We start from the raw sequence: 72,089 nt of genomic DNA, 5'->3' as shown, positions 1-72,089 counted from the left end.
AGGTGGCATGCACGTGTCGAGGAGGGGTGACAGCGGCGCCATGCGTTTAGAATCCCACGTCGGAATAGGTTTTTTGCGGGGTGGGGTTACCTTGACGAGGGGAGAAAGGTAGCTCCTTTGCGGGGTACTCACGGATTTGGGAAGGGTGGGAGGTCAGCCCTTCTCTGCTGGCTTTTAATTTAATATAAAGGCGGGCACAGGACGGTTTCATGAAAGCTACTTTTGGGCTGTTTTTTGAAGGGACGGACTTCAATGAAAGTCTCTTAAAGCTGAATCCATGCTGAGACGGACGTGGACCGAAGACCTGCCACCTTGCCAATGGTCTAAGTTATGATAATTTTTTTCTTAACCTTTTTTAACAATGGTTAGATACTTAGATCCTGATATGTATTTGTTCATATGTCCAATGATCAACGAATGTCCAATGTCCAATGAAGAAAAGGTCATAGCTAGAGATTTGGTTGAAAAATATAGAGCTCAAAGTCGAGTCTGTACTTCATTAATCAAAGACAAAAAAAATATGCATCAGGATGCCATGATTCCATCTCCTTTGTAAGTTAATTACTTATGACACACACACACACACACACACACACACACACACACACACACACACACACACACACACACACACACCGAAGGTGCTATGTTTAGAAATAGACATAACCCTCATCATATTATCAGCATGGATAATTTTTTCGCGTATTACTGTTGCCAACCAAATTTGAGTGCATGATAATGATATACGTGCAATTACACCCCCAGCGTGAAACAGTGATCTCTGCCTTTAAAGATGTACTTCTCTCGTATCGTTTCCTTTGAAGGAGATCGAGGATGGATGTGCATAGTAAATGAGTGCATGTCTATACAGATATCCAAGACTATATTGCAAATATTTAGGCATGATGAAGTTCTTGCATACTACATGTCTCGAATCATATTACTGCAGGTAGAATTCAAAATAATAACAATAATAATAATAATAATAATAATAATAATAATAATATAACTTCTCGTGCTATCTCTCTTCAGTGTTTTGAACCAAGCAGTTGCATCAATTTTAATTCCTCCTTGGCATCGACAATTACCAAGAAAAAAAGGGCAAAAAATCCCACCAGTACTCAAATGAAATGAAGAAGACCCTCATCATCATTACCAAAACATAATGAATAAGGTTTATTGTAATGGGGCCTTTGGAAAAGTTTGACAAGGTGACCCCCGAGCCCTTTTTCGTTCAGAACCAAAGGTGCATTATGAATGATGATTGCTTTCTCATTTACCTGCTTCCTTGCCCGGTGCCAACTGCTAAGATACTTTCTATCTGTGCGAGTGATGGTTTGCCTTCTTTTTGACATTTTCTCCTTGCAACGATGATCTCATCATGAGCATGACTTCGATGCCATCTCACACAAAAGTGCGAGGAGTAATGATACGAGGAATAATATAATACTCGTACACGTACGTTCTTCAGGGTTGGCCACAAGAGCTGTCCATTATTCCACGCGTTTCTCTAATGATATAGCCATGAGAAAATAACAAATCCTAGTTACAAAAACAAATTAAGCACCTAAGTAGTCTCGGTTAGAGGTCAAGAGGCACTTGCCTAAGAGGGCCCGCTTCTCGTGGACCGAAAATTTAATTGGTGGATCAAAATTACTGGACCAGTTTACCACTAAGTCACATGCTCGGGGACAAAATGGACCACTGATCTTAGATTGATAGCTAATTTGAAAAATATATCAAATAACTACATAACGGATCCAGATTAAATAGTTGGTGAACAAAGACCTACATATCCAACTCTAAATAGCTGAAACGTAGCTAAATGATTGTGGTTATAATTTGCATAGGACCATCCTCGGTTTCAAAATTGAAAAGAGATGGAATTTTTTAGAAAATTCATGTTTTTTGACAAAAGTGAATCACTCTATTATCATAATTTATAAAAAAATAATTTGTTTGAAATTGTACATGATCATCATTGTCCTATGCTTAAGTGGATGCATCCATTTGTTAGATAAATGCTACAATAGTTAATACACATATATTGGTAAGGGATGCCCGCATAGTACAAGTTAATGCACAAACAAAAATATTTATACAAAGGTGCCAAGATAAGTTAGTAAAATCCTTGACAATTAGACCAAATGATATGGGATCGAATCTATCTTCACCAGGGTCCGTTTATGTGACTAACAAAAAGGAAAAAAAAGAGGCTACCTCTTCATGTGAGAAGAATGTGGATCTCTCATGCTAAATTCCCATGAGAATAATGAAAAGAGGGAAACTTAGACAAAAGCTGACAACGATTGCTCATACAGACCGTTAATACACTTTTTTGTTTAAACTTCTATAATCATACAATGCTATATACACACAGTTTTTGATAGCAAACAATGTGGATTTCTCATGCTAAATTCCCAGAAGAATAAAGAAAAGGAGGGAAACTGAGAGGCAAGAAAAACGGCTGCGGAATTAGACGACTTCACTTAAAAATTCTGAAATTTTTTAGCCGCGACAGGACCCTTGTTTCATTCAAAATAGGAGAACTGCCCGTGGCCTCGCCTCCCACGGCCTCTGCCGTCCCCCCATGGCCTCTACAGGCCCCGCCACCCTCTCCCTCCCCCCTCTCTCTTTAACTCTCTCCCATGGTACCATGCCCTTGTCGGTACAAGCCCAGCATAGCCTGTATTGACTCGAGCCACCGAAAAACCGGTACGGTGCCTGGTACCGATTCCTCCGACCTTGAAAAGGAGAGAAGTGATCTTCTTCATCATTGTTGTCAGTGGCAGAGAGCGAATTACGAGAGAGGAGAGGAGTCACGGAACGAGGAGTATCGAGAGTTTGGGACAGAGGCACGGGGGGGTTTATATATAATATGGATCCAATTCAATTCCGACATAACTAAAACCGTTCAAAACTAGGCAGAACCAAAGTGTTCAGCCAATTCAGGGCAGTTTTGACTTAGGGCCGAATTAGGTGGTTGAACCATCCTGGTTCCTAATCGGCTCAAATACTAAGCCGCTTGGTCTAAAATCATTTTGCAAACCCTAATTTAGACTCTTAAACCTTAAGTATCCATCAATCTTGTGCATAGTCTCTCAACGAGAATTTTCTACTTTGACTTTCTTCTTAGTTTTAGCACATAAGGGGGTTTCTTAAAGAATGGATGATGTCAAGATGATCTCAACCATTACATCTGTTAGGATTTGTCACATGCCGTTGAAAATTCAAAAATTTTTCAAATGCGCAGCGGAACGACATGTGCATATCTCGTTCATCGCATGAACGTATTTTAAAACCTTTTGTAGATAGATCAGGATTAAATTCTTGTTAAATCATTTTAAAATCATGATTAAGAAGATCAGATCTTTACCTTGTGCGGGTAGATGGTCTCCGCAAATCTGATTCACGTGGTATTTGATGAAGGTTCAGTGGAAGCCGCACACGCGTCCGACCTCTACGGGTATCCACACGAAGTAATGATTCGATCGAAGCCTTTAGATCTTTCCGAAGTGCTAGCTCCCTTGCAGAGATGGCTATTGATGGTTGAATCCTTTCTCCTTGCAGCAATCAACACTTTTAACCCACAGGTCCCAGGTCACGTAGATTAAGATTAGGATTAAATTTTTAAAGACATTTTAGATTTGAAATTTAAGGGATTATGCTTGTTGAAATTTATATATGCAGAATTTTCAGCTTGCTGATTTTTCTGCATACTAATTTTTAGATGCTTAGATTAATGATTCTAATGCTTTGATAATGTGATTACAAATGTTTAGAGTCAAATCTAGCATGATCAGCAAGTCATGAGATGGAATAATCAATTAAATTACAGATCTGAAAATAATTTTTATGCATGTGATGCGTATGGTGATGATCATGGATGGACCCTTTGAATGTGTTGAAATATTCTGCGATGTTCTGTGATACATGTAATTTTAATTTTCAGATGCCTGCGTGCATCTTAAATTCATGTATTAGAGACCTGTGTGTCTCATGAAAAAGGGTTGTAATTTTATTTTTATTTTTATTTAATTTTTAAAGCAATCTGGGATGTAATCTGTGATGTGTGTTGCACATCGATGGTTGATCGATATATACATCAACAAGCTCAACATACGCGGATCGAGATCAAGGGTTGATTGAAGATGGATCAAAGGGTTGATCACAATTGGACCTAAGGGATCAAGATCGAGTCAAGAGTTGAAGACGATCTAACCAATTGACGTGCATGTGCTTGTAAAATGACCCCATCCTGGATCCATGATCATCACCATTTAATTTTATTTTGATAATGCTTATGTCTATGCGGGTAGACTTATATTTGCATGAGATGTGAATACACGATCGAGTGAGACCGAATTATAAACCTCCCTAATCAGTCGATGGTGAACCAACATGAGTTAGTCATATTTGATTAATTGATCTAATTGGTGTCTAGGCAAGCCTATAAGGTGGTTACTTAATTAGGACCTTACTCTTCGAGTAAGGGGAGCCTCCCACCTGCTTACCTGGCCAATTGTTCGATTACCTCTTATGAAGAACTCAAGTTGCAAACACTAAGATATGATTATGCAATATTAAGTCCATAGGTCTTCCACTGTAGTGAGCTGCTAAGGTCTTTCCGGTGTTGATTTGTCTCGGCTGGACACAGTGGTCAAGTTGCATCGGAGGACTGGACCTCTCTATTAGACATGAGATGTTGTGGGGTAAAGGTGCGGTTGGGCACCAATAACTGTAAGGTGAGGACCCAATGACGACTTTATTTTTGCGGTTATACGGTGGGTCTGACTTAACTAAGTAATGGGGCCAATAACTGTTAGGTGAGATCTTCATCACTTAGAGACCAAGTACCACTACAATTTACTTAAGAAGCATTGTACAAGAGTTGTACACTCATCCATTTATATGTCATCAATAACTGTTAGGTGAGACGGCATATAAATCGGTGAAACCGCAGTACCCACTAGAAACCCTAGTCGTGTAGGATTTTCGTTTCTTCATCAGGAGAGTATGAGGGATTCGAGAAAATAGTGGGAGTACATTTGTTTTAAAAGACCCTAAAACAAATAGAGTTCAAGTACAAAGTCTAACTAGAATCTTTACTCTCTACAGATCACAATATCAGCTTCGAACCCTTTGACCCGCATCCTTGAGACCAACCGACTGACCGGAACCAATTACAAAGACTGGCTTAGAAATCTGAAAATTGTTCTGAATTGTGAGAAATTAGGGTATGTTGCCCAGTAGATACAACCCAAGAGGGGGGGGGGGGTGAATTGGGTCTTTTAAAACTTTTAAGCTACTTCTAGCACTTTTTGATTAATTATGCTAAGTTGTATAGATGCACAGTGAAAGTTAAACTTAGCAACAGTTTGATGTATAGAATGTGACTTGATTGAATATGCTTGCAACTAAAGGATGCGCGGATAAGAGTTAAGCAAGCAATTTATCTAAGTAAGTAAGTGTGTTAGTTAGACAACAACAAGAAGCATTACAAACACAACAAACATATAGTGGTTCGGTGCACCCCAGCACCTACATCCACTCCCCAAGACCGCTTGGAAATTTCACTATAATCCTACAGATTACAGTTGGTTGTTTTACAAGCTCACAACCCAACTTGTTGTTTTGCGAGATCACAACGAACTCGGTCGGTTTTTCCAGGCTCACCGACTAGAACCACCCCGATTGTTTTCCCGGGATCACAATCGAACCCTTACACGTTGGTTTTACCCTCGGCTCACCAACCAACCTAACACCGTTGGTTTTCCCTTTGGCTCACCAACAAACCTTAACCCCTTGATTCAATCCCTTGATTGAATCAAGTTACAAGATATTAAAAACAAAGTTTATAACAAATCAAAGCTTCTTAAACAAGCAAATATAACAGTATAATCAAATAGAGTAAAGAGAAGCCCTCAAACGAGTTTTGAAGATGAAGGAGCTCGGCTTCTTCTTTACTTGACCCTCGTCTGATTTGGCACGAAGTAGAGGATCACCGAGGCAGCACACGGATGGAGAGGAAGCTTTGGGATTCACTTGGATGCTCTTCTTCTCTCTATTTCACTTTGTATGGCCCCTTTTTGCTTATGGGAGATTTCCCTTGTAATCTCTTTCAAATCTCTTTCCTAAATGTTTTCTCCCACTTCCATACCCTCTTCCCTAGCTCTCCTCTTGATTTTATAGCTTTAGAGGGAGTACAAACACAAATCTAGCCATTAGAGACAAAAATAGAGCCGTTGGAATCAAGAAAAAACTAGCCGTTATGCCTCCCAGCGTGCTCGAGTCGACTCGGCTGAAGTAGGAGTCGACTCGGCTGAAACAGGAGTCGACCTGTGAATAGTAATCTGCCGGCACTGTAGCTGGGAGTCGACTCCGCTGAAGTTGGAGTCGACTCGAGATCACTGTAGCGCTGAAAATCAACTTTCTGTTTTTTTGTTCGTTCTCAGTCGGAGTCGACTCGAGCACTGTTTCTTGAAACTCTAGAGTGCCAGAGTCGACTCTAAACTTCCCGGAGTCGACTCGAGGACTATTCTTTTGAATCTTTCTTGGAATTTGCTCCTTCAACTTGAATTCTTTGAACTTGAAACTTGGGCCAATAAATTGTAGCTTTCTTCCAACTTTTCTTGAGAGCTTTGGAGGCCTTCTTGTGGTCTTCCAACTTGCTATGTTCCTTGCAAAATAAATATCTTTCTCCTTGCAACACAAACATTAGTATTTATACTTCAAGGTTTTGTGATCATCAAAATCAATCTTTGGGTCATCAGTCTCCCCCTTTTTGATGATGACAAAACTTGGAGTATATGCAATATAAAAGATATTGTTTTCTAGAAGTAATACATAGCTGAGTTGCATGAAGTAGAAAACATGTAATACATAGCTAAGTTGCATGAAGTAGAAAACATATATATTTAAAACATACTTCATGATGATGCTTTAGATTTAAAAAACATGTAATACATAGCTAAGTTGCATGAAGTAGAAAACATATATATTTAAAACATACTTCATGATGATACTTTAGATTTAATCAGCTTACTCAGCTTAACACAATCAACATATTTCAATTTAAGCTGATTTGTATTCAATTCAAAACAAAACATAAAGCATTATGAGCATATACTTAGATATTTCTCCCCCTTTTTGACAACATCAAAAAGATAGTAAAACATTAAGCACAAAGATAAGAATACTCAGATATTTCTTTTCCTTATTGTACTCTGATTTGCATGTCAAATTATTGCAAGGATATGAATCATGTAACACAATGCAATAATAAGTATGATTAATGAGCATAGATTAGAGCCAATTAAGATAATTTCAGAGCAAAACACATCGAATGTGATTTCAAGAAGTTTTCTAATTTGATACCACAGATAGTTTTCTAATCAAGTGTAGGTGGAATCTTTCTTAAGTTAATTCAAGAAGTACCACAAATAATATTCAAGGAAAGCACGAATGTGATCTTTTGCCCAATATATTAAGTATGATTGCAAAGTTCTTTTATGGTGTAAAAATATTGTGGCATAAATACCAAAATATGAATTCATGCAATTTATGATATATCTTAGAGTATACATAAAGTTCAAAGCTTTGAAGGTTCTTTTAAAGCTCTTTTAAAGACTTTATTCTTTTATTCCTTAAAAAAATAAGTACAATTTGATACATAAAAATATGAATTGGCACAAAATTGAAGTTCTAAAGAGCAAGCCAATTAGGACTCATTAGTGAATTCCAAAATAGATTTTCTGAGAGATACTCAAGAAAATTCAACACATTATTCTCCCCCTTTTTCATTAAGTTAGAGGCTCTTAAGATCAACTGTTTGACTTGCAATTTGGTTCATGATTTATGCATAAGATATATTAACCAAATAACAAGCCTCAAGGTGTATCATAAAGATTTTCAGATTTAAATTTCAGATGATACATATTGGAGAGTATTAGGATCACTTTTCATTTAGTATTCTGTCTCTCTCCTTTAGTTATAGATTTATGCGATTAAGTTCCATCAGATCTCTCCTTCTGAAATTTTCTTTCTCCCCCTCAATTGATCATTCCATTTAAGAGTTTAGAATTTGAAGATAATGTTCAATAAAATTGTCAATCTCAAAAATATATTTTCTATATATTCTATTTCCATAAAGCTCAAATTTTGAGATAAAACAACCTTTATACAACTCATCTCAAGGTACAAGCTTATAATGTATTCATGAAGTCATGCAACACAATGAGGTTCATAAAGCATTCAAGATATTCATCAAATGGACGTGACATTTTGGATAAGATACAGAACGCATTTAGATTGAATATCTAAAGCTCCCCCTCAAAAGATGCATTCTTCTTTAATTATTCTATAATATTAAGAATGTAGAGTGATCTAGAATTATTTAAAATTTATAGCAATCACTCTTTTTAATCCTTCAAGAACAAGTTATGCTTCCTCTTAATCTTTGAGAAAATGTACTGAAATATTAATCAGAAAATAATTCATTTGAAGCTCAAATTCTTTCAAAAGCATTTACATTTTCTTTCTTTTAAGAATCATTTGAGTGAGCTGAAATGTTTCTAGACATAAGATCATTCACTCTCTTAATAATATATATATATATATATATATATATATTGATGGAAGTCTTTAATAATGTAGGAGAGAAAAACATATAGCTGATCATTGAAGTATATATATTTATAGAACTCAATTTCTTAATCATAGTTTTTCAGCAATGTATACATGAAGCACAATAAATCTTTTTAATATCAAAATAAAATCATATATTTAAAAATATTTGTTTGCAATTAAGATCATTGAAAGATACATCATTTAGACCAATATTAGTACACTTTAAGGATAAGAAAAGATATGTTTCGGATGCGTATCGAGACAATCAACCAAGGCGTCAAAATTAATTCTATTTTTCTTATATTAAAATTTTTAGTTAGAAATCATATTGAGTTATTCTCCTAAATGACGCGATCATTGAAGCATATAACTAAGGTTACAAAGATGTAACGATATAAGCATGTTTAAGTTAAGTTTAAGCTTTTATACAAAATCAGATTCTGAATTTTCATAAGAATTTCCAAGAAGGTTTTCAAGATTATAATTTGAGATATGTATCTTCTACATTGTAGCTTATCTTAAATCACTAAGATTGAAAACACATATTTCAATAACATTAGAGCACTTTCAGAATCTTTGTATTTAATATTGAGTTTCGATACAGAATGGAGGATATTTTAACAAGTATTAGGACATTATGTATCAAAGTTAGGCAAGTAGAAAGATAGATCACGATCAATTCATTTTGCCTAAATAGAAATATCCTTCTCTTCTTCTGTTTGTAAATCTATTTAACTTTCAAAGATAATCGTGAATGATAAACCTGAAATTTCTTTTTAATATTACTTATAAAAGAAAACTTTATGTAGTATTTCAAACATTCAAGCATTGGAACACAAGTTAGTTTGAGGCAAGGGTGAAGCAAAGACTTGTGAGCAAAGTTAAGACATATTTCAATCAACTTATCCAAGCATTGAGCATTACAAAATATTGAGAACCCATAATTCAAAACATCATGCCACATGCAACATATATTATGTGTTAAGTCATGCATTAAAATATTAAGAGTAAGCATGTCAAGGATCAAAATCAATTCTTTTCAAATAAACTCTCCCTATTTAAATTATAATCTTGCACTGATTTCATCCTTAAGGTGTGTTTCCAAGTGACTAAAAATTTGAATTGATTCTTCTTATATATTTTCATTTACTTTGTCATTCATTTTTACTTTCTTATGCTCTATACTCTATTTGCTCCCTATCCGGTGGAGTTGGGAAGGGGCACGAGGTACTACCACTAGCCTCCCTCTTGTGCCGTCCCTAATGTGCCCTACACCGAATAGTTGGGTCAAATAGTGCCGGGTACTACCACTAGCCTCCCCATTGGCACCATCCCTATGATGAGCAATATAGAAAGGTTAAAATGTTCACTTCAAACTCTTCCTGTTTAAGTGTAATTAATTACGGATTTTATCCCTTTCACAAGTCTCATAAATGTGCCAAATATATTATGCTTGTTTTGCTTTTCCTTAAGATTGAAGTATTTGCCTTTACTTAGATTTTACTTCTCTTGAATAATATCCATTTTCTTTTCTTTATCGCTCTCTCTTTTTGTTATTCTCAAGTAATTTACATGAAAGAGCAGAATAAAGAAATAATCTTATGTATCATATAGATGTATATCATGCAAACAATATTTTCATTGTGCTCAAGGATTCATAACTTCTCACATGTTATTTTACATCAAAATTTTAAGCATATACTTGTGTATTTCATGGTTATGATATAGGCAAAGAAATAATTTAGTTTGGGCAAACCATGAAACAATTTCTAAAAGTATAAGTCAATCAATATAGATATATAGACATGATATTAAAAATTAATAATTAAAGACCTTAATCATGCCATAATAAGATTTAAGTTATTGACTTTGCTCAATTAATTTATAAGAGAGGTATCTAGAATTACCAATTCATTCTGCATTCTTCAGTCAAATACCTACCAGATTTCTTATGTACGAACTTTTGGCTGAAGAAGGTTCTCTCTCTTGTTTGCATGTGAATGTTTATTGTATCTTACATGGAGATATCCTTCAAGTTGAAATCTCTCATTTTCTTGCTCAAGGATCCTGCATTATTAACAAAATTCTTTTCTTTCTTGAAGGAAAGTCATTATTTTCTTCAAGATACAAAACATTCATATAGCATATTTCTTAACTGGGTGACTCAATCATAAGATATGATAACAATTGAATGTTAAGTCATTTTACTCAAGAGATTGCCTAAATATAAGCAAATACATGTCACTTGAACTTAAGAGATAGTTTCATTAACCAAGAAGGTTCAAGGACAAGCGTGTGAGGCAATAGAAAGATTCATCAAGGTCAAATCAATTTCTTATTTTCAAATTCAATTAAGTTTAGATTTTATTTGCTTAAGATAATTATCAATAAGACACGCTAGCCAAGTTTTAATCAACTTATCTTAAACAGTTGTTTCTATCAAAATTCAGATTATGATTTATTTGTTATCAATGAAATATGATTCATTAAAGTTGGATTGAAGTCTTGCACAAGGTCACATAATGAGCATACAATCTGGTCTACTATCTGTATGATAAAATAATTATTCTATCATGCTTCAATACAGCTTTAAAACAATAGATCTACCTTGCTCAACCTTTTCAAATTCTACAAGATAGGGTCATAGACATACCTTCTTCATGCCAATCTTCTATAAGAGTTTTCTTGTGGACTAACTTTGGTCAATGAAGATCTCCTTTCTTGTTTGACTTACTTTGGAGTTTGAGAGAAGATGTTAATTCATTCATCATACATATTTCAAACTCACCTTGCATGAGCTAAGTAAAATCTTCATATAACTCTTCATTAGTAGAACCAAAAATGATGTCATCAATGCATACTTTGAGCAAATAAGATATCACAAGTTCTTCTTTTTGATGTATAGATTTATCACTATTACTTTCTATCAAAAAGGTTACTTAAGCTTTTATATCATGCTTTTGATGCTTGTTCCAAATTATATATTGCTTTAACATATTTGTAATGAGTGTTTTCAAATATGGTGGTTATTTAGCATATATCTTCTTTAATAAAATAAGCACCTAGGAGTGCATTCTACACATTCATTTGATAGAATATAAAGCTCATAAAGCAAGCAAATGATAATGGTGATCTTTACTTCTAATCATGCAAGAATCAAGATCTATTTCATCTTTTCTTGATTTAGTCTTTTAGTAGTCACCAATTTTTCTTCATTAAGTGCATTTCTGAAAAACTCAATTTGGTTATAATTATTTTATTAACAAGTTTTCAGATTGTTATATGTAAAAGATTAACCATATACATGTATAATTTAATTTTAGTATCTTGATAATAGATTCATTAGTCTCATAAAGAATAAAATGACTTGATATTTCTGCAACTAATATCTTTTCATTGAATATTCTATATGCATTGCTTGATGAATGATATCCAAGGATAGATATATCTCTAGGCATTATTTTCATAAGAACATATCAAGCATAACGTGTATGACTGAAAAATATGAAGTAGTTCATTTTCTATTTTTCAGAAGAACAAAAAGAAGTTTTCATAAAAAATAGATCTAATAGAAATCATATGTATGACAAGCAGTGATGATAGCTTTTAAAAATCATTTAAGTAGATGACTATCATACACAATTGTCTTTTTCATTTCTTCAAGAATTCTATTAACCCTATTTTACTTAAGGTGTCCTTGGTGCTGAAATAATTAATTTCTGTATAAACTTTATCAGGATTTTGGTTTTCTACACTGTGCCATGATACTCTTTATCTTCACAGTTTGGAAACCTTTTTCATTTGAAACACTTTTACAGGATTTAGCAAATACAGAAAATTCTTCAATTTTATTTGCCAAGAACAAATCCAATGTAAGCTTTTGAAAACTTAGTGATGGAAACAACATCTTTAGATTTAGAAATTGATTTTTGTTTGTTTCTTTAGTTAACATGCATAGTAAACTTTGACCTTTCAGAAGATAATCTAAGTAAGCCAATGGCAAGGTCTTTTGAGATTAAGTACATACTAGCATGAGTTGATTTTATATGCCAAAGATGGTTTCTTTAATCTTGGTATTCATAGTGCATATATTCAAAAGCACACCAAGTACACATTATCATATCTATGATCAATAAACAATAATGCCATGGATAAAAACTCTCAATCAAGCATATAGAGAATTCATAGAGTTATTCTTAATACATTGATTAATCTTTTAGCAACTTATCCAATAGTGAGTAAAGTATACTATAAAATGAAGTGATTTGATTATATTTCCAAAAGTATTTTCTATATCACAAAATTGGTCAATACTTGCAATTCATATTTTAATCAAATACTAAAGCAAAAATAATGATGAAATGCAAGGTTTACTGATTTCATTATTATTATTATTATTATTTTATTATTTAAAATTACTTTTCATAAGTATGTTTTAAGTTTCATTTTTGACGTGTGCCTAGAACACCCATTTGTATGAAAGTTCTATTTGTTCCATGGGTATCTTGGCACTCCTATGTCTTCATCCTCATATTTTCATTTTGGGTACCCAAGCTTGCTTGGGTCCTTGAGAGTTAGGACATATGGTTCCTTTTGGAACCCAAATTTGTTTAATTGTAATAACTTTACCACTTGATTTAATTATGTTAGAACGATAGGTAAAGTTGTTATGTCCATTCTTTTCATGTTTGAAATATGTTATCTTATTTAATGGTTTGCTTGGTGAATTGATAACCTTTTTCTCTAGAGATTTATTGTTAAGTAAAGGAGTCAAGCCAAGTTTTGATTTATCATAAGCAACATATTGGCTTTCAAACATCATTTTTAATCGCTCTGAACTTACAGTGAATTTGTTAATAAGAGATTTTGATTGGTTAATTTCTTCACTTAACTTTTGATTTTCTTTAATTAAATACTGATTTTTCTGACTCAATTGTTCTGAATTTAACCTTAAACTTTCATTTTCAGAATTTAGTTTGTCTTGTATTTCAGCAATAGAATTTCTTTCTTTTGAAATTTGCAAATTTAGCTTTTTAAGTTTTTTATTTTTCATAGCTAATTTTCTACATTCACCATACAAATCATGAAAAGCATTTAAAAGTTCATCATAAGAAAATTCTTCTTGAAAATTATTTGATGTAAAAGTAGATTGAGATTTTACCTTATCTTCTTGTGCCATAAAGCAAAAGTTAGTTACCTCTTGTAGTTCTTTGGAGCTAATATCATCATTGTTGCTCCTAGCTTTCATTTCCTTGCTTGACTCTTCCTTGGTCAAAACTTTCTTCCTTTTTATCTCTTTCTTTCTTTCTTCTTGCTTCCTCTTCTTCTTTGTTTTTAGGAAGCTTTTTAATTTTTTTGTTGTTCTTTCTTCCTCGAGTCGACTCGGGTTTACTTGGAGTCGACTCGACTGACTTGAGAGTCGACTCGAGATCTTCGGGAGACGTCTCGTTCTCAGAGGCCTAAAAGATGATTCTCTGTCTTTTGAACTGTTCTGCCTCGGAGTCGACTCGGGCCTTGTCGGAGTCGACTCGGCTAACTTGGGAGTCGACTCGGAACTACTTGGAGTCGACTCGTTCACAGGGTCTTCAAGACTGTGTCTCTGCCTTTCAGACTGTTCTTCTCTAGGAGTCGACTCGGACAAACTGGGAGTCGACTCGGCTACTGTGGAGGATTCTGCAATCTCATTGTTAGTACGCAATTGAAGCACATGTGAGCTAATCTGAGATTTATCATAAATATTTTCTAAAGTATCCCAGATCTTCTTAGCAGATAAGCATGCAGAAATTTCATTAAACTTCGTTTCATGAATAGCACAATATAATATGTTCATAGCATTAGCATTCAATTGTGCTAAGTCCTTTTCATTAATAGTTTGAGAGAGTGTGTGAAGGTCATTTATTATGATTTTTCATAAATAATAGTTTTGTGATTGAATAAAAATGCGCATGCGTATTTTCCAATGTGTATAGTTTATGCCATTAAATAGTGGAGGTGTATCAATTGATTGTCCTTCTCCTAGAAAACTATCTATTTGAGTTGTCATGATCTTTGGCTCTTGATCGTGAGATCAATAATTAATCTTAGAGCACCTGCTCTGATACCACTTGTTGCCCAGTAGATACAACCCAAGAGGGGGGGGGGTGAATTGGGTCTTTTAAAACTTTTAAGCTACTTCTAGCACTTTTTGATTAATTATGCTAAGTTGTATAGATGCACAGTGAAAGTTAAACTTAGCAACAGTTTGATGTATAGAATGTGACTTGATTGAATATGCTTGCAACTAAAGGATGCGCGGATAAGAGTTAAGCAAGCAATTTATCTAAGTAAGTAAGTGTGTTAGTTAGACAACAACAAGAAGCATTACAAACACAACAAACATATAGTGGTTCGGTGCACCCCAGCACCTACATCCACTCCCAAGACCTCTTGGGAATTTCACTATAATCCTACAGATTACAGTTGGTTGTTTTACAAGCTCACAACCCAACTTGTTGTTTTGCGAGATCACAACGAACTCGGTCGGTTTTTCCAGGCTCACCGACTAGAACCACCCCGATTGTTTTTCCGGGATCACAATCGAACCCTTACACGTTGGTTTTACCCTCGGCTCACCAACCAACCTAACACCGTTGGTTTTTCCTTTGGCTCACCAACAAACCTTAACCCCTTGATTCAATCCCTTGATTGAATCAAGTTACAAGATATTAAAAACAAAGTTTATAACAAATCAAAGCTTCTTAAACAAGCAAATATAACAGTATAATCAAATAGAGTAAAGAGAAGCCCTCAAACGAGTTTTGAAGATGAAGGAGCTCGGCTTCTTCTTTACTTGACCCTCGTCTGATTTGGCACGAAGTAGAGGATCACCGAGGCAGCACACGGATGGAGAGGAAGCTTTGGGATTCACTTGGATGCTCTTCTTCTCTCTATTTCACTTTGTATGGCCCCTTTTTGCTTATGGGAGATTTTCCTTGTAATCTCTTTCAAATCTCTTTCCTAAATATTTTCTCCCACTTCCATATCCTCTTCCCTAGCTCTCCTCTTGATTTTATAGCTTTAGAGGGAGTAGAAACACAAATCTAGCCGTTAGAGACAAAAATAGAGCCGTTGGAATCAAGAAAAAACTAGCCGTTATGCCTCCCAGCGTGCTTGAGTCGACTCGGCTGAAGTAGGAGTCGACTCGGCTGAAACAGGAGTCGACCTGTGAATAGTAGTCTGCCGGCACTGTAGCTGGGAGTCGACTCCGCTGAAGTTGGAGTCGACTCGAGATCACTGTAGCGCTGAAAATCAACTTTCTGTTTTTTTGTTCGTTCTCAGTCGGAGTCGACTCGAGCACTGTTTCTTGAAACTCTAGAGTGCCAGAGTCGACTCTAAACTTTCCGGAGTCGACTCGAGGACTATTCTTTTGAATCTTTCTTTGAATTTGCTCCTTCAACTTGAATTCTTTAAACTTGAAACTTGGGCCAATAAATTGTAGCTTTCTTCCAACTTTTCTTGAGAGCTTTGGAGGCCTTCTTGTGTTCTTCCAACTTGCTATGTTCCTTGCAAAATAAATATCTTTCTCCTTGCAACACAAACATTAGTATTTATACTTCAAGGTTTTGTGATCATCAAAATCAATCTTTGAATCAATCTTTGGGTCATCAGGGTATATACTAGAGAGTGATATCCTCAGGTTACCAGCACGTCCTACTGATGATCAACGTGAGACGCAACAAAAATGGACAGATGATGACATTAGGGTCAAGTGCTACATCATGGCATCCATGAACTTCAATGTCAGCATGAAAACATGAAGACTGCTAGGGAAATACTGGCTCACCTGCAAGAGTTGTATGGTGAGCAAAGCCGCACTGCACGCTTTGAAGTGTCCAAGAGGCTCTTCAAGACAAAAATGCGCGAGGGGCAGTCTGTCCACGATCATTGTTTGACTATGATCAAGGACCTAGAGGAGCTTGAGAAGCTCGGTATGACCATGCATAAGGACCTGTAGATAGATCTGATCCTGCAATCCCTTTCTGATTTATTTGAGTAGTTTATAGTAAACTACCATATGAATAAAATTGAATGCACTAAGACCGAACTATTGAATATGTTGGTAACTGTTGAGGGGGCCTTGAAAGGTTCAAGAGGCTCCGTTCTGGCTGCTGAGCTGACTTCTGGTTCCAAGAGAAAGTCTACTTGGAAGAAAAAGAAGCCTGTAAAGAAGCAGAAGAAAGATAAGAAGCCTAAGAAGGAAGTTCATAAGAAAAAGGCTAATGACAAGGAAAAATATTTCTACTGCAATGTTGACGGCCACTGGAAAAGGAACTGCCCTTCATACCTCGAGAGCCTGAAGAACAAAAAGGCAGACACACCTTCTGAAGGTATGTTAGACTTGCTCGTAATTGAAACTAACTTTACGGTTTCTTCTACTTCTAGTTGGGTTATAGATTCTGGTTCTAGTGCTCATTTGTGCACTACTATGCAGGGTCTAAAAAAAAGACCCTTCGGATAGGCAACGGGGCAAGAGTTGCTGCTGTAGCTGTGGGCACCTGTCCTCTGCGATTACCGTCTGGATTTAGTTTATTGCTTAGAAACTGTTATTATGTCCCTACTGCTAGCAGGAATTTGATTTCTGTTTCATGTTTAGCACAGGATGGTCATGTTTTGACATTTGACAAAGACTACTGTTCTATTTATTTTAGAAATAAATTAGTTGCACGTGGTTTCATGATCGACAGTCTCTATCACTTGCATATTGATGTGTCTGTGAATGTGTCTGAGCAAGTAGTGAATGCCATAGGATTTAAAAGATCCAGAGATGAGATAAACCAGAAGTATTTGTGGCACCTCAGGCTTGGTCATATTGGAGAGGACAGAATGAACAAAATGGAGAAAGATGGGCTTCTCGACCCATTGACTTCTGAGTCATATCCAGTTTGTGAGTTCTGTCTTCAAGAAAAAATGGCTAGATTGCCCTTTGTAGGACATGGGGAGAGGACCACTGAAATACTTACCCTGGTACACACTGATGTGTGTGGCCCATTGGATGTGTCTGCCAGGAATCGTTATTCGTACTTCATTACCTTTACCGATGACTATTCACGATATGGGTATGTGTATCTTATGAGATACAAATCTAAGTCTTTTGAAAAGTTCAAAGAGTTCAGAAATGAAGTAGAAAAACAGACTGGAAAAATCCTTAAGGTTCTTCGATCAGATTGAGAAGGAGAATACCTTAGTGGGGAATTTCGAGACTATCTCAAGGAGAATGGCATAGTCTCACAATGGACGCCTCCGGGTACACCTCAACTCAACAAGGTGTCAGAAGGAAGGAATCAGACTCTATTGGATATGGTCCGATCCATGATGAGCTTCACAGATCTGCCTATGTTTCTCTGGGGAGATGCCTTACTATCCGCGATTTATTTACTGAATAGAGTTCCCTCTAAATCCGTTCCTACCACACCGTATGAGATATGGCATGGTAAGAAGCCGAGTCTTGGTCATCTCAAGATTTGGGAATGTCCGGCCCATGTCAAAGAATGCAGGCGGACAAATTAGAGCCTAGGACCATAAGTGCTCGTTTCATAGGATATCCTAAAGAGTCATTAGGATACAAATTTTACGTCTCAGAGGATCACAATGTGTTTGTGAGCCGACATGCCATCTTCTTGGAAAAATAGTTTATCCTTAATAGAGGCAGTGGGAGGAAAATTGAGCTTGAAGAGAGAGTCTCTGAAAAGCAACGAGTAATGGATCCTATAGAACCTATTCACATAGAGCCAGTACACGTTGTACCTCCTGAGGATGATAGTGTTATTTTGATGATTAACAAGCAATAATCGAGAGTATGTTATAAGTTAATTCGATACTTCATTTATAAGTCTGTTACTCTCAGTATATTTGTATAACAAGTTAAAGATGCATTTCATTGTTTACTTGGATGAATCTAACCTTGAGTTGCAGCAAAGTGTGGATTGAGTCGACCCCAAGGTTGATTGGGTCGACCCCGGCACATCAAGAAAGCATTTGGCACACTTCTGCAAAAATGGCACAGATGAACAGTAAGTTGGGTCGACCCAAGGAAAGCATGAGTCGACCCAAACTTCAAGCTTCTCAACAACTCAGAAAATGGTTCTCTGGAAATACCGAGAGGGTCGACCCAAGATGAAGTTGAGTCGACCCAAGCTTGAGTCGACCCAAACCCTGAGAGGGTCGACCCAAAGGCAAGACAGAACAGATGACAGAAAAGGTTCTCTGGAAACCCTGAGAGGGTCGACCCAAGAAGAAGTTGAGTCGACCCAACTGAACCTTGAGTCGACCCAAAGAAATGTTGAGTCGACCCAAGTGAAGGAAGGCTGAATTGCAAGTTTCTGTGGTTCTGAGAGGGTCGACCCAAGGAAAGGTTGAGTCGACCCAAGTGAAAGTTGGGTCGACCCAAGGACAGGTTGAGCCGACCCAAAAACACGGGCAGAAGCATAATGACTAGTTCTGCAGAAGTACTTTTTGTCCTTCCAACAGTGAGTAACGGCTAGTTTTTGAATTCTAACCATTGGGGCTTGTCCAATGGATGAAGGAAACTATTTAAAGTGGCACTATTCATCAGAGAGAACATCCTTTTGCAAGAATATCAAAGAGTACACAAGAAAGAAAAAGTGCCCTAATCTTCTTCATCCAAGTGCTTCATTCAAGAGTCAAAAGAAAGTGGTTGAGCAGATTCAAAGAGTCATTAAGAGCTCCATCCACCCTTGAAGAGTGAAGCATCCTTGACAAAGAAGAGAGAAGTCACATCAAGCGATAACTATTCTCTAAACTCTTCTTTGTAGATTATATTATTATATTTGCTCATCTAGGAGCTTAAATCTTCTTTCTTTGTTTATTAAACTCCTTGTAAAGATTAGTTGGTTAGCCCGCAAAACCAACGGTATAGGTTGATTGGTGAACCCGTAAAACCAATTGTAAAGGTTCGTTGGTGAGCCCGAAAAACCAACATAGATTCGTTGGTGAGCCCGTAAAACCAACATAGATTTTTGGTGAACCCGAAAAACCAAAGTGTAAAGATTTTTGGATTGTGAGCCCGAAAAACAATCCAACTGTAATCCGCAGGATTATAGTGAATTTCCAAGGGGTCGCTTGGGGAGTGGACGTAGGTGCTAAGGAGAGCACCAAACCACTATACTTCTTGTTGTTTGTATTGTGATTTGTTTATTTCACTAACTCATCAATTAACATAAGTAAGTTAGTTAAAATTAAGAGAAACCAATTCACCCCCCTCTTGGCTTGTCACCTTGGGCAACAAGTGGTATCAGAGCAAGGTGCTCCAATAGTAATTATTGATCTCACAATCAAGAGTTAAAGATCATGACAACCCAAGTGGGATGTTCTATGAGTGAGGGGCAATCCACAAATAGACCTCCTCTATTTAATGGCACAAATTACACATACTGGAAAGCTAGGATGAGGATATTCATTCAAGCTTTAGACTATGAATTATGGTACATCATTACTAGAGGACCTCACACACCCACACTTAATATAGAAGGCACTATCATACCCAAACCAGAAATGGATTGGAATGAAAGTGATAGAAGATTGGCACAGTTAAATGCAAAAGCAATTAATGTACTTTATTGCTCATTAGATGTAAGTGAATTTAATAGAATATCTACTTGCATCTCTGCTAAAAAAATTTGGGACAAACTTGAGGTCACTCATGAAGGGACTAATCAAGTTAAGGAGTCAAAAATAAACATATTAGTACATAAGTATGAGTTATTTAAAATGAAATCCACTGAGTCTATAACTGATATGTTTACTCGTTTTACTGAAATTATAAATGGGCTTAAGAGTTTAGGAAAGTCTTATACTAACTCTGAATTGGTGCGAAAAATTCTCAGGTCTCTACCAAGAGTTTGGGAGGCCAAGGTAACTGCAATTCAGGAAGCTAAGGACCTCAACACACTGCAATTAGAGGAACTTCTAGGATCACTCATGACCCATGAGTTGACCATGAGGCAAAATTCAGAAGATGAGGTCAAGAGAAGAAAGCCCATTGCCCTAAAGTCTACCACCCCTAAACAACAAACTGAGTCGAAAGATTCAAATGATGATGATGAATTGGATGAAGAAGGAATGGCTATGCTTGAAAGAAAATTCAGAAAGTTTATGAGAGGTAAGAATAGATTTCATAAAAAGAAACCCTTCTTCAAAGGTAGCTCAAGCAAAGAAAAGGGTAAGGACAAAGAAAAGGAAAAAGAAACTCCTATTTGTTATGAGTGTAACAAACCCGGGCATTATAAGATAGATTGCCCAGAATTGAAATGGATGGCAAGAAAACTGAAAAAGAAGAACTTCATGGCTGAATGGAGTGAAAGTGAGGAGTCAAGTTCAGAAGAAGAAGATCATCAAGAGACGGCCCAAATGTTTAATATGGCCAATGACGATGAGGTAGATTCTGAACTTGAATGTGATTTTACTGTTGATGAATTACATGATGCATTTTTAGAACTAATGGAAGAACATAAAAAACTAATCAATAAAAATAAAGTTCTAAAAGAAGAAAATCAATCTCTTATCAAAGATAAGTTAAAACTATCTCATAACTATGAAACATTAAGTAGGAAACTCACAAATGAAACCAAGAATCTAATTGCTGAAAATGTCAAGTTAAAAGAAGATACTGAAAAATATAAATCCTTAGTAAATAAGTTTACACTTAGTTCAACCAAATTAAATATGATTTTTGATAGTCAAAAAGCTGTATATGATAAGGCTGGATTAGGTTATAAAACAAATAGGAAACAAAAATACTTAAAGAACATTTTTGTTAAAGCTAAAAATAAAAATATTACTTGTCATTGCTGCAATAAATTAGGACATAAAGCATATGAATGTAACTATAGAAAGTCCAGTCAAAACAAATTGAGTAATAATCATAAGATTAAATTCAAGAAAGTTTGGGTTCCAAAAGGAACCTCAAGTACGAACCCTAAAGGACCCAACATAGTTTGGGTACCTAAAGCTCTTTCTTGATCTTTATTGCAGGGGAGTCTTGCAGCTAATAAAGTGGAAAAATGATGGTATCTAGATAGCGGCTGTTCAAGACACATGACCGGTGACGTAGACCAATTTGTCACCTTGGAATCTAAGAAGGGTGGAGTAGTAACCTATGGAGACAATGGTAAAGGGTATATCATTGGAAAGGGTAAAATTTTCATTACTCCATCTATTTTCATAGAAAATGTCTTATTAGTTAAGGGTTTGAAACATAACCTACTTAGTATAAGTCAATTTTGTGATAAAGGATTTAAAGTCACATTTGAAGCATCAGTATGCATAATCACAAATCCTAAAGATAATAGCATTGTACTTGTAGGACAAAGACAAAGAAATATTTACATGGTAGATCTTCATGATTTGGCAAGAAAAATAGATTATGCTTAATTACTAATGAAGAAAAGAAAAATGAAACAAGTTGGCTTTGGCATCGTAGACTAGGACATGCTAGTATGGAATTAATATCAAAACTAGTCAATAAGGAATTAATAAAAGATGTGCCAAAGTTGATTTTTGAAAAGGACAAAATCTGTGGACCATGCTCATTGGGAAAACAAACTAAATCATCCTTCAAATCAAAGAATATAGTATCAATAACTAGGCCTTTTGAACTCATACACATGGATCTATTTGGACCCACTAGAACTGCGAGTCTAGGAGGAAAGAAGTATGGACTAGTTATTGTAGATGATCTCTCAAGATATACATGGGTTTCATTTTTGGCACATAAGAATGAAGCATTTTCAGAATTCTTGAAACTTTATAATAATATCACAAATGAAAAGAAGCTCACCTTAGTAGCAATTCGAAGTGATCATGGTACTGAATTTGAAAATCAACACTTTGAAGATTTTTTGTAATAAAAATGGTATTTCACATCAATTTTTAGCACCTAGAACGCCTCAACAAAATGGGATTGTTGAAAGAAAAAACAGGACATTGGCAAAAATGGCACGCACGATGTTGTGTGAGTCAAATCTTCCAAAGTACTTTTGGGCTGAAGCTATAAGCACTGCTTGCCATATTCTAAATCGAGTTTTAATACGACCAATAACCAAGAAAACTCCTTATGAACTTTGGAAGAATAAGAAACCAACTGCTAAATATCTTAGAGTATTTGGATGTAGATGTTTCATCTTAAACAATGGCAAGGAGGATCTAAGTAAATTTGATGCCAAGTCAGATGAAGGTATCTTCTTAGGATACTCCACATCTAGCAGGGCATACAGAGTATTCAATAAAAGAACCCTTGTAGTCAAAGAGTCAGTTAATATCATATTTGATGAGTCTGATAGTGAGTCTGCTAGGAAAGAAAATATTCTTGATGATGATACAGGAATTATTAACTTTGAAAAGTTGAATATTGATGACGTGCCAATTCAAGATAAGGAAGATGATTGCGTGCCACCACAATCTCAAAACTTGCCAAAGGAATGGAGGTATGCATCTGGACACCCTAAAGACTTAATCATTGGTGATCCATCTCAAGGGGTAAGAACTCGATCCTCTCTCAGAAATTTAAATGATTATCTTACTTTTGTTTCACAATTAAAACCTAAGACTTATGAAGAAGCTGAAAAAGATACTAATTGGATAAATGCCATGCAAGAAGAATTAAATCAATTCAAAAGAAGTAATGTATGGACATTAACTGAAAGACCAAAGCATAACTCTGTAATTGGAACAAAATGGATCTTTAGAAATAAATTAGATAAAAATGGGTTAATTATAAGAAATAAAGCTAGACTTGTAGCTAAGGGATACAATCAAGAAGAAGGGATAGATTTTGATGAAACATTTGCTCCTGTAGCTAGATTAGAGGCTATTAGATTACTTCTAGCATTTGCATGTTTCATGGATTTCAAATTGTATCAAATGGATGTAAAAAGTGCATTCTTAAATAGTTTTATAGAGGAAGAAGTATATGTAGAGCAACCTCCTGGTTTTGAGAATCATGAATTGCCAAATCATGTGTTTAAATTACATAAGGCATTATATGGATTGAAGCAAGCACCTAGGGCTTGGTATGATCGATTAAGCAAATTTCTGCTTAATAATGACTTTAGTAGAGGAAATGTAGATAAAACACTGTTTCTCAAAAGAAAGGACGAAAATCTATTAGTGGTACAAATATATGTAGATGACATAATCTTTGGTGCCACAAATGATACTCTTTGCAAAGAATTTGCTGATCTAATGCATGGAGAATTCGAAATGAGTTTGATGGGAGAACTAAGTTTCTTTCTAGGATTACAAATCAAACAAACTAAAGAAGGTATTTTCATTCATCAAACTAAGTATACAAAGGAAATACTAAAGAAGTTTGGAAATGAAAATCATAAGGGAGTAGGCACTCCAATGAATCCTACTAGTAAGCTAGACAAAGATAAAAAAGGAAAGAGTATTGATATTAAGCTTTATAGAGAACTAATTGGATTCTTGCTCTACCTTACTGCTAGTAGACCAGACATCGTATTTAGTATAGGAATATGTGCTAGATACCAATCAGATCCTAAGGAGTCATATTTAAGTACTGTTAAAAGAATCCTTAGATATTTAAGAGGAACTACGAACATAGGATTATGGTACTCAAGAGACTCCTGTCTAGATTTGCTTGCATACTCAGATGCTGATTTTGCTGGATGCAAATTAGATAGGAAGAGCACTAGTGGAACATGTCAATTCTTAGGAAACAACTTAGTATCATGGTTTAGCAAAAAGCAGAATTCAGTGGCACTGTCAACAGCTGAAGCTGAATATATAGCTGCTGGCAGTTGTTGTGCTCAAGTACTATGGCTTAAGCAACAACTAGAGGACTATGGAGTTAAGCTAGATAATATTTCTATTAAGTGTGATAATACTAGTGCCATCAACCTTACTAAAAATCCGGTTCAGCATTCTAAAGCCAGACACATAGAAATAAGATATCATTTTATTAGGGATCATGTGCAAAATGGAAACATATGTATTGAGCATATATGCACTGAAAAACAATTAGCCGACATATTCACAAAACCCTTAAGTGAAGATAGATTCTGCACGCTAAGGAGGGAATTAGGCATATGTGATCCTTTCTATTGAAGAGATATAAAAGGGAGCAAGCAGTCTCATGATACATTCCTCCCATTTCTAAAAACCCATGAAACATGAGTCAAAATTGTCATATATAGATTCCTTACTCATGTATCATTGTCCCAGAAAGAATTTGTAAGGATTGGAAGCAAAGAAAATTTTTAGAAGCAAAAAGAAAGAGAAAGGAAAAATTCTGAACTTGGGTCGACCCAACCCAGAATAGGGTCGACCCAATGTTGAGTCGACCCAAGAAAATTCTTGAGTCGACCCAATGTCGGGACTCCACTGTTAAAAGGGGGACCCGAGAGCTTTTTTAGGGCACTGTTTGCCCTTGTCCTCTTCTGAAAACTCTATTTCCCACTCTCCAAACTCCTCCAATCAACTCCAAACACTAGATTACTTCAAGATCTTGGAGAAATGGGACCCAAAAGAGCCGTAGCCAAGAGATCCGGAAGAGTCTCACGGATCCAACGTGAGGAAAGACATGCTACGGAGCCATCTACAGTGTCTCCACAACGTGAGGCACATGCAGAGCCACCTCCTCCTCCCTCCCCCTCAGTACAACTTGCAAGGTTTGCGGGGAGACTGGTTACAACGGAGAGAAGAATCCATTCCGAGTTCTTTGATCAAGAAGGGTTCCGTTTGAGGGAATGGGTCCAAAGGCAAGGTTGGGAGTATCTTTGCTCCCTAGATGTGATGATCTACCCCGGACTAGTTTGGGAGTTCTATGCCTTCCTCAAAACTGGGATGGGAGGGCTCATTTCGGAAGTTTGAGGAGTTAGGGTTCGAGTTTCCGAGGAGAGTTTGAGTGAGTTGCTTCATCTCTCCTGCGAAGGAGCCACTTCAGAAAAGCCTGAAAACAAGATGAGAGCCCTGCAGTTGATAATGGAAAATGAAGACTTCGACTTTTCGAAGAAGGTAATAGCAAGCTATCTTTCTGCAGAAATGAGGTTATTGCTCAGCATCATAAATAGGATTTTATTTTCGAAGAACGGGAGATTCGATCTCATCACAGAGCGAGATCTAGTAGTGATGGAGCATATTATTCAGGGTAGTCCCCTGAATCTCCCGGCCATGATCCTGAGGCAGATGAGGGAGGTGATCTGCAACTCCAGAGTATCCCTGCCTTATGGTATGATACTCACCTTGATCTTCCGACAGCACGACATATCTGTCGAGGGGGAGATCTCCAGGCAGCTACTTCATATTGATACATACACTGCACGATCACTTATACGCATGGGCTATGAGAAAGTGAACGGGCAGTGGGTTCATACTGGAGCAGGGATTCAGGGTGATGCACCAGAGGGTGATGCACCAGATATTGGAGACCCTATCCCTGAGGATGAGGAGCATATGGATCATCCTACTGCACCTTCAGAGGCTGGACCATCGTCATCTGTTCCTGCGGGAGATACAGATGAGTTCTGGAGTAGGATGACAGAGCTTTTGTCAGCTCAGGCGAGGACTATCACTGATGGGCTGACGAGCAGATTAGACATCATGTCTGCTGATATCAGTGATCTGAGGGAGCAGATGGGAGCTCTACGGAGAGAGAGAGACTCATGGACCATCTGTGCCACAGGCTGCTGAGTCAGAGATTTCGGCACAGAGTCATCCAGCTCATCGTGCTCCACGCCAGACTCAGTCTCATCAGGCTCGACCTCCCCTCGCCACGTACACTAGGAGGATGAGGACTAGATCCCAGCCATTAGATACTCCCTAGGCTGATATTAGTATTTCTGTCTAGAGCCTAGGATAGGTATCTAGTTCTCATATGTATTTTGTGTTTATCATGTATTTTGAACTTTGATTGAGGAACATTGTATTTGCTTTTGTTTTTGGCATGATTGTACTAAAATGTTCCTATTTTGATCAATGAAGTTTGAATGTTTGTTATTTATTGTGTCTATTCCCATGCACCTATTTGATGATAACAAAAAGGGGGAGAAGTAAAGAAAGAGAAATAAGTTGTGTAAGAAAAGAGAAATAACTTGTAAAACAAATTGAAAATTATAATGGGAAAGCATATACATTTAAGGGGGAGCAATTTGTAACAATGAAAATGATCAAATCAAAAATTTCTATCAAATTTCAGAATTTGGCACATAGAATTTCAGAATTTGGCACGCACCTTTCACACCTCGATACATAACCTGAAACTCATGCTTTATCTCAAATTTTTGGAGTTTCATCTTTAATGAAATATAAATGAAAGGGGGAGCAATTCAAAAAGTTAAATTGGAAACATTTGAATGATATAGGGGGAGACTTCACTCTCATATTTGAAAAGCTGAAATTCAGCAACTTGAGCCCTTTTAAAACTGATTTTAAGACAAGTATCAATAGGCTCATACTCTATATTTTGTAATCATCAAAAAGGGGGAGATTGAGGATGATAGTGTTATTTTGATGATTAATAAGCAATAATCGAGAGTATGTTATAAGTTAATTCGATACTTCATTTATAAGTCTGTTACTCTCAGTATATTTGTATAACAAGTTAAAGATGCATTTCATTATTTACTTGGATGAATCTAACCTTGAGTTGCAGCAAACTGTGGATTGAGTCGACCCCAAGGTTGATTGGGTCGACCCCGGCACATCAAGAAAACATTTGACACACTTCTGCAAAAATGGCACAGATGAACAGTAAGTTGGGTCGACCCAAGGAAAGCATGAGTCGACCCAAACTTCAAGCTTCTCAACAACTCAGAAAATGGTTCTCTGAAAATACTGAGAGGGTCGACCCAAGATGAAGTTGAGTCGACCCAAGCTTGAGTCGACCCAAACCCTGAGAGGGTCGACCCAAAGGCAAGACAGAACAGATGACAGAAAAGGTTCTCTGGAAACCCTGAGAGGGTCGACCCAAGAAGAAGTTGAGTCGACCCAAAGAAATGTTGAGTCGACCCAAGTGAAGGAAGGCTGAATTGCAAGTTTCTGTGGTTCTGAGAGGGTCGACCCAAGGAAAGGTTGAGTCGATCCAAGTAAAAGTTGGGTCGACCCAAGGATAGGTTGAGCCGACCCAAACACGAGCAGAAGCATAACGGCTAGTTCTGCAGAAGTACTTTTTGTCCTTCCAACAGTGAGTAACGGCTAGTTTTTGAATTCTAACCATTGGGGCTTGTCCAATGGATGAAGGAAACTATTTAAAGTGGCACTATTCATCAGAGAGAACATCCTTTTGCAAGAATATCAAAGAGTACACAAGAAAGAAAAAGTGCCCTAATCTTCTTCATCCAAGTGCTTCATTCAAGAGTCAAAAGAAAGTGGTTGAGCAGATTCAAAGAGTCATTAAGAGCTCCATCCACCCTTGAAGAGTGAAGCATCCTTGACAAAGAAGAGAGAAGTCACATCAAGCGATAACTATTCTCTAAACTCTTCTTTGTAGATTATATTGTTATATTTGCTCATCTAGGAGCTTAAATCTTCTTTCTTTGTTTATTAAACTCCTTGTAAAGGTTAGTTGGTTAGCCCGCAAAACCAACGGTATAGGTTGATTGGTGAACCCGTAAAACCAATTGTAAAGGTTCGTTGGTGAGCCCGAAAAACCAACATAGGTTCGTTGGTGAGCCCGTAAAACCAACATAGGTTTTTGGTGAACCCGAAAAACCAAAGTGTAAAGGTTTTTGGATTGTGAGCCCGAAAAACAATCCAACTGTAATCCGCGGGATTATAGTGAATTCCCAAGGGGTCGCTTGGGGAGTGGACGTAGGTGCTAAGGAGAGCACCGAACCACTATACTTCTTGTTGTTTGTATTGTGATTTGTTTATTTCACTAACTCATCAATTAACATAAGTAAGTTAGTTAAAATTAAGAGAAACCAATTCACCCCCCCTCTTGGCTTGTCACCTTGGGCAACACCTCCTCCACCTCGTAGATCAAGTAGGGTCTCCCATCCTCCTGATAGATACTTAGGTATACTAGTAGGGGACATCGAGAAAATATTTCTCATGGGAGATAGGGAACATGTACAGGATCCCAATACCTACAACAAGACGATATCTGATATCGATTCCGAGAAATGGCTGGAAGCCATGAAGTCATAGATAGACTCCATGTATTCCAACCAAGTCTGGACCTTAGTAGATCCACCAGAAGGTATAGTACCTATTGGATGCAAATGAATCTACAAAAGGAAGATAGGTTCGGATGGGAAGGCAGACCTATAAGGCAAGGCTAGTGGCGAAAGGGTATAGTCAGCGCGAAGGCATTGACTATCAGGAGACCTTTTCACCTGTAGCCATTTTGAAATCCATTCGAACATTGCTTGCCATTGCAGCATTTCATGATTATGAAATATGGCCGATGGATGTGAAAACTGCTTTTCTGAATGGATATCTTGATGAAAATATCTATATGGAGCAGCCTTTGGGTTTCACTTTCAGTGATGGTGATCACAAGGTCTGCAAGCTGCAAAGGTCCATCTATGGACTAAAGCAAGCATCTCGGAGTTGGAATACTCGTTTCAATGATGCGATCAAATCGTTTGATTTCACCAAAAACAAAGAGGAACCGTGTGTTTAAAAGAAGGTTAGTGGGAGTGCTGTCGTGTTTCTCGTACTGTACGTGGATGACATCCTCCTGATAGGGAATAATATTCCCATGCTAACTTCGGTCAAGGTCTGGTTGTCAAAAGAGTTCTCCATGAAAGACCTTGGGGAAGCATCCTATATTTTGGGGATTAAGGTCTATAGAGATAGATCTAAGAGGATGCTTGGCCTATCACAGAAGATGTACATAGAGGAGGTACTGAAGAGGTTCAGTATGGAAAACTCCAAGAGGGGTCTATTGCCCCTAAGGCATGGGATTCATCTCTCCAAGAAGATGTGCCCCAACACATCTGAAGAGATTCAACGCATGAGCAGGATTCCTTATGCTTCTGCAATAGAAGCCTCATGTATGCCATGCTGTGTACACGACCTGATATAGCCCTTGCTGTGAGTGTCACTAGCAGATATCAGTCGAATCCAGGTGAAGAGCACTGGACAGTTGTGAAGAACATTCTTAAGTACTTGAGAAAAACTAAAGATTTGTTCTTGATTTTTGAAGGATCATCAGAGTTAAAGATAGAAGGATACACAGATTCAGATTTCATGACTGATATTGACGATAGAAAGTATCTATCTGGATATGTGTTCTTGTGCAATGGTGGTACGGTAAATTGGAAAAGTTCCAAACAACCGATCATTGCTGATTCTACCATGGAAGCTGAATATATCGCCGCCTCTGAAGCTGCAAAGGAAGCCTTCTGGTTCAAGAAATTCATTGCAGAGCTAGGTGTAATGCTATCAGATGCCATCACACTCTACTGCGATAATAATGGCGCCATAGCTCTTGCTAAGGAGCCAAGGTCTCATCAGAAGTCCAAGCACATAGAGCGGCGCTTGAAAGAATAGATGCCCTACAAGCCAATCGCAATATGTATTGCGAAGGGTTTTCTTTTGATTTTCTAAATCATGTACATGACATTTAAATATGAATAAAGGCATTATGTTTTATCATATGCTGTTGATTATTTTTTGTGATAAATCCCTTAGATTAGGGCAATGGTTTTGAGGCTATGATGAGATCATACTAGTGAGACTTAAAATTCTAAATCCTAATCTTAAATATTTCCAGTCATTGGTACATTGAGTCGGGGATCAATATTTACCAGAAAGACTGGTACATCTTATGTATGCTCGATGCAGAGGGTGATTGATCTCATAATTACTTGTGTGGAGACACTAATACAAAGATGTGGGTAGGGGTGCAAATGGGTCGGGTCGGGTCCTAGGTGACCCCGATCCGACCCGATTTTTTGTTCGGGTCCCAATTTTGGACCCGGACCCGACCCGGTTAAAGATCGGGTTGGGTCGGGTCGGGTCCGAGTCAGGTTCGGGTCTGATTCGGGTCGAGTCCGGGTCCGATCGGGTCCAATTTTTTTGTGCTTTTGGAAAAAAATTTGGGCAAATCTAATTTGGTCATATCATAATTATGAGGTGCTGGGCGACCCATGACATGAAAGACTTTGCAATTGAGCTCCAGTCAGAACAGATGACCCATGACTTACTAAGTCGGTCTACAAGCCAAATTTCATATCACACTATTTTTATCTATATGACTGATTGGACGGAACTCGGTGTCTCCCAGCTCCCCTCTCACGAGGACAAAAAAAATCCCAGACCTTCTTCCAAAATCCAATTCCATTACAGAAAACTGGCACATGACCCATATTCAGTTGCAGTGTTCCCTCACTTTCTCCCTTCAAAAGTTAAAAGAAACAAAAACCAAAAAACAGAAGGAAAAAAAAAGGCAGCTACCGAGACACCAGAGGTCTCAACAGTGTAATAGATCGAGAGAGAATCCTGACGGGCCGACGTTCCTTTGGATTATGCGAACCTATGCTTGTTGCTAACTTGCTATCCTCCCACACTGACCAACAATACCACAACCCATGCCAAAAAAAAAAAAAAAAGAAAAAGAAAAGACTTTCTTTTGCTTTTTCTCTCTCTCTCTCTCTTCGGGTCCATTCGGGTCGGGTCAGGTCCGTTTGGTAAACCCAGACCCGACCCAGAAAATGATTCGGGTCCAATTTTAGGACCCGACCCGGACCCGCGGGTCCTAAAATTCGGGTCGGGTCGGGTCGGGTCACGGGTCGACCCGACCCATTTGCAGCCTTAGATGTGGGTGCTCATTAGAGGAATGAGTTCACTGAATTGACCTACAAATAGAAATCTTATGAAGTCTTACTTACATGTCAAAAGATGGTTCTCTTAGTGGGAGTTGTGCAACTGATCCTTTGACCTGAGATCACCATAGTATCTTGTGCACATAAATCCATATTTTGATTTCCACTCATTCATGACAATAAGTTGTGTACGAGGTCTTCTGGATATGGTGGATTGTGTACGAAGGTTATGAATAGGTCAATAAGGAATTAATCACTTCTAGTAAGAGAAGATCACATTTTATTTATTCTAATCATATGATAATTCAGGGAGCCTTTGATCAAAGCACAATGAAAATTAGAAAGAGTTTCTAATATTTCATTATTCGAATTATCATTAGAAGATTGAGAAATATATGAATATGAAATTGAGTTTGACATATATTCATACTCATATACATATTCGAGATGCAGTTTGATTAAAGGATTGAATTGCACGGTAACTTGCCACTGAAGGGTATTTTTGGTATTTTTACCAAATTTTATATTGGGGAACTTGCTTAGCGGTCCATTTATTGACCGAACTTTAACATTAAATCCCTGTTGTCCGATTGTTTAACAACCGGTCCATATATATTTCAACATTATTTTATAGGACGAAAATGCCCCCGCCTCTCCCATTCCCACCGAAAAAGGAGAAGAAAAAGGCAGCCGCCGGCCACGGCCCGCCCCCTCTCGAGCCTCCTCCCACGCCTGCCGCCGGCCACAGCCCACCCCCTCCCGCGCCCGCTGCCCCCTTCCGCGCCGCCGGGAATACCTCCGCCCCCACGGTGGGGAGGTGCCGAAGAAGAGGAGCCGCTGGCCAGCCGCGGTTGCCGTAGGCTGCGACTCGCCCCCCCGGTGGCCCCCTCCTGCGGCCGCCACCGTCCGACCCCCTTCCATAGCTGCCGGCCTTGCGAGAGGAGAAGGAAGAAGAAAGAAGGAGAAGGGAAGAAGAGAAGAAAAAAGAAAAGAAAAAGAAAAGAAAATAAAAGAAAAAGAAAAAAATAAAATAAAAATAAAAATAAAAATAAAGTTAACTGTGTTCCTAAACAAGTTAACTGTGTTCATAGACAACTTAACTGTGTTCACAGATCTGGAGTCGACCTCTGCTCACCTGGAGTCGACCCCTTAACAGCACGAGTCGACCCCTGCTCACCTGGAGTCGACTCTCAGGCTTTCCAAGACAAGTTAATTGTGTTCAAAGACAAGTTAACTGTGTTCCTACACAACAGTGTTCCTAGACAAGTTAACTGTGTTCCCAAACAACTGAACTGTGTTCGTAGACAACTGTGTTCCTAGACAAGTTAACTGTATTCCCAAACAACTTAACTGTGTTACTAGACAAGTTAACTGTGTTCCCAAACAACTAAACTGTGTTCCTAGACAACTGTGTTCCTAGACAAGTTAATTGTGTTCCTAGACAAGTTAATTGTGTTCCCAAACAACTTAACTGTGTTCCTAGACAACTGTGTTCACAGACAACTTAACTGTGTTCCTAGACAAGTTAACTGTGTTCCCAAACAATTTAACTGTGTTCCTAGACAAGTTAACTGTGTTCATAAACAACTTAACTGTGTTCCTAGATAACTGTGTTCCTAGACAAGTTAACTGTGTTCCTAGACAAGTTAACTATGTTCCTAGACAACTTAACTGTGTTCCTAGACAAGTTAACTGTATTCACAGACAACTTAACTGTGTTCCTAGACAACTATGTTCCTAGACAAATTAACTGTATTTCTAGACAAGTTAACTGTGTTCACAGACAACTTAACTATGTTTCTAGACAACTATGTTCCTAGACAAGTTAACTGTGTTCCCAAACAACTGAACTGTGTTCATAGACAACTGTGTTCCTAGACAAGTTAACTGTGTTCCCAAACAACTTAACTGTGTTCATAGATAAGTTAATTGTGTTCACAGACAACTTAACTGTGTTCCTAGACAAGTTAACTGTATTCCCAAACAACTAAACTGTGTTCCTAGACAACCGTGTTCCTAGACAAGTTAACTGTGTTCCTAGACAAGTTAACTGTGTTCCTAAACAAGTTAACTATGTTTCTAGACAAGTTAACTGTGTTCCTAGACAAGTTAATTGTGTTCCCAAACAACTTAACTGTGTTTCTAGACAACTGTGTTCCTAGACAAGTTAACTGTGCTCACAGACAACTTAACTGTGTTCCTAGGCAACTGTGTTCCTAGATAAGTTAACTGTGTTCTTAGATAAGTTAACTGTGTTCCTAGACAAGTTAACTGTGTTCCCAAACAACTTAACTGTGTTCCTAGACAAGTTAACTGTGTTCACAAACAACTTAACTGTGTTCCTAGACAAGTTAACTGTGTTTCTAGACAAGTTAACTGTATTCACAGACAACTTAACTGTGTTCCTAGACAACTATGTTCCTAGACAAATTAACTGTGTTCCTAGATAAGTTAACTGTGTTCCCAAACAACTTAACTATGTTCCTAGACAACTGTATTCCTAGACAAGTTAACTGTGTTCCTAGACAAGTTAACTGTGTTCACAGACAACTTAACTGTGTTCCTAGACAACTGTGTTCCTAGATAAGTTAACTGTGTTCCTAGACAAGTTAACTGTGTTCACAGACAATTTAACTGTGCTCCTAGACAAGTTAACTATGTTTCCAAATAACTTAACTGTATTCCTAGACAAGTTAACTGTGTTCACAAACAACTTAACTGTGTTCCTAGACAAGTTAACTGTGTTTCCAAACAACTTAACTGTGTTCCTAAACAACTGTGTTCCTAGACAAGTTAACTGTGTTCACAGACAACTTAACTGTGTTCCTAGACAACTGTGTTCCTAGACAAGTTAACTGTATTCACAGACAACTTAACTGTGTTCACAGACCTGGGGTTGACCCCTGCTCACCTGGAGTCGACCGCCGCAGGATGCGGGACGACGCCCTTCTTCCTCTTCTTTGGCACCTTCCCACCATGGGGGCGGGGGCGAAGGCATTCCTGGCGGCGCGGCCGCGGGAGGGGGCTCGGGAGGAGGCGAACCGGGGCCAGCGGCAGCCGCGGGAGGGGGCAGGCCGCGGTCGGCAGCAGCCGCGGCTTGGAGATTACAGTTTGGAAAGTCTCTGAAATTCTTCTTCTTTGGGAGGATAGGAGATCATGAGGGAAGGGGCATTTTCGGTATCTTATTTCAAAATAAAAGGGGCTCAGGGATCGGAAATTACAGTTTGGAAAGTTTCTGGACCGGATGTTTTAGATTTAATTAACAAGGACTTTTTGTTACAGTGGAGTCTTTAGAGGGATGGGAAAGTAATGTCCCCTTTTATATTTTCCAGGTAGACATGACACGTCGCTAGACATCAATCTTGTCTTATAGGTTTGATCGAATTAAAGAGTTTAATTCGATCACCAATTAGAAAGGATTCTAATTGTTAAGTTCGGGTTCGCGCAGTTTGGACTTAAATCGATTAGAAGAGTTCTAATCAAGTTGGGTCAACTCGCACTCACACCTATTGCTGGCTAAGTATGAAACCCAATGGGTCATACACAAGAAAACTTATAAGGGTCTAATTGGAATAGATCATGTTTGCAAGATAAACATCCTAGCAGGTGTTGCAAACCCTAGCTCCTGATTCAAATTAAATTCGAATCTGATTCTTAGATTAGGTTGATCTAATATGATTAGATCATGACCTAATATGGGTTAGCCAAGAGTTGGAACCCATTCGACTTTAATTAGACCTGATTTGATTAGGTTTAATATTTCCTTTAAGTTGGTTAAACCTAATTGGATTGGGTTTGATAGGGCCTTCACTTCTGGACCATTGATCGCTCCCTGAATGAAGGATCTGGTCTACTAGTTGGCGTCTTCATCTGGACCATTGGATCGCTTCCTGGATGAAGGATTTGGTCCACTGGTTGGCGCCTTATTCTGGACCATTGGATGGCTCCCTGGATGAATAATCTGGACCATTGGTCAGCGCCTGAATCTGGACCACTGAATGGCTCCCTGGATGAAAGATCTGGACCATTGCTCAGCGCCTGAATCTGGACCACTGGATGGCTCCCTGGATGAAATATCTGGACCATTGCTCAGTGCCTGAATCTGGACCATTGGTGATGGCATCTTGCTTCTAGACCATTGGATGGCACCCTGGATGATGATGCCTTGATCTGGACCATTAGATGGCGCCTAGATCTGGACCATTGGCTTTGGTTCCCTGCATTTGGGCCCTTGGATCATCAGGATTTAAGAGAAAAACGTGAGAAAGAAGCGTATCATTAGATACGACTTTTTTTAAAGCTTGATACGCCTCCCTCTCTCTCTTGTTGGCACCCTCTTATCACACCCTTTGATGCATGAAGGGATGGCTAGGATGCATCCCTTCACATCTATAAATAGGGAGCCATTCCACCGTATTCTTCATTCCAACTCCACCGCATTCTCTCTCCCTTATTTCTTCTTTTTTTACAAGCCTTTGTCTCTTTCTAGCATTGCTTCTAGAGTATCCTAAGCCAAGACAAGGAGGTCTTCTTTAGGACAAAAAGATTAGAAGTGATTTAGAAAGGTGAAAGAAAAATAAGAGAGGAGAGAAAGCAAGCCAATTTAAATCCTTTGGAAGGATTCAACATTAAGGATCAAAAAATCTTTGGAGCTAAAATCTTGATCGAGTTTTCATGTGGATCACCGTTGGAGGGCGGACACTTGGACGCCTCGTGGAGATTCTACAAACTTGGATTTAGTGTTACAAGTATTTTTCTATTTCAGCATTTATATTTATATTGTTTGATTGTTACCATTAAGGTGATCTAGGCTTCATATTAAGGGACTTTATTAAGAAATTTTTAAAATTCCTAGCTTCCGCTGCACATTATGACATGATCGGAACCCTACAGCGCTTTCACCTCATACGCGACTATCTCGAAAAGAAATATGTCGAGGTGCAGAGAGTAGACTCCGCGGACAACGTGGCGGACCCGCTCACTAAGTAGTTAAATCAGCAGCAGACTGAAGCCCACCTTGAGAAGATGAGACTTAGATATATGTCTAATTTGCTTTAGTGCAAGTGGGAGATTGTTAGATGTATGCCCTAAAAGCCAATCTGGCGGACACATTATTAATTCTAGGACATAAATTTGTACCTGACTTTATTATTATTGAATAATAAATGGGCATCTTTTCATTCATATTGTTTATGTGTCTATGAATCGTCCAAGAAATTAATAAGATGATGATACATATTCTCAAGAGTTGAGAATTTGAGCCATGTATCATTGGTGATGAATTTCTAAATGCTCCTGGTCAATGGATCATCACGAGGACGGTGATCAATCAGATCAGTGCACAGATCGCTATCCTTATGGATGGACGAGACTCAAGTCCACAGTGTAGAGACACTGAAGTGATAGTGCAGGTGCTTGTTAGAGAACAAGGGTACTGAGCGTGACCAAGACAAGAAGTCACTTTGATGTCTATCCACTCGTCAGTGACTTGCTTGATGTTGCAGTAGTATGACTGGTCTTTTGACCTACGATGCTTCGGCTATTCATAGTGAGGTTATTGTAGTTTGACTGCACATATACATGGTCTCTAGTCATATGGGTCCTTGTTGTGTAGATTGGCTGCAGTAGGTTTACTGTAGGAGTAGGGTATGCACTTACATGAAATCTATCGACCTTGATAGAAGAGGAGTGATCCTATGTGATTTATTAGACTGAGTTCTAAGACCTTGGCCAGGGCAGTAATATACAGTGGAGAAAGAATTTTTCACTATCGGACTCAAGTCAAATAAATCTAGATATATGACAGACGACGGGGTTTGACGAGTTATCCATGAGCTCCGGTCTATAGGGATCCACGATAGAAGGACTGTATCATACGATAACTGCACCTAGAGGTTCATCATTTTATTCTGCTAGGTAGCCACTACATACTGCTAGGTGTCACTGGTAGATGGTGAGACTCACAGGGATCATCTCAATGGTCGATAGTCCCGGGTGAGTTGAGTTGGAATTGTTTCAACCCATTGGAGTTTTCAATGATATTGTGACAGAGATCGCAATATATCTCGCTACCAGTTAGAATAGAACCTATGGGATCACACACATTAAAAGTATTGACCGATCCGATGGTTGAATTGTGATTAAGAATCACATATGATCAATTAGATTGATAAATGGATAACCCGCTAAGAGTTAGTGGTTAGAAGAAGGAACAATTGCAATCGGATTGCAATTTAATTTAATTAATTGGACTTGATCATGAGTCCTACTAGGAGTAGGATCCTTGGAGTCCTAATTGGATTAGGATTTCAAATTAAATTAGAGTCCTACTTGAAGTAGAATTTCTAAAGTCCTAATTGCCTTAGGGCTGAAATTTAATAAGTCCTAATTAGATTGGGATATTCTTAAGTTCTAATTAATTTTAATTTTAATCTAATTAAAAGACTCCTAATTGGATTAGAATTGAAGAGTTCAATGGAATCTTGGTTCAATTAAATCCTAACTGGATTAGGATTTGGAATGAAAGAAAGGGTGCACCTAGTTCCTTTTTGAAAGGGACTAAATCACCTAAGATTAAACCCCTAACCTCCACTTGATTAGATCAAGTGGAGGCGTGCGTGATGTAAGATAAGGAGGGAGGGGCGTACACTCCTCCCTTGGCATTTCATGGGAAGAAAAGGAGGAGGGGCCCACGCCCCTCCTTTTGAATAATGGATAAAGATGGAGCTCCTAAATTTTAGGAGCTCCAACTTTATCTTAAACAAAAATAAAAGGGGGCTGCCGCATGGGATTTTTTCATTCCATTATTGAGCCGTACCTCTCCTCCTCTCAACCTTCTTTGAGCCGTGAGAAGCCCTCTCCTCTTTTGGGGTTTCATCAGTCACCAACAAAGAAAAGAAGGGAGGCGTTTGCATTTTTTTCTTTCCTTCTTCCACCAAAAAATAAAAGGCTGCAAGTGTATGCTTCCTTTTATTTATTTTTTTTTCTCCTCTTCTTCATCCTTAAGACAAAGCAACCAAGTGTTGATTGCTGCAAGGAGAAAGGATTCAACCATCAATAGCCATCTCTGCAAGAGAGCTAGCACCCCGGGGAGATCCAAAGGCTTCGATCGAATCATTACTTCGTGTGGATACCCATAGAGGCCGGACGTGTGTGCGGCTTCCTCTGAATTTTCATCAAATACCACGTGAATCAGATTTGCGGAGACCATCTACCCGCACAAGGTGAAGATCTGATCTTCTTAATCATGATTTTAAAATGATTTAACAAGAATTTAATCCTGATCTATCTACAAAAGGTTTTAAAATACGTTCATGCGATGAACGGAATATGCACATGTCATTCCGCTGCGCATCTGAAAATTTTTTGAATTTTCAGTGGTATGTGATAGATCCTAACAACATCCTCCTCAGCTTTTATACACTTAAGGTATAGGCTAGGTCGGGTTTGCAAACTTAATTTTACATGACCAAAGTTCTATTGACAATTAATTCTATATGTACTCAGTTCTTTATAAATCTGTTGCGGTCGTAATTCCTTCATAGCATACTCCCTAGTAGAGGAACAGTTCAAGATGTTTCATCTCACCGATTAATTCCTGCTTAGCTTTCCTACTTTTAGATCGGTCAAGGTGGGTTCACTATCTTAATCTTAAAGCAGAGTTCTCATGTTGAATCCTCTGAACCTAAATTGTTTAACTACTCTAATGATAATAAGGACTCCAGAAAGAATCGAAGAGATGTACTTGTTATAAGAGTTTCACATTCTAAAATACAAGCAAAATAACAAGGCCAGATGTTTCTCTCGGACACGGATACTTATAAACACATACATATGTATATGCATATCTCTTCATGGGGCATATATAGATAACGCCAAATTGCCTTTAACATTTATTTATAAACAAAAGCAAAGAAGAGTGCCTAAAAGGTGTTATGAGAATAAATTTAGTTTCTTTGGACCAATCTTATCATTAAAATAAGAACCTGAACCGATAGACAAGGACTTTACAAGTCAACAAAAATATTAAGCATTTCAGAATGTAACATAATTTATTAAGGAAAGGTTGCCATGAACATAAGGAAGCAGAGTCTGTATATAACTGTATAGGTATGTGTAAGTGAGAGTGAGACCAAGAGAGCGACACAGAGAGAGAGAGAGAGAGAGAGAGAGAGAGAGAGAGAGTGCCGTATCTGACTATTACAACAATATGGCCAAGCATGTTCACTGGACAAAGCCTGAGATTGAGAAGCCTCTCAAACTTGTCTTTCGCCTCAGCTTGTCGGTGCCATCACTTTACAGAACAAAGAAGAGATCAATGATGATACACGTAAAAAAGATTGATTTCGAAGCTCAAGACATATTTAAGTCCAAAAAACACTTGCCTTTTCAAGATTTTCTATCTCCACTATTTTCTGTATCTGTTCTGCAATACTGTCCTGAAAGGTCAAATAATAGGTCAAGTTTCTCATGTTATGTTTATACAAGGAAACAACAAATAACTCAACGAGATCAGCCTGACAAATAGCAATTTAATAAGGTAATCAACTGCATTACTAACCGCCTCAGCGGCAAGGACAACAGTGTCCATTTCCACCTCAATCTCAATCATTGAAGATATCTGGAATGCAGACATCATTATTGCCTATTATAATAGAACATAGACAAATTATCACATTGAAGTGGAAGTGGATTACTATTGATGAAAACCAACTTTTGAATAGCTATCAATACTTGCGAAGAGGGAATTTTCCATGCTTTGACATACCTTGTCAACTCCATCTCATCAAGCACTAGAAAAGATGTTTCAATGCAAGGTGACTTTGAACAGAAGACTGTCAAAATTTATTGTTTCTGTTATGATTATGAATTCATTACAAATTAGCAGGTTTCTCTCAAAACCACAATAGTTCAGATATTATGCAAGAAATGTTTAGGTGAAGTTACCAGTAAGATGGCTCCCCCACAGCTACAATTTTGTTCTTCAATTGACACAGCAAGCCAACATCCAAACCTTCAAGAGACAATGTTACAGAGTTTAGGTGCATTTCTGATTCAGCATATTGCAGATAAGTCAACACTCTATAAGAATACTCAAATTCTTAACTAAGAGAATTATGCGAAAAAAATACCACTTTTTCAGCAGCTTGTCTTAAGTCCTTATGCAAATCTGCAGCAGGTCATATTGAGATAAAAGCTGCTGCTTAAGAGCAATTACATCCACTGTCTTTTGAGGAAGCTGAAATGACCATGAAGGGAAAGGCCAAGCATAAGCAAAGGTCTGCATCACAGTTTTATGTCTTAGTATTGGGTTTATAGCGCCATACCAACACATGGTAAAGGTGCCAAATTAGCACACCACTTAGGTATTTTACTGTATCGAGTCCCTATACCAATTCCCCATTGATACTTTGTGGTACAACCCAACGTTTGCTGTGTGGGTACCGGGCCCCGTATCGGTTGTCCGACAGCACGAGTCGGTAGGGCCCGCCTCTGGTCCCTTGTTTCATTTGAAACAAAGGCCCGAAGGGGGCCTTTTTATGTTTGCGGGCCCCACCTCCACGTCTTCCCGGCCTCTGCCTCCTCCCCGTAGAGGGTCTTTGGCCTCCCCCGGCCGGCCTCTCTCTTCCTTCCTCTCCCTCCCTCGCTCTCTCTCTCTCCCTCTCTCTCTCTTCCTCTTTTTCTTTCTCCTTCTCCCCATCCGGCGATGAGTCTCGGTTTTGATGACGGAACTATCCCGGTGTGTCACCAGTATGGCTCAGGACAATCTGAACCGAGCAGTTTGGGATGGTTCCGCCGACCATGGTACAACCAGTATGGATTGGTATGATCTGATACATAAAATGTTGGTCTACATACATATTTATGCAGGCTATTCCTTTAATATTGAAATATTGCAACAACATGATTCTACGATATCCACAAATTCTCCTTTCACATCGTATGTGCTTTAATTTAATGTATAATTGTGTTGATCACTTGATTGTGGTATGTTTCATTACAAAAACAATCATTCAGTTGCAAGCTCAAAGCATATTTATGAAAGGCGAACAAAGCAGTCATAGTTTTGCACAAAGTGCTGCCTGCTGGATGGATACAAGAAGCCGCACTAGTTTTTCATGGAAAAATTGGCAGGTACACTAAAGAACTACAGCTCTTTAATTTGGTTGTTCTACACATTTAGTGCAAAACAGTACTTAGATAGGGGATCCACTTAGAATGTGCCCTAGAAAATAAGTTGTTTAATGTTATGCAACCGAAGAAGAAAGTAACCAAACATTTCTTCTTGTAGTTCTAGTGGGTCTAAAGAATTCATAATTTACATGGATAACTGGGAAAGAAAGTTATGTGAATGACTCTCAACCTGCCATCTGCCCTTTATGAATTGGTGCCAGATTTCTAGCCAAGGCAACTTTATGAAGGAGAAAAGACAACCTAAACATCCTGTTAGCATGTCTTGTATTAAGAAAAACCAAGATTAAAGCTGTTTAAATCTACCCTCTGAGTCTCAGCTGTTCTTGATACACATGCTACCATAACATGTACAACATTAACCATATAAAACAAAGAAAAGTTGGAAGACAGAAAACATTATACAGATAATAAAGAAGTGCAGTCATAATTATGAAAAAAATAGCAGATATTATAAAGATCAGGAAAAAGCATAGTATTAGATCGGTCAGCGAGGAGGTCAACTAATAACAAAAGGTTTGGAGAGAGGGAAAAAGGATCACCTGAGGCAATTCTGGGAGAAGTACACGGTTCGTGGTAATTCCCACAGCCAATGATGCAATGGCGGCTACTGAAATAAGTCTAGGAAGGCACGGGTCAACATCCAGCAGAGCAAAAGGAAAAATGAATCCCCATTCTTAAATGGAGTTCTAAGCAGTTGTGAGCAGGGGATCCTTATCCACTAGCGTGGTTTGTAAGGCACATGGGCCCTGGATCAAACCGAGGAGATAATGTATCCATTTCCCAATAACATTTGATGGACCTGCTAATTAAATGGTCAATCTTTCTCCTTCTTGAGCAGGAAGCTCCACTGTTTTGGTAGCAACCTATGCATGCAAGATGTTCCTGAAAGAATACGAACCTGTAGCAACAAAAAGAAATGAAGCCATGAATATGCATGATGAAATGTACAATGGAAATCAACTTTGAAATTATAGAAGGGTAACTTTAGATTCAAATCTTTGTACTTCCTCTGCCCTTTTATCTCCAAATCTACTTATAGATAAATTAGGAGATCCCCATAACAGTCACCATCAGAGAAATGAAATCAATCATACTTGTAACCCTCTGGCTACTCAATAGTTTCCTCATGTCAAAATAGATAGTGTGGCAAGCATATCTTTTTCTTAGCTCATTTTTTTTAAAAAAATAATCATCTAAATGATCTAAAATACACAAGAAACAGAAGTTAAATTATGCAAATCTTTTCTGGGAATCAGATGCTACAACTGGTTAATGTGGTTATTGCCAAACACAAAGATTAGGGGTGTGGAATTGTATCTGATAGATAACCAATTAAGAACTGTGGTATAAGTTAGTGACTACATAAAAATATTAATAATGCAGCTCCATATGTCAAATGTGACTCTATTGATTTTGTTGAGAACTTTTATATTTGTCACCCATATATATATATATATATAATATATATATATATATATATATATATATATATATATATATATATATATATATATATATATATATATATATATATATATATAAAGACATCATAAATCTTAGATGTAACAAATTTCTAACAGTTTCTTATTAGAGCTACAATATTTATCCTTGGTCGAACTCTTCATGTTGTACCACCTTTTCAAATCTTATTCTCCAAAATACCCAGATAAAAAGAGAAAAAGGCGTCAAAATTTGGTGGAAGAACAATTGATCTGATTGACTCCTAAAGCTTGAAATCCTGATATGTTCTAATCACATTCAGCTTACAAGGCTATAATTTCAAATAAAAGCTCTTTTCTAATTATTGCAGCCTTAGATAGTTCAACAAAGACTATAAAGAGTTAATGTCTTGCATTCAATAACTCCAATATGTCAAGGGCATAAAGCAGTCACAAAAAATGATGACCTTCTTATTGCAATTTTCCTTATAAGTAAACATACTTTTGCAGAGTCAAGTTCTTTTCAATTAAATCTTTTCAAGATGTTGTAGGCATAGAGTGGTTATATTGGAATATCTATAATTCTTATCATGGATTTATCTGTTGATTGGCAAAACATGGCATGCACAATGAGTGCAGCGCCAATGCTTCATGAATGCAGCACTAGCATGATATCCAAGGTTCCCAAAAGTAACTTCGACTGCCTAGTTCAGCGCAAAGCATACCTGAGTCCGGAACCGTGCTGGTAAGTGAGAACGGTTCGGCACTCAGTGCTTCTCCTTGGTTCGAATCAGTTCAGACTGGTTCCTACTAGTTCCAAACTAATAATATAAAAGAAAGAGGATAAAAGGCCTTCTAGACCACTTTGTCCACTCCTTTTAAACTTCAGAAGGCTTAGGAGTGTGGGAAAGTAAGAAAAGAAGGGGTAGGAGGGGCTTTGTAGGTCAGCAAGTAGGATCAAAGAAGAAAAGGCACAATCTTCTTTCCTCTCTTCTCTCCTCTTCTTTTTAAGCCTAAAATAGACAAAATTGCTAGAAGAAGGAGAGATCACGCCCCTTGTTTATTTGGGTGTGATTTCAAGATATGTTGCAGATTTAAGGATGATCAACACATTGAAGAAGAGATCATGATTTTTCATTGTTCATGTATTCAGATTAAAAATATATTTTTTGGTATAAAAATAATAACGAAAAAAATTCAAAAAAAGGCATGTTTAAGGGTGTGCATGTTACTTGTCTTTTTTTTTTTGGCAACAACAAAAAATAAACGGCAATTAAGGTATATCCATGGGCTGAAAAAAAATATGTAGTACCCCTAGTAGGAGCATGGGAGCATGGTGCAATGATCTCAAGCCAGCACCATTGGAGGTGCAAGTAGTGCGATATAAAATGGATAAGCGTGAGTAATAAGATTGAAGCAACACTTGGCTGATAGTTACCCTAATGTGACTGCGTGCAAAGCTTCCTTTCTCCATCCATCATATATATCTTTTCCACTTGCTAACATTATCAAGTTGAGACCTCTCCTTCATATATTCAACAACATAGCCTTTAAACCATTCTTTTTTTTTCAAAATAAAAGAACTGAATTTCTCCCATAAACTCCCACACTTACGTTGATGTTTGAGGTCATGACATCTCACCCTCTATACCCCTTTAGTGACTCCTTGCAATTCTCTCACATCTAATTGAACCAATGTCACATGAGCATTTATTATCATCTTAAATGTATTGTCTAGAAAGAATCCTTATTTACTAGCTTTTAAACATACTCTCCAAATATTAACTTATTACATTTCACTTTAATCGCATTTAATTGCTCCTAATGCATCTTTTATACACACACAAACACACACTCTCAATCCCCCTTCCCTTTTGATGAACAGTTTTTCTTACCTTTTCACAAGCATGATATTTCCTCTTGGATTATTTTATGATGCAAAGCTAGCCCTACACACTTTTATGCCTCTTTTTCAGCCTCTTTAAGAGCATAATAGTACTTGCATATAGTTTTGCCATTCATCGAACTAGGATCTTTCATTATTAATCTCGTTTCTGACCTTAGAATTCTTAGGTATTTAAGATATCGCTCCCTAAACAATATAATCATTTTACTGACTTGTTTATTATTTTAGTCAACATAACCTCTTTGAAACCAATGAAGAACCTTATTTGTTTATGTTGCTAGAAATTGGACCCGGAGGCGACCACTGGCTGAGAAGGAGAAGCTCCGGCAAGAGTGGCGGGTGGCGGTACGCCGGCGGGCTGCATCCTCCGAGAGACCTGCAAGAAGCCGGTGGCCGGGGTTTCCGGTGCCGGCCCTCCGATGCTTAAGTCAGAGGGAGCTTTTGTGGAGAAAGAGAGAGTTTTGGCATATCGGAGTCCGAGTCCTTTTGGATCAAGAAGAAGAATCCCCCTTTATAGGAGGGATACAGGGTTGCCTGTGATGTGATCGGACAAATTAAATGAGTTTCCACCATGATTGAGCACGATCGTGTAAATTAATGCATTGCCGTGGAAGACCAGACTGGAGCCAATGAGTCGTCGTGGCTGATCGGACACAGTCGAGTGAGTCAACTGGTTGCCGTAGAGGGCCCGAAATTTTGGGTAAGCCAGAGATCCGTGGATGGCATGCGCATTAATTGTTGAGTGAGCCGGAGATCTGCGGAGGCCATGCGCATTACTTATTGACAGTGGTAGTAGGGCATGGTCCCCGGTTGAGCTGGCGAACGGAGCACGACACGGTGGAGCTGCAGAAGGATGCGGCCGCAGCGGGTGGATGACAAGGTCGGGCTTCCGAGGTCAAAAATGCCGAGATCGGATGCCCAGGTCGGACGCCTCGAAGTCGAGCGCCTGGTCGGGCGCCCTGAGATCGGGCGCCCTGAGGTCGCTGCCGCTTCATCCGTCGTCATGTGCCGACAACAGCCGATTTTTCCCCCAACACTACCCTCTGACTTTCGAGTTTGAGTAGCCCACAACCTCGGATGAAGAAAATAATTCCAGGTTGGTGGGACCGGGCAAGTTTAAATTGCCCCGCCATTCCACGCACTTTGGGGCGTCTTTAAGGAAAGGTGACGCCCCTTCGCTTTTCGAAGCAGTTTGAAGCCGCAGGTTCATAATGAGGTCCCGGGATTCGACGGGATGCCGCTTTGATTTTGCTTTTAAAGCGTCGATCCAGGTTGATACGCCGCTTTGGTTCCCGAGGCCGACACGTGGCGTAATTCCGATAGAAAGCGGGATCCGGCTCTGTCAATCTGGATCGTCGGGAGGGTCTATATAAACCCTTATTCTAGCCCTAAGGGCTCTTGTTTTGGCTCCGTCAATCTGGATCGTCGGGAGGGTCTATATAAACCCTTATTCTAGCCCTAAGGGCTCTTGTTTGGTCGCCGCTGTTGTTGTTTCTTCTTCTGCTTTCTTTTCCTTGGTTCTTCGATCTTCGTTTAGTTTCTTTCGGCAGCGCTCCGAGGTGTTTTCCGGCGACCATCTTGATCTTCCACCTTTGGGTCGTCGGGACTTTCAGCGGAAATCTCAGTAGGTGCTTCCCCTTCGTTTGCTCGGAGGGTTTTTGTCTTCTTTTCTTCTTCTTCTTCTTCTTCTTTTCTCTTTTTTTTTTGGAGATGGGTCGTGGCCCGGACGAAGTCGGGTCCACTTTGGCCGAGGAGGAGTTAGAAATGATCGGCGAATGGTTTTTCCCTCGACACGGGTTTCGTCTTGAACCCACGGGATCAGAGGATCGGGTGACGAGGCCTCCCCCAGGTCGGATTGGGGTGTACGTAGAGACACTCTGGGCCGGCCTGCGATTTTCCTTGCATGGGTTCGTGAACGAGCTTCTGGCGACATACCAGCTTGTCCTGGCACAGCTCGCTCCGAACGCGTGGAGGACCATTGTCGGTTTTCTGTCCCTCTGCCTTGCGCATAGGATACCGACCTCGGTAAATGTCTTCCGTCGGTGCTTCATGTTGAAATCCAATCCGGCGGATGGGGAGTGGCTTTACCTTGCCCTTCGGGGCGGTAGGTCACTCTTCCGGAGTGCTCCTTCCTCCATTCATGGGTGAAAGGAGAGGTTTTTCTTTCTTTCCTCCGAACGCACGTGGGGATTCGACCCCAGGTGGGGGCAGCTCCAGCTCAAGGCCGCCAACAAGCTCCCCAGACTTTCAGAGAGCGAGCAGAAGACCCTCGACGCTCTTTACAGCGTCGAGGAGAACATTCTTTTGAACGACCTCCTGAGCGAGGTGGCTTTGGTGAATGTCGGCCTGAGCTCGGCGCGCCCTCAGGGTAAGAGCGGTTATATGGCTCTGTTCTGTCGTCTTTTGTCTTATTTGTTTTACTTTTTCTCTTTTTCTCTCTTTTCTCCCTTTTCCTTTCTTCTTTGGTGACAACCTGACATCCCTGCTTCTCTTTTTTCGTCTTTTTAGATATTCCGGGGATGGTGACCGGTAACGCAGCTCTTTACGCCCGGTACAAGAAAAAGGCGGCCGAGGCCGGCGGGGTTCCACCCGAGTCCAGGAAGAAAACTAGGTCCTCGATGGCCACGGCCACCGAAGCGAATGCCCCCGGGACCGGGACTTCCGACCCTGTCCGGAAGGAGGTTCCGGGCACCGAGCGCATGGGCTCGAGCTCTGCAAGGACTTCCGCGGCCCTCGCTTGTCCATCCCCTATCTCTCAGCGTTCTGATCGTCAGGTCGTCCAGTTGCGGCGCTCGGGCCCCGAGCCAAGGAGCGGCCTAGGGATCCCGAGCCCATCTCTGCCGAACTCGGCGAGACCCAATCGTCCAGATTCTTCAAAGGATGAGACCCATCCGGAGAGGAGGCCCTACTGCCCGGAGTGGACCGTCTTCGAGGGTGACTCAGCTCTTCACGACGGCCAAATAGCGCGTCAAGTATTCCGCGTCGCGCTGCTTCCGGCCGATAGAGCCGAGTTCCAGGCTGCAGACTTAAACAGCCTCATTGATGGGACCTTCTGCTCTGCCATTCGGGTAAGTTAGCTTTTTGCCTTAACTCCCATACTCGACTCTCGGTCTCGGCTCACTCCTTCATTTTTTCGTTTTTAGCATCTTCACAAGGTCAATATGTTGATCTTTGTGGCGGCCGACTATCGAGATAAGGCTCGGAGGAGCCAGAGGGCACAAGAGGAGGCCTCGCGAAGGGAGGCCCTTGCGAGGACGGAGGCCGCCGAGGTCGAACTACGATCGGTGATTGCGGAGCTCGAGGAGGAGAAGGCCGCGCATGCTTTGGCCAGGTCAGAGGTGCGCGCCTCCGAGGCGCATCTAGCCGAAGCTCGCTCTGCGATCGTCGGCCATTAACATGAGGCGGGGGTCGCCCGGCTGAAGATCGAGCAGCTTGAGGCTCAAGAGAAGAGGGCTTTGGAGCAAGCCCAAAATGCGGTGCAACTCTTCTGGGAGTCGGAAGAGTTCCGCGACTTGATGGAGGAAGAGGCTGTGGACGAGCTTATTCGCGGCTTCGAGGACTTCCAGAGGCAAATGCGGCGGATCTGCCCTCAGTACGATCTCGATAGTTTTCAGCCCGACGGGGGATCGTCGAGGGCGAGCCCGAAGGTCCGGCAGACGGCGGCACAGCCAGCAGGACGCCTGCGGGCCCTGAGGCCGAGGGGGAAAACGTCGAGGCTGAGGTCGAAGCGGCCGAGGAGACCGCTCAGGAGGCTTCCCCCAGAGAAGTTGCCGGAGGCGCTTCTGAAGGAGCGTCCGAAGTTGTTCCAGAGGCCGCTGGCAACGTTCCGACCGAGGCTACTGTGAATGTGCCCGGATCGGTGGAGGACCCCGAGGAGGCTCCGGCTGAAAATTCTGAGGTGATTGTTGTGGACGACCTCGAGGTCGGTGCCGAAGCTGTAGCTGCCCCTTAGGACTTTGCTTTTTCTTTATTTCTGTAGATGAGGTTGGCCTCCTCGTCGAGCTTTGTAATTGGCCTCAGGGCCCTTTACTAATGAAGGATCTTTTTTTTCCAAGTCTTATGTTTGCTTTTATAACGAACTCTTACTTTAGCTATTTGAGCTGAACTTTCACTTGGTGAATTTTCACCAAGTCCCTGGGCTCGGCTTTCAGAAAAATTCGCTAGGTGCCTGGGCTTGGAACCCGTCAAAGCCCTCCGAGTGCTTGGGCTTTAGGCTTTAGATTCTCAACAAAATTTCGCCAAGTCCTTGGGCTCGGTCTTCGGGGGGACCTTATTAGGTCTTCGGATTGTAGACCAGAGCCGAGTTGTCGTTGGAGCTTGTATGCTCTTTGGTCCCGGGCTTTGCCGAGGCGTTGTTGGGTAGAATCTGAAGTTGAATTTGTGGTCAATGAGAGTAAGTGTCCTCGAGCTTGGCCGGGACATTATTAGTAGAGCTCAGGATCGTCATAGTAGGGTGTTTCGAACCGGTCCGAGGTGTTTCAAAGGCCTCCGAGCCGAGTCGGAGGGTCGTGCGTGAGGCCGAGGGAGCTCGGGCTCGCAACTGGCTCAACAGGACGTCCCAACCTTGGTCGGGGGATCCCAAGCCTAGCCGAGACTTTGCTCTCGAACAATCGGAGCTGGATGGGTGTCTTGGGTCGAGCTAAGCGACTCCGCTCCGAGGTCGACTTTCAGCGGCGTTATTCGGCCTGTGGTCGACCCGGCGTGTCGCCTTTGTTCAGATTGGGGCATATTACTGTAAAGGGGGCGTCGAACAGTGCTGAATGTCGTCGAAGCATCGTGGAGATGTCGCGGAGATGTCGCAGCGAGGTCGAGGGAGACTCAGCTCGTGGTTGACTTGGCGGCGTTTGGCGGTGCTTTCCGAGCTCGAGGGAGCTTGGGCTCGCTGTCGACTCCGCGACGTTTTCCGAGTTTGAGGGAGCTTGGGCTCGCTGTCGACTCCGCGACGTTTTCCGAGGTCGAGGGAGTTTGGGCTCGCTGTCGACTCAGCGGGGCATCTTGGTCGGGGTCTTTGATGGAGATCGAGACCGAGTTCGACGTCAACGTAGCGAGGTATCCCAAACTTGGCTGGGGCATCCAAGCTTGGTCGGGCACTCGAGCTTGGTCGAGCATCCGAGCTTGGTCGGGTATCCAGGTTCTACCCGTTCTTTCCGGAGGGCGTCCCGCACTTCCAGGATTTTGATAGGCAGCGTCTGATCTAACGTTTGGGTTGGCACCTTGGCCGGTTGCTCCGCTTGGCTCGGTGCTTCAGCCGGTTGCTTTGCTTTGTGAGTCGCCATATAGCTTGCTTAGCTATTGATTGGTCTCCACGAACATCGCCTACTCCTCGGTCGGTGGAGAACCGCACGAGCAGGTGGTAGGTCGAGACCACAGCTCGGAGGGCGTTAAGCCCTGGTCGTCCAAGAATGGCGTTGTAGGCCGAGGACAGGCGGACCACAAGAAAATCTATCCTCATGGTGCTTTCTCAAGGTGCGAGCCCGACCGTGATAAGGAGGCTGATCTCACCCTCAACCGGGACCTCCATTTTTTGGAAGGCATCATAATACAAAACATTCGCCGAGCTTTCATTATCAACCAAGACACTCTTTAAATCAAATTTATTTATGATCATGGAGATGACCACTGCGTCATCATGGGGAGTCTCAATCCCTTCTAAGTCCTCGTCCGAGAACGAGATAGCTTCGGAAGTACGTGGGCGCTTCAGAGGGGTTTCTCTCCCGGTTGACTCATCAGCTGAGCCTCCTTCGGCCGGGCCTCTTACAATGGTGTTGATGGTGCTGACGATGGGCCTGTTGTCATTTGGATTTTCGGACGGTGCAGCATTTTCTACCGGCCTTCTTTCTTCGCGCCGGTTCCGCACAAACCGGTTGAGTACTCCACGGCGAATGAGCGTCTCGATCTCATCTCGGAGCTAGAAGCACTCCTCCGTGTCGTGGCCGTGGTTCTGGTGGAAGCAGCAATATTTTTTAGGGTTGCGCCGAGCTCCCATCTCCCACATCGGGGGTGGAGGTCGGAGGTAGTCTCGTCCTTCTATCTTCATGAGGATCTCTGCCCGGGGTGTATTGAGGGGTGTGTAATTCTCATACTTCCCTGGGGGCACCCGTGGCCGAGGTGGGGACCTCGGCCGGGGTTGCGGCCGCTGTCGAGGCGGACTCCTCAACCGAGGGAAGTTCTTGTCTCGACGGGGAGACTGGCTTCTCGGACGGCCGCGTTCCTCGCGGTGCTTTTTCTGCTTCTTTGGGGCTTGCTCGACCGCACCCCGCCTGGAGGCGATGGCCTCCTTGGCCCTCGCATACTTTCGAGCTCAGGCCAGCATCTCAGTGAAGTCGGCGGAAAAGTTCTTCTCAATAGAGAAGAGGAACCTGTAGGACCGAGCTCCAGTCTTTAGCGCTGACATGGCTATCGACTGGTCAAGCTCGCAGATCTCCCAGGTTGCGGCGGTGAAACGGTCAAGATAGTCTTCGAGGGGGTTCTCCCTCCTTTTGCTTGATATCAAAGAGGGAGTCTGATGTTCGCCGCTGACATTGGCTGACAGCAAAGTTGGTGGCGAACTGCCTGCCGAGCTGTTCGAAGGAGGACACGATGCTCGGCTTCAGCCCGGAGAACCAAAGCCGAGCCGTTTCTCGAAGTATCGCAGGAAAGGCCTTGCAGAGCACGGCCTCTGAGGATCCTTGGAGTGCCATGAGGGCCCGATAGCTCTCCAGGTGGTCAAGAAGATCGGTAGTCCCATTGTAGGGCTCTACCTAGGGCATTTTGAATCGTGGTGGGACCGATTCCTCCTCAATCTGGCGGGAGAAAGGTGACATGGTGGAAAACTCGAAGTCACCCTCGCGCTTTGCCTTCTGGCTGTGGAGTGCCTCGATCTGCCGCTCGAGCCTCTCGACCTTCTTGTCGAGTTCCCCACCTTGGGGAACTGCCACGGTGGTCTGCTCCGGCGTTGGTTCGCCTGGAGCTGATTCCGCCTCCGAAGGCTGTGGCCTTTTGTCTAGGCTCCTTCCTAGCTGTTCTCTCCGGGGAGACACTCGGGTTGAGCTTTGATAGCAGCACCGTTCTCCATTGTTGGCCGCCGATCCGTTTGGAGGGAGAACCGGCTGGGCCTGAACTTGTGGAGGCAGCATAGGGAGAGCCTCCATACGCTGCAGGCCTTGGACTACTGTGGCCAAAGCCTGAACTTGCTGTACCAAAATATTGAATTGCTCTGGTTGGACTTAGAAACTGGGTCCGCCGGAGGTCTTGGCGGCGAATTCTGGACTGAGTGTCCGGGACTTAATGCAGGACGCCGGGAGGCGTTGGAAGCTCCTTTGCTCCTTAGCTTCATGGTCGCGACTCGGGCCCTTCCTCTAGCGCCAACTGTTGCTGGAAATTGGACCCAAGGGCGACCACTATCTGAGAAGGAGGAGCTCCGGCAAGAGTGGCGGGTGGCGGTACGTCGACGGGCTGCGTCCTCCAGGGGACCTGTAAGAAGTCGGTGGCCGGAGTTTCCGACGCCAATCCTCCGATGCTTAAGTCAGAGGGGGCTTTTGTGGAGAAAGAGAGAGTTTTTGCATATCGGAGTCCGAGTCCTTTTGGATCAAGAAGAAGAATCCCCCTTTATGGAGGGATACAGGGTTACCTGTGATGTGACCGGGCGAATTAAATGAGTTTCCGTCATGATTGAGCACGATCGTGTGAATTAATGCATTGCCGTGGAAGATCAGACTGGAGCCAATGAGTCGTTGTGGGTGATCGGACGCAGTCGAGTGAGTCAACTGGTTGCCGTAGAGGGCCTGAGATTTTGGGTAAGCCGGAGATCCGTGGATGGCATGCGCATTAATTGTTGAGTGAGCCGGAGATTTGCGGAGGCCATGCGCATTAATTGTTGACAGCGGTAGCAGGGCATGGTCCCCAGTTGAGCTGGCGAACGGAGCACGACGCGGTGGAGCTGCAGAAGGATGCGGCCGCAGCGGGTGGATGACAAGGTTGGGCTTCCGAGGTCAAGAATGCCGATATCGGGTGCCCAGGTCGGGCGCCTCGAAGTCGAGCGCCAGGTCGGGCGCCCTGAGGTCGCTGCCGCTTCATCCGTCGTCACGTGCCGACAGTAGCCGATTTTTCCCCCAACAGTTTACAAATAACCTTATCACTGATCTCCTATGGTGCTTATTATTCCACCACTAATTTTCTATATAAGCATGTATTTACACAATAAAACTTGAAAGATTTCTCTCGATGCCTTTCCTTCACGGGACCTTCCCAAAAAAAACCCAAAAGAAATCACCAGAAAGATTCTAGCTTTAAGATGACAACTTCAATGATTTATAGGACTAAAGTAATTGCAAATAATTGTCACGATGTTAGGGAATCGCAGGAATTTCAAGAAAACCAAAGAAATCACCAGAAAGATACTTCCTTGAAGATGACGATAGCAATGACTTGCTCGACTGAAGTAATTGCAAATATTTGTGCCAGATACAGGAAATCGTCGAAACTTCAAGAAAATCCAAAAGAAATCGTCAGAAATATACAAGCATTAAGATTAAAATATCATCGACTAATAGGATTAAACCAATTCAAGATACCAGCATGTCAGTAGAAATTCATTGAATTCCATTCGATGATCACTGATCAGTAAGTCATCAGACGAAAAAGAAGGGACAAAAAAAAGAAAGCGAACAAAACCAACACTTAAGGAAACAAAAACGGAGACGCGACGGGTTAAATCTTAACGGACAATTAGGGTTATCCTTCTCAAGAATAAATCTAATTCTTGGAATTCTTGAAGAAAACGGGATTATGTAAAAGCTAAAATCAAGAAATAGATAAATTGCGATAGAATAAAACCCCAAACAGCTTACCAGATTCGATGAGGCAGGAGTTCTCGAGGAAGAGGGATTAAGAATGGAGTTCTACTCGCCAATCAAAGGTGCCGGATAAGAGAAACTACGATTTCGTCGATCAAAGCACCAAGAACTCAAGAAGAGAGGAGACACCGCTGAGAACGCCAAGAACTCGAAGAAGGCAGAGAGGTCGGTGAACAATCGGAGGGACTCGTGGATTATTTATAGGAGAGGCTATGGCGGTTGGGAGTCTCAAACTAACCCGGACACCGAAAGTTGAACCACACCGGATTCCGGTCGAGCCGGTTTAGCTCGAGTACTTGGTTCGGCCAAAAGCGGATCGGAATTAAAGTCGGAGAGGGTTTCAGTTTTGGATTGGGATGATTAGTGAAAAAACAGAAACCAAATCCGGAATTCAATGCTGCCCACTAAAACTAAACCAAAACCAAAAAACTAAAAACTATTTAACTTGTTTATTTATTTAAATTTTTTCAGATATAAATAACTAAATTAAAGGTACCATCCATAATTTTTATAATATAATTTATACCAACTTATCTAATAAATATATCCAAAAATAATAACACAATCATTCAACAAACTGAATAATTCAAAATTAATAATACAATTATCTAACAATCCAACTTAAAAGCCGGACCAGCTACATCAAAAAAAAAATATAATGATATATTTATTAATATAAGTGAATTTTGGTGAACCTTCGCAAAGAAAAATCAAAGAGAGGAAAAAAACCTACCCCTCTTCGTTCTAATGTTTGAGGAATGCGCAGTCAATATTGAGTCATTGAGTGGGATAGGAGATGGGCGTAGTGTTGAGCTTACCTATCGGGAGCTCTCTACGGTTGGTTGCATTCTTACCGAGAAACCTAATGACTATTGCGATACCTGTGATCATTGCGATACTTCCGATGTAACAAATATGATGTCGCAAAGTATTTATGCTTGATATTCAGGTCGTACTCAAACGAGTCACTTCTTGTTGACCCACGTGCCTACATTCTCTAGTAGCAGGTAAACTCCTTCGTACAATATATACAAAAAATGAGAGTAAGCATAAAAGCTAAATTGAATCAGAGACCACTGCTAAACTTAACTCCTAACCATCAGCTGGGTGCAATCTTCTCCTCATCATATTGCTTGTTGTTTCATCCTCTTTTTTTTTTTTTTCTTTCACACTGGCTGTTACTTATTTTCCTCCGGCCTTCGCATTGTACATTCCATCCATGTCTCCTTTGACTCCCATGTACATACTTCTCTCACATGTTCAATAAATTGCGTGGCTCGGCCTCCCCTTCTCTCTCTCAAAAAAAAAAAAACAATCAAATTGGCAGCAGAATACTAGACTGAGGGTGGCCTATGATTTTATGGCCAATCCTGGAAGAGAGAATACAGTTGGTTGCTTAATTTGAACAAGTCAAAGTATGACATATACGTAAAGAAGGGAATGGAATTGCTGACTAAGCAAACAAGGCATGCCTTGCAGAAACCTTTCTTAATTCTGCACCAAAGATTAAAGCACCAGCCATACTGGAAAGAAACCTCTGTTGTTATGGTGTCCATCCAATGGATTTCACATGAAAATTTCACCACATAAAACATCAGAAAAATTCATCTCCATCTCTGACATTCTTTCCCGTGTAAAATTGCATACCAGGTCAAAGAGGAGAAAGAAGGGGAAAAGGCAAAAGAAGAAGAAGAAGAAGAAAGGTGATGCGAAGCATGGTCTTTGACCACCATTCAATCAAATTGGCTTCTTGTGCCAAATATTTGAGGGTCATTGGGTCAGGCATTGGCTAGTGAGGAACCCTGAGAGCCAGGGGAAGGGCTGATAACAATTATGAAGATTGAGAAGAGAACAGAGGAAGAAGATGAAATGTAGAAGAAGAAGAATATATTTTCATTGCCCATCGCACATTGGTTTACTTGATAGGGTATATATAGAGATCGGAGAGATCAGAGTTGTCAGAAGGTTGTTAGGATTTTGTTGCCCAGCTAGTTTGTTGAAGATCCGTTAGACACAACGCCGTTTAGGAGAATGTTTCACTGAAACGTTTGAGCCGGGACGTGTGTTGAAGTGCAAAGCTTAACCCGATGGCTTTGTCCAGCTGGTCATGAGCAGGTCTGCTGATATCCCCCTTCAAGCTGAATGTTCTTTTAGAATATGAAGCTTGGAACAGAGAGATGAATGTCTTGTAGAGGAGAGGGATTTGGTAAAAATGTCTGCTGGTTGGTCTATGGAGGAGATGTGGGATAAGTGAATCTCCTTGGAGCGAACTTTTTCTCGAACAAAATGGTAGTCCACCTCGATGTGTTTCATTCGAGCGTGGAATACTGGATTGGAGGCCAATAGCATTGCAAAAATATTGTCAGAAAATAGCTCAGTTGGTAGAGTTGTTGTAATTTGAAAATCTAGAAGTAGTCGCCGGAGCCAAATAATTTCGGTGGTAGTAACAGCGAGAGCCCGGTATTCTGCTTCTGTAGAAGATCTTGCAACTGTTGGTTGTTTTTTTGCGTACCAGAAAATGAGATTTGTCCCCAGAAAAATGCAAAATCCCGTTGTGGAGCGTCTGTCCGAAGCATCCCCTGCCCAATCTGAATCGTAGAAGGCTGTTAAGACTGAGTTGCCGGGTGAAAAGTGTAGAGAATTGTGAATTGTTCCTTTGATCTACCTGAGTACCCTTTTCAGCATTTGAAAGTGAGTTTGCTGTGAATGATGCATTAACTGACAAGGAAATTTGCTGCAAATGAGATGTCCGGTCTTGTTAATGTGAGGTATTGTAAAGAACCGGCAAGACTTCTGTAGAGTTCCAAGTTGGAAAATGGTTCAGATACAGTGGTTGGATGATGTTTGAGAGAGAGGGGTGTCTGCACTGCCTTGTTGTCTATCATGCCTGCCTTGTTTAGAAGATCTATGGCATATTTAGTTTGATTAAGGTAGACCCCTGCACAGTTGTATTCAGCCTTGATACCCAGAAAATAAGCCAGGGTACCTAAATCCTTGATTTTGAATCTTTGATGTAGAGTGCTGATGAGATTGGTTATGGCAGTTGAGTCATTTCCTGATATCAAGATGTCATCAACGTAAATCAGGACATAGGTGGCAGTATGATCTTTGTGTAGAATTAGCAGGGAGGGATCTGCTGTGCTAAACTTGAATCCAAGGTGCAGTAAGAACCCAGAATGGTGTGGAGAACCATTGTCTTGGTGCTTGACGGAGACCATAGATGGCCTTTTTTAGCCTGCAAACATGATTGCATAGAGTAGAATCTGTAAACCCCTGGGTTGTTCCATAAACACTACCTCATCAAGTGTGCCGTGAAGAAATGCGTTGGATATGTCGAGTTGCCGAATGATCCAGCCGGAAGATAAGGCCATGGATATGAGAACCTGAACAGTTTGAAACTTAGCTACAGGGCTGAAGGTTTCCAAAAAATCTAGACCATATTGTTGTTTGAAAACCTGAGCAACCAGTCGGGCCTTGAAGCGGGCAATTGATCCATTTGAATTTTGTTTAATTCTATAGATCCATTTGCATCCTAAAATATGTTGAGTTGGTGTTCTAGGTACAAGATCCCAGGTTCCTTGTTCCAGCAGAGCATTGAATTCTTGGGACATTGCTTCCCTCCACTGTGGATCCTTTGAAGCAATGGTGTAGCAGGTTGGTTCAGTTGGAGTAGTTACTTCATGTTGCAAAGATAGAATCCTTCTTGGCCGAAGTGTTCCCGTCTGAGATCTTGTGATCATTGGATGAGTGTGAGATTGCTGTTCAGGGAGCTGAGAAGGTTCAGCTGTTTCTGGAGCAGGAGCTGGGTGAACAGGAATCGGGACAGTGTGTTCTATGAATGATGTAGGGATGATGGGGGAGTTATGCTGATTGGTGGAGCTTAATGGTGAGGAAGATGTAGGAGGAGTAGAGGCTGTATGAGTAGCTGGAACAAGAAGTGGATATGGTAGTAGGGCTGGTTGATTGGAGGTTTCTGTTTTGGCTGTAGCAAATGGGAAGTGGTGTTCATCAAAACGGACGTGCCGGAAGATGAAAATGCGGCCTGTGACAGGGTAATAGCATCTATAACCTTTATGTGTTGAGCTATATCCAAAGAAGATGCAAAGGGAGGAGCGTGGTTCAAGTTTGGATGTGGTGTAAGGTTTTAGCCATGGAAAGCACCTGCATCCAAAGGTCTTTAGTAGACTGTAGTCTGGGGGGCGATTAAAGAGCTTTTCATATGGTGATTGGTTGGAAAGAAGTGGTGTTGGTAGCCTATTAATTAAGTAAACAGCGGTTAAAAGAGCTTCAACCCAAAATTGTGCAGGGACAGAGGACTGAATGAGTAAGCTCCTTACTGTCTCAAGAATATGCCTGTGTTTCCTTTCAGCCACTCCGTTCTGTTCGGGGGTGTGAGGAGAAGACAACTGGTGAATTATTCCAGAGGAAGAAAAGAGTGTTTGAAATCTGCGATTAACAAATTCCCCCCCCCCCCCCACTATCAGATCTAAACAATTTAATTTTGGTGGAGAACTGTGTTTCAACCATTGATTTGAAGGTTACAAAAATGTCGAATACATCAGACTTTGAGGACAGTGGGTATATCCAACTGAAACGAGTGAAATCATCAAGAAATAGTGCATAATACCGAGATCCCTGGGGTGAGGTTGTTGGTGATGGCCCCCATAGATCAGAGTGTATTAGTTCAAGGGGAGAACTGGTAGAAATTCCGACTGTATTGAAAGGCAATTTGTGGCTTTTTGCAAGGTTGCAAGGTGTGCAAAGAGTAGTAGACTTGGATGAAATATGTAGATTTATTCTCTTGGCGATTTGGGAAAGGACTGATGATGCTGGATGACCAAGATGCTGGTGCCAGTTGACAGCAAGGTGAGTTGACGATGTGAGAGCTTTGTGGGATGAAATGGATGCGGTACTTTGTTGAAGGAATGTGAAGGGCAGTTTGTATAGACCATCATTGTTGTAGTGACCCTGAAAAAGGATTCGATTGGTGTGTTTGTCTTTTATAACACAGCTGACAGAATCAAAAATAATAACACAGTTCTTTTCACTTGCGAGTTTATGAACGGACAACAGGTTATGTGAGATTTGTGGAGCATGAAGGATTTTTGAGAGATGAAAGAAAAATTTAGGAGTGTAAAGGGTGCCATTACCAGTGTGACTGATGGAGAGATTATCTCCATTTCCAATGAACACTTGATCTGTAGCTTGGTAAGTCGTGGCATTTGGTATATTTGAAATGTCACCTGTTAGATGATTGGTAGCACCACTGTCTATGATCCAAGCATCAGTGTTGGGAGATTGGGTAGTAGCAAGAGCTTGATGACTTGATGAAGACGAAGCAGTGGCTGGAAATCTCCCATTGAAATTTGGATCCATTCTGTACCAGCAGTGGGTAGCAGAATGTCCAAACTTCTTGCAGATTTGGCATTCAATAGATGGTCTGTTGTCTCTGCCTTTGCCAGAATTGATCTAGGGTCCAGATATGAGCATTTGCCGTCCTCTTCCCCTGCCACGAGATGAAGGAGAATAATAGTTGTACCTTCCACATCCTCGAAAAGCAGGGAGAGCAAAAGAAGCATCCTGGGAATTTTGCTGTTTCTCTTTGTTGAGAAGAATAAGTTCTTCACTGCTGAGGAGGGCATATAATTCATCTAATGGTATAGATGAGGATCTGGTACGAATGGCTGTAGCGAAAGCATCGTAAGATGTGGATAACCCAGAGAGAATGTGCAGAATAACATCTTCAGAGTCTATTTTAGAGCCTGCTGCAGCTAGAGCATCGACTTTCAGCCGTATTTCTTGAAGATATTGAGACATTGACTGATTTCCCTTTTTGATGTTATGTAATTCATTTTTCAGTTGGATGATATGTGTTCTAGTGGAGGAATTAAGCCGACATTCAAGGGCTGCCCAGATCTGGTAGCAGTGTTCCAGGTTTATCACATAGGGAAGAATAGAGGAAGAAATGGTGGAAGACAGGGCTGTAGCAAGGAATTGATCCACAAGGATCCATGCTTCATATGAGGAATTATCAAGTGAAGTTGTAGATGAAGTTAAGATGTAAGAACCATCTAAAAAACCTAAGTATCCGCTGGCCTTAACAACTCTTGAAACTTGGGATTTCCAAGTGAGGAAGTTGTCATGTGTGAGAGGAGTGGATACCAGATTAGAGATGTTATTCAGCAGAAACTTCGGTTTAGGAGGAATGCTTTGATCTTCCATTGCTCGAAGTCCTTCATTTGATTGGGTAGCATCTATTGATCCAGGTGAGGCCATCGGAAGAACAACTTTGAGGTTGAAGTTTGGAGACTGCATAAGCTTCAGAATCCCTTTGTTAAGGGGAAAAACATCGCCATACTTCGGTGAGCAGACCCCCCCAGCGGGGGTCGACCGAGCAGACCCCCCCGAGCGGGGGTCGACCGAGCAGACCCCCCCCCCCCGAGCGGGGGTCGACCGAGCAGACCCCTCCGAGCGGGGGTCGACCGAGCAGACCCCTTCGGACGGAGGTCGACCGAGCAGACCCCCCTTGATGGCTTGAGATTACCTTCTCTCCAGACGGTTGAAAGGTTACGTCTTATGTTTGGCAGCAATTAATGCGTATGGGCTGTGCAGACACCTGATTCACTCAACAATTAAAGTGTATGGCCTCCATCACCTACGGACATCGAGCCTCTTACGGCAAATACGCATGCCTACAAATGATGGCATGACTTCTCGACGGCTTAAGGCTTCGGCCTGATCTCGTACAATGATAGCATTGACTTACATGATCGAGCATTAATGACCAATTGTACAAACAGACAACCTGCTCTGTCACACCACAGGTAACCCGGTCCTCCCTATAAAAGGAGAATTTCTCCACTCAAAAGGGGAGGGCTGGCTCTGGCTCTCTCTCTCTCTCTCTCTCTCTCTCCCGCACTGTCTCCATCTTCTTCCTCATATCGACACCTTGCTGACTTAAGCATCGGAGGGCCGGCGCCGGACAGCCCGGCCACTGGCTTCTTGCCGGTCTCCAGGAGGACGCCGCCCGACGACGGACCGCCGCCCTTCATCCTCGATTCCAACCGGAGCTCCCCCTTTCTGGCCTAGCGGTCGCCCTCGGGTCCAAATTCCAGCAACAGTTGGCGCTAGAGGAAGGGCCCGAGTTGCGATCATGAAGCTGAGAAGCAAGGGAGCTTCCAATGCCTCACGGTGTCCTCCACCTAGCCCCGGACACTCTGTCCAGAACTCGCCGCCTCCGGCCGACTCGACTCCTCAAGTTCGGCTGGAGCAGTTTGATGCCCTGGTACAGCAGGTTCAGGCCTTGGCTGCCGCTGTCCAAGGCCTGCAACCCAGGGGCATCCCGACGGCACCATTCCCTCCGGCCCCGGTTCAGCCGGCGCCTCCTGTAAGCGGACCGCCTCTCCCAGGCCAAGATCCCCGTGCTCAGGCCTCCCCCTGGGAGGAACACCCCGGCGAGGGGTCCTGGTGACTGGCCACAACCGTCGGAAGCCGAGTCAGTCCCAGGGCAACCTGCGCCAGAGCGAACCGCCGCGGCGGTCCCCAGAGTGATGAGCTTGACAAGAAAGTCGAAAAGTTGGAGCGCCAGATAGAAGCACTCCACGGCAGGAAAGCGGGACGCGATGGTGACTTCGAGTTCACCACGAGGTCCCCCTTCTCCCAGCAAATTGAAGATGAGCCGGTCCCGCCAAGGTTCAAGATGCCTCAGGTGGAGCCCTACAACGGCAGGACCGACCCCCTCGACCACCTGGAAAGCTATCGGGCCTTAATGGCCCTACAGGGAGCCTCGGAGGCTCTGCTTTGTAAAGCCTTTCCAGCAACACTCCGAGGAGCAATCCGGCTCTGGTTTACTGGGCTAAAGCCTAGCACCGTCTCCTCCTTCGAACAGCTTGGCAGGCAGTTCGCCAGCACTTTTGCTGCCAGCCGACCTCAGCGGCGGACCTCCGACTCCCTCCTCGACATAAAACAAAAGGAGGGAGAATCTCTCAGGGAATACCTGGACCGCTTCACTGCTGCAACATGGGAAGTCCGGAAGCTTGACCAGTCAATTGCCATGTCGGCACTGAAGACTGGGGCCCGGTCTTATAGATTCCTCTTCTCCATCGAGAAGAACTTTCCCGCTGACCTCACAGAGATGTTGGTTCGGGCGCGGAAGTACGCAAAAGTCGAGGAAGCGGTGGCTTCCAGGCGGAGCGGGGTCGAGCAGACCTCTAAGAAACAGAAAAGGCGTCGCGAGGACTGTGGCCGCCCCAGAAGCCCATCCCCGCGCCGAGCCGAGCGCCCACCTCGCCTGAAGCACCTACCTTGGCTGCAAGGACCGCCTCGGCAAAGGTCCCCTTCTCGCCCGGGGCCACCACTACGGCCCTGCACACCCAACGGGAGGTACGAAAATTACACTCCCCTCACTGCTCTTCGGACCGAGATCCTTATGGAGATCGAGGGCCGGGACTACTTCCGACCCCCGCCCCCGAGGCGGGATCCCGGGGCCTGGCGTAACCCTCGGAAGTACTGCCGCTTCCACCGGAACCATGGCCATGACACGGAGGAATGCTTCCAGCTCCGGGACGAGATTGAAGCACTCATTCGCCGAGGAGTGCTCGACCGGTTCGTGCGGAACCGGCCTACAGAAAGGCTAGCGGAGAATCCCCCACAGCCCGAAGATCCAAATACCAACAGGTCCATCGCCGGCACCATCAACACCATCCGAGGCGGGGCCTCGGTTGGAGGAGCTCTAGAGGGAGGAACCACCCCGAAGCGCTTGCGCGCCTCGGAGGCCATCTCATTCTCAGATGAGGACCTAAAGGGAGTTGAAACTCCCCATGACGATGCTATGGTCGTCTCTATGGTTGTGAACAAATTTGATGTAAAACGTGTTTTGATTGATAATGGAAGCTCGGCGAACGTTTTGTACTTTGATGCCTATTTCAGAATGGGGATGACGGAAAAGCAGCTGCGGAGGATGAACGCCCCGCTGGTCGGCTTCATTGGGACTCGGTCCCAGTAGAGGACGAGGTCGACCTCCTGGTCACGGTCGGACTCGCCCCCGAGAGAGCACCGTGAAGATGGATTTCCTCATGGTGCGCCTGCCCTCAGCTTATAATGCCACCCTCGGGCGACCAGGGCTCAACGCTCTCCGAGCCATAGTCTCGACCCGCCACTTCCTCATGCGATTTTCCACCAGCCAAGGAGTCGGCGAAGTTCGTGGGGACCAAACGGTAGCCAGACGGTGCTACATGGCGACCCATGAGGCAAGGCAGCCGGCCGAGGCGTCGATTTTAACAACAGACAAGTCCTCGGCCGAAACCCTGGAGGCATGGGTCGGCCCTCAGAAGAATCGGGTAGAGCCTGGCGAGCTGCTCGTTCAAATTCCCCTGCAAGAAAATTCCTCCGAACTAACTGTGCAGGTCGGCTCCGGCCTTGACACCCGCGAGAGGGATCACCTCATCAGCTTTCTGCAGAGCAACATGGATATCTTCGCCTGGTCGCCTGCAGATATGCCAGGGATAGACCCTGAGGTCGCGGTCCACCGGCTCCAGGTGAAGCCCTGCAAGCCCGTGCGGCAAAAGAAGCGAAGCGCCGCTCCAGAACGACAACGAGCGATCGCCGAGGAAGTCGACAAACTCCTCAAGGCCGGCTTCATCCGGGAGATATCCTATCCGGAGTGGCTCGCCAATGTGGTCCTCGTCAAAAAAGCCAGCGGAAAATGGCGCATGTGCGTGGACTACACCGACCTGAACAAGGCCTGCCTGAAGGACAGCTCTCCACTCCCCAGCATTGATCAGCTCGTGGACTCCACCTCGAGACACGAGCTGTTGATATTTATGGACGCCTTCTCCGGATACAACTAGATCCGGATGGCACCGGAGGACGAGAAAAAGATGGCCTTCATCACCGGCGGGGGTACCTACTGCTACAAGGTGATGCCCTTTGGCTTAAAGAATGCTGGAGCAACTTATCAGAGGCTGGTCAGTCGGATCTTTAAAGATCAGATAGGTCGAAATATGGAGGTCTATGTAGACGACATGCTGGTGAAGAGCAAAATGGCGCAAAACCATGTGGCCGACCTCAGCGAAGCATTCTCCGTACTCTGAAAGTACCGAATGAAGCTCAATCCGGCCAAATGTGCGTTCGGAGTCACCTCGGGCAAGTTCCTTGGCTTCGTAATCACACAGCAGGGAATCGAGGCTAACCCCAAGAAGATCCGAGCGCTCCAGGAGATGACGCCGCCAAGGACAGTGAAGGAAGTGCAGCGGCTTACGGGCCGGGTCGCAGCCCTCGGAAGATTCGTCTCCCGATCGGCCGAGCGCTGCCTCCCGTTCTTTGCGGCTCTCAAGAAGCCAAAAGACTTTCTATGGTCGGCCCAATGTCAGCAGGCTTTTGAGGAGCTCAAGCGTCTTCTTGCCTCTCCTCCGCTACTCACGAAGCCTTAACAGGGTGAGCTCCTCTACTTGTATTTAGCCGTCTCCCCTATAGCTGTGAGCTCGGTCCTGGTCCGGGAGGAGAGCAAGCTCCAGAAGCCGGTATATTACACAAGTCGGGTCTTGAGGGATGCTGAGACCCGATACACCAAGCTTGAGAAGACAGCCTACGCCTTGGTCGTTTCAGCCCGGAGGCTCCGACCCTATTTTCAAGCTCACACTGTGGCCGTGCTGACCGACCAACCGGTGAAGCAGATCCTGCAGCGATCAGATCGTGCCGGTCGGGTTACCAAATGGGCCATCGAGCTTGGGGAGTTCGACCTCGAGTATCGACCCAGGCCGGCGATCAAGGCACAGGCACTCGCCGACTTCATAGTCGAGTGCACCGTGCCGGACGAGCCTGAGCCCGAGCTAGTGCCGGCGGAGCAGATTCCGAACTCGACATGGACCCTGCATGTTGATGGTTCTTCGAACTCGGGGGGTAGTGGAGCGGGCCTCATCCTCACCAGTCCAGATGGAGTGGTCGCCGAGCAGGCCCTGCGCTTCGAATTCCCCGCCTCCAACAATGCAGCAGAGTACGAAGCACTTGTCGCCGGGCTCAAGTTGGCCAAGGAGCTAAGAGTGAAGGACCTAAGGGCCTTCAGCGACTCCCAGTTGGTCGTGAACCAGATCTTGGATGATTTCGAAGCCAGAGAGCCCACGATGCAAGAATATCTTCGAAAAGTGCGGGATCTCACCTCGACTCTGAACTCCTTCCACATCCAACACATCGCCAGAATGGAGAACCTCAGAGCAGATCAACTATCAAAGCTGGCGTCTTCCCGCATGAGCGAGCTTCCGAAGGCAGCAGCGCTGGAGTATCTTCAAAAACCCAGCACAGAGGAGCCCGAGCCGACCCTTTGCATCGAAGTTGAGCCGAGCTGGATGGATGAGCTCGTCAACTACTTGCAGGATGAAGCCCTCCCCAGCGATGAGCATGAGGCCCGCCGGGTGAAGCGCTTGGCTGCCCGATATATATTGCACGAGGGTAAGCTCTATCGAAGATCCTTTACCTCTCCCTCCTCAGGTGCCTTCGCCCGACGGAGGCAGACTATGCAATGCGCGAGGTCCACGAGGGGATCTGTGGAAATCATCTGGGGGGACGAGCGTTAGCGCACAAGATTTTGCGCCAAGGCTACTACTGGCCAACACTCCAGAAAGATACTCTGGATTTCGTCCGAAGGTGTGACCGATGCCAGAGGAACGCCAATGTCCAACGCCGGCCCTCGGCCCTGCTGACCTCGATCAGTTCCACCTGGCCGTTTGCCCAATGGGGAATCGACATCTTGGGGTCGTTCTCCCTGGCGACCGGGCAAAGGAAATTCCTAGTCGTCTCCATCAATTATTTCACTAAATGGGTGGAGGCCGAGCCGCTTGCCCGGATCACCGAGCAGAAGATGCGAGACTTCGTCTGGAAGTCGATAATTTGCAGATTCGGACTCCCCCGCATCCTCATATCAGACAACGGTCGTCAGTTCGACAACGCCCGTTTTAGAGAATTCTACTCCGAGCTTGGCATCGATCACCGCTTCACCTCGGTCGCGCATCCACAAACAAATGGAGAAACCGAGGTAACAAATCGTACTATTTTGCAGGGGCTCAAGACCAGACTCGACCAGTCCAAGGGGTAGTGGGTCGAAGACCTGTACAACGTCCTGTAGGCTTACCGGACCACGTTCCGCGTACCCACCGGTGAAACTCCTTTCAATCTGACGTACGAGACAGAAGCCGTCATCCCCCTGGAGATCGGGCTTCCCTCTCCAAGGGTGGAGCATTTTGACGCTAGCTCCGGCTCCTCGCAGCTCAGAAATAATCTGGACCTAATCGAGGAGACCAGGGAAGTTGCCCGAGTTCGCATGGCAAGATACCAGCAAAGGACGGCGCAATACTACAACGCCAGGGTCAAGGTTAAATCCTTCAAAGCGGGGGACCTTGTCCTTAGGAGGGCAGAAGCATCCCAACCAACCGAGCGAGGAAAGCTGGCCCCGAACTGGGAGGGCCCCTACCAGATCGCGCGCGTCCAGCGACCTGGAGCATACAAGCTGAGATCTCTTGACGAGACTCCCATTCCACGCAGCTGGAGTTTCGAAAACCTTCGGGTGTACTACCAATAGTGTCCCAAAGGGTCCTCCGTATCAATTATAAGTCTCACCTTGCTACAATGATTTATTCGCAATTGCTTAGTTGTGATAAAATTCCCCTGATGTCTACATGCTGACTTCCAGACGACCCGGCCCAGCTCGTATATACGATCCTGCTTGGGCACAAATAGAACCAAGCAAAGCCGGGCGCCTCAGCCAAAATTCAGAACACCGATCTCCATCGATCTCCATCAGCTATCGAGCTCGGCTCGATCTCCACCAACCATCGAGCTCGGCTCGATCTCCACCAGCTATCGAGCTCGGCTCGATCTCTATCAGCTATCGAGCTCGGCTCGATCTTCATCAGTCATCGAGCTCGGCTCGACCTCCATCAGGTATCGAGCTCGGCTCGATCTCTGCCGACCATCGAGCTCGGCTCGATCTCCATCGGTCATCGAGCTCGGCTCGATCTCCATCGATCATCGAGCTCGGCTCGATCTCCATCAGCTATCGAGCTCGGCTCGATCTCCACCAACCATCGAGCTCGGCTCGATCTCCATCAGCTATCGAGCTCGACTCGATCTTCATCAGTCATCGAGCTCGGCTCGACCTCCATCAGGCATCGAGCTCGGCTCGATCTCCGCTGACCATCGAGCTCGGCTCGATCTCCATCGGTCATCGAGCTCGGCTCGATCTCCATCAGTTATCGAGCTCGGCTCGATCTCCACCAACCATCGAGCTCGGCTCGATCTCCATCAGCTATCGAGCTCGGCTCGATCTCCACCAACCATCGAGCTCGGCTCGATCTTCATCAGTCATCGAGCTCGGCTCGATCTCCATCCGTCATCGAGCTCGGCTCGATCTCCATCGAGCTCGGCTCGATCTCCATCAGCTATCGAGCTCGGCTCGATCTCCACCAACCATCGAGCTCGGCTCGATCTTCATCAGTCATCGAGCTCGGCTCGATCTCCATCCGTCATCGAGCTCGGCTCGATCTCCATCCGGTATCGAGCTCGGCTCGATCTCCGCCGACCATCGAGCTCGGCTCGATCTCCATTAGCTATCGAGCTCGGCTCGATCTCCATTAGCTATCGAGCTCGGCTCGATCTTCACCAACCATCGAGCTCGGCTCGATCTCCATCAGCTATCGAGCTCGACTCGATCTTCATTAGTCATCGAGCTCGGCTCGACCTCCATCAGGTATCGAGCTCGGCTCGATCTCCATCGGTTATCGAGCTCGGCTCGATCTCCATTCGCTATCGAGCTCGGTTCGATCTCCATTAGCTATCGAGCTCGGCTCGATCTCCACCAACCATCGAGCTCGGCTCGATCTCCATCAGCTATCTAGCTCAACTCGATCTCCATCAAATACCTCGACTACGGTCGGGATGCCCCGATACTTCGGGATGATGGAGCACCCTCGTGGTCTCTCCGAAAATATTCGTGGTCATCCAACAGCTCGAGATGCGGTCCTCTATCGAGCTCGGCTCGATCTCCACCGACTATCGGGCTCGGCTCGGTCCTCGCCGACCATCGATCCGGGCACCCCGAAGCCAGTGGTAGCTCCATGTGCAAGCTCAAAAGGCTACGGCCCCGTGCGTTGGATTAAACTCGGGGCCGCCCTCTACGAACAGTTCGCGGCTCGGGGCGTGCAGCCCCAACAAGGTACGCTTTGATTGGCGCCTACCTTGTTCATTACACGTTTCGTTCATTTTCGTGTCGGATGCTTTTACTGGAAAGTACTCCGGCCAATATCGGGGTCCTCCGCCGAGTCGATTACAAATAATCTAGTTGAACGCGCCTACTTAAGCCATAGGTCAGTCTTTCGACCGCTCGGTGAAATGTAACCCCGAGCTCGGAGGGTCCGATTCGGGCTGCAAGCTAGCTGCTTGATACGATGATTAGAGCAAGGCGCCCCACGGCCGAGGCCCTGAGCTTTGCGGCCGTGAAACTCCAACCTAGACCTAAGAGCTCGACGGGCTCGGGCGTCTTTTCGATCTAGCGCCTCAGCAGCCCGGAAGTCCGAGCAAGAAAGTCTTAGAGGAACGATGGTTAGAAAGTGTACTATAGTCAGCGAAAATTGAAAAACTTTCATTCAAAAGCCAAGACCAAGTACAAAATTGTCTCGGCCGTGCGGTAGACACAAGCCGACTCCATTACAAAAGAAAAAGGAAAAGAAAAAGCACAACTAAGAGGCGGCCGTGGCGGCATCTCCGGTCGAGATCTCCCCGGGCTCGACTTCAACGCCCCCAGCTTCGGTCCCTCCGGCAGTGGTCCCGGGCTCGCCGCCTTCAATGCCTCTAGACACGACCTCGGGAGTGGCTCCCCGAGCGGCCTCCTTGGTGGCCTCCGGAGCAACCTCTCCGGTCGCCTCGGCCGACTCCGTCTCGAGGCCCTCGACTCCGGCTCCGGGCTGAAGCAGATTGAGATCGAAGTCGGGGCAAAGCCGGCGCAGTTGATTGCGGAAGTCGGTGAACCCTTGAATAAGGCTGTTCACAGCTTCCTCCTTGAGCAACTCCCGAAACTCTTCCGATTCACGGAAGAGCTGGACGGCGTTCTGAGCCCGCTCCTGGGCCTCCTTCTCCTGGGCTCCGAGCCGAGTTTGGAGCTCCTCGGCCTTGAGCTCTGCGCTCCTTATTGCCTGCTCGCGGACGACGAGCAGGGACCGTGCCTCGGCTAGGCGAGCCTCGGCGGCCCGCAGCTCTGATCTAGTCAGAGCATGGGCGGCCTTCTCTTCATCAAGCGCCATCGACAGGAGCTTGACTTCGTCTTCAGTGGCGCCTACTCTGAGCAAGAGCTCCTTCTTATGGAGCTCGAGCTCTGCCACCTTTTTCTCGGCCTCCGCCGCCTTCTTCTCGGCCCCCTCCCGTGCTTGCGAGCACCGACGAGCCCGATCTCGGTAGTCCGTATTGAGGGCGATCAGGGTCTCGGTCTCGTGGAGATGCTGCAAACAAAGCAAAAGTTATGCCAAGGGAGGACAAAAAAAAAAAAACTGTGCGAGGAAATACCAAACAAAAACTTACCCGAATTGCGGAGAAGCGGGCCGAGTCCAAGAACTGGTTCTGGCTCATAGCCTGAATCCTCGCCCTGTCGGCTGGGAGGAGCGCGACGCGGAAAAGTTGCCGCGCCGTTTCAATGTTTTCGCGGGCCGACTCGTCCTCGAACAATGTCCACTCCACGACGTAGGACCGCCGCTCTTGATTTCCCGCCGGGTCGGGACAGCCGGACCCACCTGCCTCTGGCCTCGCGGCCCCTTGGCTGCTCCTCGGCTCGGGTGCCGGCCCCTCAGGTTGGGCGGGAGGCTAACTAGGGATCTGAGAGATTGGCGCCGGACACGCAAGCGCCAACGCCGCCCCCTCCGAGCCTGCAGGCTCGGAGCTCGACCCTCCCCTTCTAGCGGCCTCGGGAGAGTCGACTCGAGGGGAGGGGACCTTTGCTTCTTTCTTCGGCTCAAGCGGCTCCCCTCCGAGCTCAGCCGCCCTCTTTGGAACCGAGCGTATAATACTTCGCTCTTGGTAACCATCTTCGCGATATCTGCAAGGACGAGCAGAATAAGACCTAGAACGTTAAAAAAAAAAAAAAGAGAGAGAAAAGGAGACAAGCTTCCTACTATTGCCCTTACCCTGAGGACGCGCCGAGCTCAGGCCTACATTCACTAAAGCGTCCTCGCTTATGAGGCCGCTTAGGAGAATACCGTCCCCGAGGCTGCGAATGGCGTCGAGGATTTTCTGCTCGCGCGTAGAAAGCCTTGGCATTTTGTTGACAGCCCTGAGCCGGCTCGGCCTCCACCTGGGGTCAAACCTCCACGTCCGCTCAGAACCCAAGAAGAAAAATTTCTTCTTCCAGTCATGAATGGACGACGGGGCGCCGTGGAAGAGTGGCCGACCCGCCCGAAGGGCGACGTAAAGCCACTCTCAGTCTCCCGGGTTCGACTTTAACATAAAAAGTCGCCGGAAGACATTTACGGAGGTCGGGATCCCGTACGCCAGGCACAGCGACAGGAACCCGACGATTGTCCTCCATGCGTTCGGAGCAAGTTGCGCCGGGACCAGCTGGTACTCCGTAAGCAACTCGTTCACGAACCCATGCAGAGGAAACCGTAGGCCGGTGTAATAACCCCAAAATTTTTTTTTATATAAAAAGGGATAGAATAGTCCTTTAAAATTAATAGGGGTAAAATGGGAAGGAATCAAAAGATAATGGCATAGTTGTAGATGCGTTGAAGTGGTAAGGGTAAAATTGGAAGGAATCAAAAGTTAATGGCATAACGGTAGATATGTTGAAGTATTAAGGGCAAAATGAGAATTTAATAATATTAAACAAAGGGTGAATAGTGTTTTGATGTGATTTAATTAGGGGGTTTGTGTGGCTTTTGGATGGAAACCGAGAGAGAGTCACAGGGGAGTCTCAGACGGACAGAGAGGAAGAAAAAGAAGGAGAGGAAAGGAAAGGAAGAAAGGAAGAGGAAAGGAAAGGAAGAAAGGAAGAGGAAGGAGATCCCGGTTGCACTTCTAGCTGAAGGGAAAAACGTAGATCTCCTTCCCCTCTACGCAAGGACCTCGATTTCCAAAAAGAAAAAGGTAAATATTCATCCCTATCTAGTCTTTTGATGACATTAGGCTATACAAAGGGTGGATATAGTCTAGAGGGGTCGGATAAGGGTTGTAGAGGTGGTTAAAAGAGAAAGAATCGGATTTCGACAAATTTTTCCGGCACTACGGAAAAACTGTGTCGAAGTCCCAACTTCGGCGAATTATTTAGGGGGTCAAACGGCCTCCTATGATAATGCATGTTATCTCTTTGGAATCCTCTATGAGTGTAGAATGTTAGGTAAAACTTTCATCAAATTTGGAGTCCTGAAAGTGGATCAAAACTGGGATGAAGTAACCCACTGTCAGTTCGGGTTACTGTTCATCCGGGTGGAAAATAGGGGATTTCATGCTATAATAGAGTATTAAGCCTAGATCAAGCTAAAAGGGACTTTGTACTCATGCAAAGGAGTCCCTAATACACATAAATGGTGAGTTAATTAATTAAAAAGAAAAAAAAAAGAAAAGAAAAGATTTAGGGAACAGGGGAGTTGAATCAATTAAAGTTCCCTATGTTATAATTGGCACGTAGACTATAGCCCTTGATACAAGACTAAATGTATTGTAAATGCATGTCACAGTTGGGCAAGAAGCTAGGGAACAAGAGGAAGAAGTTCCCCACTGCCTGCTGTAGATTTTTGGAGGCGTATCAGGGCTGTGCCGGATTGACAGGTGAGTGAGAGTCATGTACTTTGCACTATGAGCATCCTTAATTCATTTTCATGAATGTCGCCAAGTGTGAATTGATTCCACTTGAGCATATTGATTGATATTGTAGTAGATTCCTCTATAATCTTGATTCTCTATGCTTGATTATTCTGTACATGCATTTGAGGGAACATTGAGAGGAAATACGAGGGGTTGATGAGTAATCAAATTGATTCCGAATTGTGAAATGATTTTTTTTGTAAATTGATTTCATTTCCTCCATTTCAAAGACTTGTGAGTGGTAGCCTTGATTATACTCTTTTATGAGTAGTTAAATTGGATCTGAATTGTGCAATGATTTCTTTTGTAAATTGATTTCATTTCCTCTATTTCAAAGACTTGTAAGTGGTAGCCTTGATTATACTCCTTTATGAGTAATTAAATTGGATCTGAACTGTGAAATGACTTCTTTTGTAAATTGATTCCATTTCCTCTATTTCAAAGATTTGTAGAGCCCATTTCAGTG

At 42.9% G+C, this 72,089-nt stretch overlaps 1 protein-coding gene, 1 long non-coding RNA gene and 1 pseudogene across 3 annotated transcripts; all 3 read right to left on the bottom strand.

Moving 5' to 3' along the window:
* Positions 1-14,299: 14,299 nt before the first annotated feature.
* LOC149768760 (uncharacterized) lies at positions 14,300-42,535 on the bottom strand (annotated as a pseudogene). Its single transcript, XR_016398254.1, has 6 exons — positions 42,508-42,535; positions 42,149-42,282; positions 40,547-40,653; positions 40,362-40,428; positions 40,183-40,249; positions 14,300-39,853 (listed from the first exon to the last, which is right to left on the bottom strand). The product of XR_016398254.1 is annotated as an uncharacterized LOC149768760 (transcript).
* A 6,444-nt stretch (positions 42,536-48,979) lies between these two features.
* On the bottom strand, positions 48,980-53,982 carry LOC149768759 (uncharacterized). Its single transcript, XR_016396647.1, has 2 exons — positions 53,783-53,982; positions 48,980-53,415 (listed from the first exon to the last, which is right to left on the bottom strand). It is a non-coding gene; the product is annotated as an uncharacterized LOC149768759 (long non-coding RNA).
* Positions 53,983-56,502: 2,520 nt separating this feature from the next.
* On the bottom strand, positions 56,503-60,064 carry LOC148715402 (uncharacterized). Its single transcript, XM_089927004.1, has 5 exons — positions 59,328-60,064; positions 58,939-59,237; positions 57,172-57,830; positions 56,960-57,023; positions 56,503-56,843 (listed from the first exon to the last, which is right to left on the bottom strand). Exons 1-5 carry the CDS (start codon positions 60,062-60,064, stop codon positions 56,503-56,505), a joined length of 2,100 nt encoding a protein of 699 aa, XP_089783130.1.
* Positions 60,065-72,089: the final 12,025 nt, after the last annotated feature.

The sequence above is a fragment of the Phoenix dactylifera genome, chromosome 1 (assembly GCF_051530095.1).
Source record: "Phoenix dactylifera cultivar Ajwa chromosome 1, Ajwa_hap1_PhDact_Kaust_v1.1, whole genome shotgun sequence".
Taxonomy (NCBI): Eukaryota; Viridiplantae; Streptophyta; class Magnoliopsida; order Arecales; family Arecaceae; genus Phoenix; species Phoenix dactylifera.
The sequence above is the reverse complement of the archived record's forward strand: the minus strand, read 5'-3'. Positions and strand labels throughout refer to the sequence as shown.

Coding starts and splice junctions, on each gene's coding strand:
- LOC148715402 (XM_089927004.1), bottom strand. CDS start 60,064: ATGGCCTCACCTGGATCAATAGATGCTACCCAATCAAATGAAGGACTT. Junction 59,238..59,327: donor GCTTTTCGAGGATGTGGAAG/GTACAACTATTA, acceptor TGGCAAAGGCAG/AGACAACAGACCATCTATTG. Junction 57,024..57,171: donor CTAAGTTTCAAACTGTTCAG/GTTCTCATATCC, acceptor TCATGTTTGCAG/GCTAAAAAAGGCCATCTATG.